At 45.4% G+C, this 67,261-nt stretch overlaps 10 protein-coding genes across 12 annotated transcripts in view; 5 read left to right on the top strand and 5 right to left on the bottom strand.

Annotated features, from left to right (window-relative positions):
- LOC105696197 (mucin-5AC) overlaps positions 1 to 2,645 on the top strand; it is a 10,955-nt gene extending 8,310 nt beyond the window's left edge. The window contains exons 3-10 of the mRNA XM_023434984.1: positions 1 to 227; positions 375 to 515; positions 609 to 758; positions 1,018 to 1,094; positions 1,262 to 1,362; positions 1,745 to 2,016; positions 2,103 to 2,257; positions 2,332 to 2,645. The exon at positions 1 to 227 is cut by the window's left edge and continues 1,930 nt beyond it. Of these exons, the coding sequence (XP_023290752.1) occupies positions 1 to 227; positions 375 to 515; positions 609 to 758; positions 1,018 to 1,094; positions 1,262 to 1,362; positions 1,745 to 2,016; positions 2,103 to 2,257; positions 2,332 to 2,496 (1,288 nt within the window). The 3' untranslated portion in view covers positions 2,497 to 2,645. The remainder of the gene's footprint in view (positions 228 to 374; positions 516 to 608; positions 759 to 1,017; positions 1,095 to 1,261; positions 1,363 to 1,744; positions 2,017 to 2,102; positions 2,258 to 2,331) is intronic.
- A 10,407-nt stretch (positions 2,646 to 13,052) lies between these two features.
- LOC105696196 (serine proteinase stubble) lies at positions 13,053 to 18,793 on the top strand. Its single transcript, XM_023435003.1, has 7 exons — positions 13,053 to 13,140; positions 14,353 to 15,628; positions 15,701 to 17,061; positions 17,644 to 17,830; positions 17,955 to 18,220; positions 18,293 to 18,447; positions 18,632 to 18,793. The coding sequence occupies exons 1-7, from the start codon at positions 13,053 to 13,055 to the stop codon at positions 18,791 to 18,793; spliced, it is 3,495 nt and encodes a 1,164-aa protein (XP_023290771.1).
- A 2,808-nt stretch (positions 18,794 to 21,601) lies between these two features.
- Positions 21,602 to 26,130, top strand: LOC105696260 (prohormone-3). The gene is made up of 6 exons (XM_012418605.2): positions 21,602 to 21,804; positions 22,168 to 22,349; positions 23,542 to 23,674; positions 23,819 to 23,968; positions 24,067 to 24,155; positions 24,322 to 26,130. The coding sequence occupies exons 2-6, from the start codon at positions 22,185 to 22,187 to the stop codon at positions 24,463 to 24,465; spliced, it is 681 nt and encodes a 226-aa protein (XP_012274028.1). The 5' UTR covers positions 21,602 to 21,804; positions 22,168 to 22,184; the 3' UTR covers positions 24,466 to 26,130.
- A 91-nt stretch (positions 26,131 to 26,221) lies between these two features.
- LOC105696258 (melanization protease 1-like) lies at positions 26,222 to 28,489 on the top strand. The gene is made up of 2 exons (XM_012418603.1): positions 26,222 to 27,727; positions 27,834 to 28,489. Exons 1-2 carry the CDS (start codon positions 27,184 to 27,186, stop codon positions 28,454 to 28,456), a joined length of 1,167 nt encoding a protein of 388 aa, XP_012274026.1. The 5' UTR covers positions 26,222 to 27,183; the 3' UTR covers positions 28,457 to 28,489.
- Positions 28,490 to 28,604: 115 nt separating this feature from the next.
- LOC105696259 (cysteine dioxygenase type 1) lies at positions 28,605 to 31,826 on the bottom strand. The gene is made up of 5 exons (XM_012418604.2): positions 31,401 to 31,826; positions 29,708 to 29,849; positions 29,513 to 29,624; positions 29,257 to 29,426; positions 28,605 to 29,151 (listed from the first exon to the last, which is right to left on the bottom strand). The coding sequence occupies exons 1-5, from the start codon at positions 31,625 to 31,627 to the stop codon at positions 29,116 to 29,118; spliced, it is 687 nt and encodes a 228-aa protein (XP_012274027.1). The 5' UTR covers positions 31,628 to 31,826; the 3' UTR covers positions 28,605 to 29,115.
- A 254-nt stretch (positions 31,827 to 32,080) lies between these two features.
- Positions 32,081 to 36,660, bottom strand: LOC105696255 (titin homolog). Its single transcript, XM_012418598.1, has 4 exons — positions 36,597 to 36,660; positions 32,768 to 36,531; positions 32,453 to 32,683; positions 32,081 to 32,357 (listed from the first exon to the last, which is right to left on the bottom strand). The coding sequence occupies exons 2-4, from the start codon at positions 36,436 to 36,438 to the stop codon at positions 32,216 to 32,218; spliced, it is 4,044 nt and encodes a 1,347-aa protein (XP_012274021.1). The 5' UTR covers positions 36,439 to 36,531; positions 36,597 to 36,660; the 3' UTR covers positions 32,081 to 32,215.
- Positions 36,661 to 36,830: 170 nt separating this feature from the next.
- LOC105696256 lies at positions 36,831 to 40,194 on the bottom strand. 2 transcript variants are annotated; one of them, XM_012418600.2, is made up of 7 exons: positions 39,886 to 40,194; positions 38,785 to 39,822; positions 37,723 to 38,730; positions 37,577 to 37,645; positions 37,330 to 37,498; positions 37,047 to 37,250; positions 36,831 to 36,975 (listed from the first exon to the last, which is right to left on the bottom strand). In XM_012418600.2, the coding sequence occupies exons 1-7, from the start codon at positions 40,164 to 40,166 to the stop codon at positions 36,847 to 36,849; spliced, it is 2,898 nt and encodes a 965-aa protein (XP_012274023.1). In that variant the 5' UTR covers positions 40,167 to 40,194; the 3' UTR covers positions 36,831 to 36,846. The 2 variants fall into 2 exon arrangements, with proteins under 2 accessions (XP_012274023.1, XP_012274024.1); XM_012418601.1 differs by lacking the exons at positions 36,831 to 36,975; positions 37,047 to 37,250; positions 37,330 to 37,498; positions 37,577 to 37,645 and having other exon boundaries at positions 37,989 to 38,310; positions 38,591 to 38,730.
- Positions 40,150 to 47,227, bottom strand: LOC105696254. Of its 2 annotated transcripts, XM_012418596.1 has the most exons (17): positions 47,164 to 47,215; positions 46,684 to 46,863; positions 46,346 to 46,621; positions 46,139 to 46,289; positions 45,907 to 46,066; positions 45,548 to 45,811; positions 45,272 to 45,485; positions 44,582 to 45,205; positions 44,181 to 44,507; positions 43,810 to 44,116; positions 43,412 to 43,750; positions 42,935 to 43,350; positions 42,562 to 42,869; positions 41,861 to 42,494; positions 41,127 to 41,805; positions 40,817 to 41,050; positions 40,150 to 40,389 (listed from the first exon to the last, which is right to left on the bottom strand). In XM_012418596.1, exons 2-17 carry the CDS (start codon positions 46,830 to 46,832, stop codon positions 40,174 to 40,176), a joined length of 5,298 nt encoding a protein of 1,765 aa, XP_012274019.1. In that variant the 5' UTR covers positions 46,833 to 46,863; positions 47,164 to 47,215; the 3' UTR covers positions 40,150 to 40,173. The 2 variants fall into 2 exon arrangements, with proteins under 2 accessions (XP_012274019.1, XP_012274020.1); XM_012418597.1 differs by lacking the exon at positions 46,684 to 46,863 and having other exon boundaries at positions 46,527 to 46,621; positions 47,164 to 47,227.
- Positions 47,176 to 49,508, top strand: LOC105696257 (NADH dehydrogenase [ubiquinone] flavoprotein 1, mitochondrial). Its single transcript, XM_012418602.2, has 6 exons — positions 47,176 to 47,252; positions 47,431 to 47,498; positions 47,656 to 48,324; positions 48,426 to 48,658; positions 48,734 to 48,937; positions 49,017 to 49,508. Exons 1-6 carry the CDS (start codon positions 47,204 to 47,206, stop codon positions 49,201 to 49,203), a joined length of 1,410 nt encoding a protein of 469 aa, XP_012274025.1. The 5' UTR covers positions 47,176 to 47,203; the 3' UTR covers positions 49,204 to 49,508.
- Positions 49,509 to 53,905: 4,397 nt separating this feature from the next.
- LOC105696342 (RNA pseudouridylate synthase domain-containing protein 2) overlaps positions 53,906 to 67,261 on the bottom strand; it is a gene marked incomplete at its 5' end in the record, with an annotated part of 23,999 nt that continues 10,643 nt past the window's right edge. Inside the window, 3 exon segments of the mRNA XM_023434999.1 lie at positions 53,906 to 55,908; positions 55,980 to 56,156; positions 59,529 to 59,616. Coding sequence (XP_023290767.1) covers positions 55,171 to 55,908; positions 55,980 to 56,156; positions 59,529 to 59,616 — 1,003 coding nt within the window.

Here is a 67,261-nt window from a genome sequence, read left to right as displayed (position 1 = left end):
AACCCCAGTGAGCAGCTCTTCGGCTCCGGTCGTCACGACCTGGTCCACACCTCAGGTCACCAACGAAACTACTCTTATAAACGAGGTTCTACCCCCCAAGGAGAGCTCTTCGGAAGGTACCTTGACGACGAGTCCTGGTCTCGTCACCTGGACCTTCACCACGGAGGAAGGTTCCACCAGGGTGCCGGAACCTTCGTCCACCACTGCCAGCACGGTCACGCCCGAAGGTGAGGATTTTCCTGAAGCTACAGAGCGTCATAAAATTCAATTAAAAATAGAGACAGTCGAGTTTACACATTGATATAAATTTATATAACTTTATATGGGGATTTTTATCAATGTAGAATTTAATATCCAGTCTATTGTCCTCGCAGAATCCACAGAGACGGAGTGGGCCCCGATCACGACGCCGGATGGCTGGGTCATGATCCCATCTCCTGGGAGTTCGCCAAGTGAGGAGTTACCTTCTCCTCCTTCCCCACCTTCTGTTAAACCTCTCGACAAACCGACTCCTGGTGAGCAAAGTAACCTAAGAAAAGGAGCAAAAATCCCTAATGAAGTCTCCTTAAAATATTAATCCTTCCATTTTTTATTAATTTCTCCATCAGCGACCTCCACGGAGTCACCGACCACCGAGCGAGTGACATCGCCGCGTCCCACAACGACGACGCCATCTTCGACGATTTCCACCTTAGAGATGATGACTTCCGAGGCTCCACCAGTTGCTGCGGCTCTTAACATGTCTAATTACAAGCAAGGTGGCGTCCCGATATTAATTCATATTTTCTAGATTTTTTTTAACGTTCATTAAGCGAACCATTCGGGCATCGTCCGGAATTCGTAGTCGCTCTTGGCTGGACGTAAATAACGTTGTACCGGTTCGTCCGGTCTTATGTACATGGTGCATTTACTTGCATATGTGCACTCTCGTGTCTCAGTATGCTCCGTTGAAGATGGCAGCCCCTGGGAGGGAAAATTTATCGAGTAGACTGAATTCGACCATGTTTCTTCTTGCAGTTTGCGGTAGGCGTCTCTTCCCAGAGTCGAGGATCGTCGGCGGAGACCACAGTTCGTTTGGCAAATGGCCCTGGCAGGTACGTCTAGACATACGTATATATTGCGTACATATTACGTAATGAAGGTAAAATGGCGCTCGAGTTTGCTGGAAACGGTCCTGAGAGGAGAAACGAGAAAAACCGGGCTCCCGATTAGGACCTAGGACGCTTAAATACGGATAAGACGGATAAATATTCCTTTTCAGATATCTCTGCGTCAATGGAGGACCTCGACCTACCTTCACAAATGTGGTGCAGCTCTACTTAACGAAAATTGGGCGATCACAGCTGCGCATTGTGTGGAAAAGTGAGTTTTCATGTTATCAATATTTCTTTTTGATCCATCTTCTTTTGCTCCTTTTCACGGCGTAAGTTCCTCACCTTCTGGATTTCCTTTCCCAGCCCGACCTCGGCTCGCAGGATTACCGCGAACGAGCCTGAAGAGCGCCTTAAAGTTTTATTACCGGTAATATGCACGTCTTTAGTTTCGTAATTGCGCCGTGATCCTAGCAGCTGCACTCTGCGAACGGGAACCGAGAGCTCTTCAGGGTCGAAAAGAAGCTTGGAAGAAGTCTCGGGCCATTCCTGGACTTTCCACCGTCCTCTTTCTTCCTCTAAGCCTTTCACCGCTTTCTTCACCTTACTTTCCCTCGATCGGGACTTTTATAATATCGATTCTAATCCCTCAGCGTGACGCCCAGCGACCTGTTGCTGAGGATCGGGGAGCACGACCTGACCAACGAAAACGAGCCCTATGGGTACCAGGAGAGAAGGGTGCAAATCGTTGCCAGCCACCCTCAGTTCGATCCTAGGACTTTTGAGTACGATCTTGCTCTGCTTAGATTTTACGAGCCATTGTTACCGTTCCAACCAAACGCTTTGCCGATCTGCTTGCCGGAAGACGACGAAAACTACGTGGGACACACTGCCTATGTAACCGGATGGGGTCGTCTCTATGATGGTCAGGAATGCCCTCCAACGTCTAATATATTAATTATTCCACTGGACAGAGTCCTGCATTTTTTTTTTTATTTTTTATTCTTCCAGACGGACCATTACCTTCGGTTCTCCAGGAAGTATCCGTCCCGGTGATCAACAACACCGTCTGCGAGGCCATGTACAGGAACGCAGGATACGTCGAGCACATCCCGCACATCTTCATCTGCGCAGGCTGGCGAAAAGGAGGATTCGACTCCTGCGAGGTTCCTAAATTCAGGATCAGATGGATTGGAGGGTTTCTAGAGCGTGGTGGTAATTTCTTTTTTATTTCTTTTAGGGTGACAGCGGAGGACCAATGGTGATCCAGAGGCCGAAGGACAAGCGGTGGATCCTGGCAGGAGTCATCAGCTGGGGAATAGGATGCGCCGAGCCGGATCAACCAGGAGTTTACACCCGGATTTCCGAATTCCGGGAGTGGATTAACCAAATCCTGCAATTTTGAGGCCTGGGATCCTTGCCGATCTAGGATCGAACTCGACGCTACGTCCTAAGGACCTCGTTATCCGCACGTGGCAGGAAATTCGACGCAAAGGACGAGACTTCCGAAAATCTCGGGAATTGGACTTTATTTACTAAATCAGCTGATCTTGCTCGGCGGAGCCGCAGAAAGCGAGTTTGTCCCTTGTGAAATTTTTAAAGGCGGCTCTGAAGGGTGTCCATGTCCTCTTATCACCGAAAATAAGGTGCCATCCAATGATAAGACGGGATCTCCTGGTTCAGGACCCTATCGGAGCTGATCAGGCCGTGACCTTGCTCAACCAGTGGACTTGAAAGACAGAACTTTCTGGAAAAAAAAGTGCGAAAATTGAGAGCCGAACTCTTGGAGGTCGTATTTAATTTAATTTATCTTAATTTAAGATAGTTAGGAGAATCGAGTAGGCTAGGTAGGAAGAAGAGAATACATGTGCAAACGTACGCGAGGACACATATATCATGTAATATATATATATTCACGCATTTCTCGCGAGATGTCGCGAGCTCTGTAAATATCGACGACCCGATGCTGTAAGAATTTTTGTCACGCCATGACTTGGGTCTCCTTGAGGTAGAGCGTGGCATGGGAAGAGTGAAATAAATGTACAGCAAACGAGGTGTAGAGTGAGACCGATTCGGGGTCCCGGGTTTGCTCTCTTCAGATTCTCTGGGGACTCTTCAGGGCTCGCATACGCTTACTGTGATCCACTTAGGCACCGTTTCCGGTTTGAGGAATTACAACGGTACCGGCAGCACCGTCGACAACCAGTTTCTAATGCATCGGGGAGGCGCTGACGTTTATTAACGGTAACCCGAGGAAACGTTAGGATTCTTGAAGATCCTCCTCCAATCCCCAGTAAGACGGTGTAGATATGTATATCGCATCCATTTGCGATTTTCCAGGCCGGGTTCATGCATCAATAAAGGATATGTCGCTTACTAGAGCCCGATTGTTCGTCCGCGAGGACCTAGGTGGCGGTGATGCGCCGCCATGTTTTCATAATCGCTATTCGGTCACTTTTTGTCACTTTTATCATTTTTATTGGACGAGTTCGGCAACTTAAATCGAGATCCTCATGTCCTCTGGTCACCTGGGGCTTGTATAGTCATTATTAGGGTACTTGTTAGCACGATTATGCGGAAATGTGCACCTGCGTGATAATTCCACCGTCTCGCCATATTAAGCGTAATTATGGCGTCGCGATGCGTGCTTCTGCCGATATAATTATTTCCACCTGAGGGGAGAACAGTTACCGGGATTTGCATCTCGCGAGGTGTACAAAAATAAACGATTTCTCGTTATTATTTCAGCTTTCGAAATATTACCGACTTGTTAGGGTTACAGCGGACTGGTGGCGCGCTCTACGGCGCGTTTGAAATTACCCGGCAAACTAAATATGCGCAGATCGATTTGAGGATTTAGAAATTATTCCGGAATCGCGTGTCGGGCCATCAGTTAACAGACCTTGCACATAAATCTATATTCTCAGAACGTATTTACTGGGAATTGCGACTCGTGCGAAATATCAGGGATTAAGAAGAAAACCTATGTCGGTAATTTCTGCTTCCCAGGTAAAACTGTAAAAAACTCCCCGAAGGTGATCCGAGAAGAAATCGATTTTATTGCGGGGTTTAAAAATCTTTTGTAATGAATTTAATTACTTTCCATGCGTTAGACAGCGAGTCGAATTTTTTTTTTTTTTTTAAGGGAATGCAGGATGAAGTTTCACAGTCTCTGTGGGTGTTTTTTATAGGAAGACGTGACGTCATTAGATCCTTCTGGATTTTCTGGGGTGGACCTTTTGGATAAAGGTACGGAGGGAAATGTCGTAGGTAGCTTGCTGACCTTTAGGTCAAATATAGCCCTTCGAAAAATGATTGAACGGGTCGATATTACTTGCGCCGCTGAGTTTCCGGCCGAAATGAAATTATGGAAAAAAAGGAGGAGGAGGAGGGAGGAAAAAAAGAGGAGGGTGACCTCGATCTTTCCTCCAGTACACTTCGCGAGATAAATTTCTTGATAGAAGACGCTAGTTTCTCCCGTTTGGAGTCGTCTCCGGTATCGATGTAGGTTGACTAGCAGGATTCCTCGTGCTCGGGATTCAGAATTCAGAGCAGGGTCAAAGGTCTGTCTAAAATATCGAAAATCTGAGAAAAATGAAAATCTCCAAAACGTCCCATGAAAATCCATTAACCCTGGACCACTCGGCAGCATCCTCTTCCTTCTCTGGAATTACCATTCGAGAATCATGAGCGACCTGATTCATCGAGTCACGTTCAGGGTCAACCATTGAATTTCACCTGCTCCATGGAAACACTATTCAAGGCGATGTCGTCCACTTCCGTTCTCCACTAACCTGCAGAAATTCACCTGTACTCCGAAAATCCCAAAATCCATCAAAAAAAAAAACAATGTTCAGCTACTCGGCAGCATCCTCTTCCTTCTCTGGAATTACTATTCGAGAATCATGAGCGACCTGATTCATCGAGTCACGTTCAGGGTCAACCATTGAATTTCACCTGCTCCATGGAAACGCTGTCCAAGGTGATGTCGTCCACTTCCGTTCTCCAGTAACCTGCAGAAATTCACCTGTACTCCGAAAATCCCAAAATCCATCCAAAAAAAAAAAACGATGTCCAACTAATGTCACAACCCATTAGAGAAATGTAAAATTAAGCTCGCAGACTTCTGAGGGTGCAAGGGTCACTTCACCTTAAAAATCCAAATTTTGAATGTATCAAGACAATTCTTAGATGATCAGGAGTGACGTGTCAAAGTTTCGGACAGTTTTGTCTAATACCCTTAAAAAAAAGTGTTGTATTAGAATCGACTGATTTGAAGGGTGTTTCACTTCACCTTAAAAATCCAAATTTTGAATGTGTCAGGACAATTCTTATATGATCAGGAGGGATGTGTCAAAATTTCGGACGGTTTGGTCTAATACCCTTCAAAAAAGTGTTGTATTGAAATCGACTGATTTGAAAGGGGGTTTCACTTCACCTTAAAAATCCAAATTTTGAATGTGTCAGGACAATTCTTAGATGATCAGGAGGGATGTGTCAAAGTTTCGGACAGTTTGGTCTTTACCCTTAAAAAAAAGTGTTGTATTAGAATCGACTGATTTGAAGGGTGTTTCACTTCACCTTAAGTGTGACGAGCCCATGGGTCAAGTTCGTGGTACCTCGGGACATTCCACGGGATGGTTTAATGGTAAAAGCCGACCAATGAGTCACGACCAACGGAGAGAGTACGCGAGGAGTGTCTTCGAAACCAGGTGAAATTCGTGACGTCAGACGCCGCGGTCGTGCCGAATGTAGAATTTCTTTTCGCGAGGCCAATGGCAAGGGGGTCGCTCTCTTCGAGGTCCCCTAAGGAAATCGGTTACGTGCTCGACAATTAAAGAGAGGCATTAACCGGAGAGACAGCTAGTAATCGAGGAAGCCCCCCTGGTATTTTCTCATTATTTTTATGGGGGGAAAAAAGGTAGCCGGAGAGAAACTCCCCAGAGGATCGATTTATGCTACGGAATTAGAGGGAAATATTGACCGGGGAGAATAAAAACATCCTGACTGACTTAAGGTGAAGTGAAACACCTCGCGGAACTTGATCGACGTCGATAGAGATTTTTCTAAATGCCTACGTTGCCGATGTTCATTTTTATATCGACAGCTGGGTCGAATTATATTGGGTATTGCACCAAATGGCATACTCCACCTGTCGTTTTCCTACAATAATTATTAAGAAATCAAAGTAAAACTCCAGAAATCCTCTGGATTCGTGCTTTCTGGGGCCCTAATTGACTGCGGAGGGACCCCCTGCGCCATCTGTGATTTCCAGGTCAATTAAATTTTCACTCCGAGACCTTGTATTACTATCGTTTTGGCATAGAAGCGCATACAACGCTTTTTTTGCCTTTATCCCGTTCAAATGCGAATTTATCAATTACCAGAGTGTTCTAAATTCTCGTAAAATTGTCCTGACCCTTTCGATTCTCATATGTGCCCATAATTATGAAAGTGGTCTAAGTCAAAAGTAAAAAAAAAATGAGTTTATCAGTTATTTCACGCCATATTATTTCAAACGAAATTAATTCAACATAATTTCGAAACAAACAAATATATGACTTAGACCACTTTCATAATTATGGGCACATATCAAAGCCTTCGATAATTGTATATCGATCGAAATATGAGAGCTCGTCGCCATTTTGGTTTTGGTCTGTCAAATTAACAAAATTTTTTCCAAAAATCCAAATTTTCAATGTGTCAGGACAATTCTAAGATGATCAGGAGTGACGTGTCAAAGTTTCGGACAGTTTGGTCTTTACCCTTAAAAAAAAGTGTTGTATTAGAATCGACTGATTTGAAGGGGGTTTCACTTCACCTTAATGACTTTTAATTCCTGGCCGTGTTTAAAGGTGCAGAACTTCCGGAGGCGGTGCTAAGTGAGGGCCGTTAAATGAATAAAAATCTCCACTTAGGGAAGTGCCTGTAACATGAGCGTTACACGGCATAACACGGTATAATGTAACGACCCGTTAAGTATATAAAAGGAACGAGCGGAGTCTCTTCTAAAATGTCGTAAAATTTTCCCAAGCCTCGCGGAGAAACTCAAAGGCGACCGAGAGGTCGCGTGCAGGAGGAATGCCCGCGGTCGGAGTACTGGAACAGGGTACGTAACACCCATCCATGATGTATGACATTTGCAGTTAGGAGAAAATTATCCCCGGTTGGTAAACAAGAGATTAATAAATGATCCGAGGGATTTCGGCCCGATTTCCCGAGGGATTCGGCGGAATTTCCAAGGCGAGGCGTAGACTGTCGCACCTTGAAGAGAGTCAACATGGCCGCGAAAGAAACTTCCCATTGGAATAAAAAATACAAAAGTAATCACCCCTCGCCAGGGACACATTTTTGCAAGAAAACCCCATAATTTTTTCAAGCTTTTTAAACAATCAGGAAAACGAGCGCGATTCGATGGTCCACCTTGCGCGACGAGATTCACTTCTACGCTGAGAAGAAAATTTCATCGAACCAAATAATATGTTAATTCCAAGAATAATTTTTTTCATTGAAATAAATTATAATAAACCGTCCGCGAGATTTCTTCGGATTTATGAGAATTTATTTCAGGGGTGTAATTATTTTTGGTGTTAGCGAAATGTTTCTCAGGTGAGATGATTTCCTCCGCCTGGGAAAAATCGATCCGGGAAAATGAGATACGCTCAGCCGAGTGATAAGGGAATGGCTGAGATGAGGATAATTCACGGGCTATCCGACAAATCACGATCTAAATTCAACCTAAATTCCGGTAGAATTATTTTTGGAATTAACGAAATGTTTCTCAGGTGAGCTTCTTTCCTCCGCGTGGGAAAAATCGATCCGGGAAAATGAGGTACGCTCAGCCGGGTGATAAGGGAATGGCTGAGATGAGGATAATTCACGGGATCTAAATTCCGGTAGAATTATTTTTGGAATTAACGAAATGTTTCTCAGGTGAGCCTCTTTCCTCCGCGTGGGAAAAATCGATCCGGGAAAATGAGGTACGCTCAGCCGGGAGATAAGGGAATGGCTGAGATGAGGATAATTCACGGGCGATCCGACAAATCACGGGATCTAAATTCCGGAAGAGGTCCCGAGGTCGTCCGCGCTCGGAATGCCCATGGCCTCAGAATCCTTCGAGTCTCATCGGCTGAGTAGGACAGTGTGTCGCTCGGTGTGGTGGGCCCCTACCCCGATGTCGGATGACCCGGCCAGTGGCCTACTTAGGCGTCTCTTTCCTCGACATTTCTCCGTCTGCCTCTCGGTCCCTGGCCAGTGGAGGGCGTCCAGTTCCTCCACCAGCGGCAGCACGGACTTCTGAACCGGGCAGGCGGTCGGATCCTCCTGGGCGCCGGAGAGTCGCCGAAGACCGCACTTTGGCACCGGCCAGACAGGAACCGTCCTCGAGGCAGCTCGGCAGGGCGGACAGTAGCTAGTCGAGACCACAGAGAGCACTCCATGTCCCGGAGTAGCTTCCCGGGCGGGAACTACTGGCCGTCTTCGGGCCGAGGGGATCCGTGAGAATTGTGGGAAAGAGAATCGTGGAAACTATTGCGGGACCTCCAGGAAGAACTTCCGTGAGAACCGCAGACAGGAGCTTCGACTTTCCCAGGAAAAAACGAAGCAGTTACCCTCGGTAGCTACGTCGAGAACTCCTGACTTCGCGACAGGGAACTACAGTCGGACAAGTGCCTCGTTCGGAGCGGTTGCCGAAGCTGCGACAGAAGTTTGTTCTCTTGTGCTACTGTGGAGACTGCAGGTTCTGGATTCCGATATAGAGACTCGTTTTGGGGTGACTACGGAAGAAGAAAGGCAGGAAGTGGTCCCTCGATGAATGCCTGGGAGTAGTTTCGGCTCACCTGACCCCTGATCCTTGGGGAACCTCGAGGAGCACCCGAGAGAAGTGGAAGGTAAGACCCGGACAGGTGCATCCGCATCAGGTGCACCTACGACCCGATTCGGGATCGTGAGAACTCGTTCACTCGATTCCTGGAACCAGGTCGACTAGCTGCTGTCTCGAAACGGTGCTTGTGGGTTTCTTGTTTAATTACCTGGAAATTACCGAGTAGACTCCTGTCGCAGGAAAGTGTCGGTGCGAGTGACGAGGACTGATATGCGTGCACGTAGCTGCATTTAATTAATTACCTCGGTACGAGTGCACGACAAAAGCACTCGATTCCTGGACTGGGTACACTGGCGGACATGAATGTCGCCATGTCTGCAGGAGTACAATTCCTGTCCAACATTGTACAGGCGCGCGACAGTAGCTACTCGGAAACTTCCGGCCATTCTAAACAAGGCATTACAATTAATTATGGAAATTATTTTCCAATTCGATGATAAACGGACTGTTGGAAAGGAGGTGCGTAGGTGCAAGGACGTTTCTCCCGGATGGACGGATAATCTATAACCTCACTCTTCCTGCCGACGCAGGTGCTCATTAAAAGGGAATCGCACTTTCTCTCGCATTCTTCCCTTCGCTTGCTTTTCTTGCAGTACTATTTTTTCCTTTACCTTTGTACCTCCTCCATTTTATCTCCATTCGCTCGAGATTATTCCTTCGGTGGACTTTCCTCGGGGGATTCCCCTTTCTTTGCCCTATAACACCTCATTTGCATTCCTTTCTATCGCAGTAAAGTGCATTGAAGCGTTAGATAAAAATTATAACGTACACTTATCCGCTTTGCGGGGGCATTTACGAAGTGTTTACCTTTCTCCTACCGGGGTGATGGATCATCTCCCAAGATCTTCGGCTTCTCTTAAATCCGATCAGCTGATCGCTGAGTCCTCGGATAAATTCCCGAAAAATAATTCTCAGGTTATTTTTATTCCCCCCTGGATGTACCAATCGGCACTTAATTTTCTATTTGAGTCGTGGTACTTTACAAATGCGAGTGATTGGTTTTATTCTCCAACTTATTCGTGGTTGATTTTAATGCTAGATCCTGGATCCATTAATTACACCACGTTAGGGGAAATTCTCGCGGGCGTAATTGACAGGCGCGAATTCGGTCATCGATCGGTGATTTCATTCGGGCAATCGACGGATTCCGATTTTGCGAATGATGAAGAGAGGCCTTCCTTAGGAGGACGAGCTCGAAGAACGTGCCGTCCTCGTTGGGGCCGAACAATCGGGTCACCCAGATCCAACGATCCAACGAGGAGAGCGAAGCGAGCTTTCTCCGGGACAAACCTCGGCTTCCGTGTCCCATGCATGTCCCGACAAAGACATATCCAATTGTCCCGGACATGCCTGAAATCTCTGGAACCCCTGAAAAAATACTCCCCCGTTATTCTGAATTTTTTCTTGAATTTAAAAAAATTTTTTCTGGAATTTCTGCATTTTTCTCAATATTTCCTCCACCTTTGCGGCGCAAATCGCCCCTCTATAGTTTTCACGGAAATTTAATATTCCGCTCTTGAATCAATATTTAAATGACTCCTACGTTTCTGGAAGATGTTCAACAGTACTCTCCCGTTATTATGAATTTTTTAGAATTTTTTCCTGAATTAAAAAAATTTTTTTCTGGAATTTCTGTATTTTTCTCAATACTTCCTCCACCTTTGCGGCGCAAATCGCCCCTCTATAGTTTTCACGGAAATTTAATATTCCGCTCTTGAATCAATATTTAAATGACTCCTACGTTTCTAGAGGATGTCCAATAGTTCTCTCCCGTTATTATGAATTTTTTAGAATTTTTTCCTGAATTAAAAAAAATTTTTTCTGGAATTTCTGTATTTTTCTCAATACTTCCTCCACCCTTGCGGTGCATAATCGTCCCTCTATAGTTTTCCCGGAAATTTAATATTCCGCTCTTGAATCAATATTTAAATGACTCCTACGTTTCTGGAAGATGTTCAACAGTACTTCCCCGTTATTCTGAATTTTTTTGAATTTTTTCCTGAATTAAAAAGAAATGTTTCCTGGAATTTTTCTCAATACTTCCTCCACCCTTGCGGCGCAAAATCGCCCCTCTATAGTTTTCCCGGAAATTTAATATTCCGCTCTTGAATCAATATTTAAATGACTCCTACATTTCTGGAGGATGTCCTATATATTTAACCCGGATTTTCTAAATTTCTGGCGACTCTGAAGTGCAGCCAAAGTGCAGTCCCGAAGAACGGCTTCTCCCTTTTCGGAGGAACCGTTATCCCCGTAGAGTCCGGAGGGGGTCCGGAATTTCGATGTCGAAATTCGCAAGGTGCTTTCCGAGATTCGGCGCACCTGCAGGAGAAGGAGAGAGAGAGAGAGAGAGATGCCAGCAGAAAGAGAGGGTCAATTGTAACGGAACAACTCGCTCTCGCCGTCTCCTTCGTGGCTTTCGAAAGTCGACCTTAACTCTTCGACGTCTCTTTAGATTTGTACGAAGTATTTCCCCGCATCGTTTCCGCGATGTCTACGAACAATCTATGACTCCGCATAAAGGACCGCAATTGCGATTAAGAAATTAAATACGATCTACCATTAAAATCGAATATAATCGATCAATCTCCATTTTGGTCCCTGGAGATCATTCTTACGTGGCGCGCGTAACGCACGTAACGAGTTTAATTTTTCTCGGAGAAATCGGTGTGCGTATAGTTGCACCGAGTCACGTTACTTTTACTACATGTAAAAGTAGAGAAATCGGCCTTATCGAAACCGCGCTTATTCGATTCCCGACCGGACAATCACGGGGCCCAGAATTGATTACCCTTTTTTTCAAGGAAACGTTAAGTGCCACTTCTGATCCTGCATTTCTAGCAATCACTGATGGAGTAATTGTTGGAAATCGCCTCGTAACGATGACGGGAATTGCTTTTACTTTACACCTTAGGGCCCGTATCGCCTATCAGTCATGGAGAGCCACCAGTATCATCACTTTTTTGGGACCGACATCGGGTGCCCCAGAAACCTACAAACCGATCCGCGATCTCTTCCCCATTACCTCTGCACGACTCTTGTCATTTTTCTTCGCGGAACCGGGTGAATGCAGCGCTCTCGAAAAAATTACCCGACAATTTCAAGACTCCAACCTTCCGAAGCTAATTTTACCGGCGACCTGCAGTCGAGGAGAAGGTTCGAAAAAAATTGTCGAAAATCCGTGCGACGCCTCGCGAGGTGAAGTGCCTTTATAGAATCCTTCTCGACATAAATTCATAAAAATTTATTAGAAAATGGTAAAATTCAGAAATAAATTTCATTTGCTTTCGTGGATTCGGGGTAAGATATTGTAGGGTCGGATTCCCGAAAATGGTCGGGTTAACCAGCTGTCCCAGAAATCTTCTTCCGCCCATTCATGCCCATCCCCAGCAAGATAAATTCATAAAAATTCATTAGAAAACGGTAAAATTCAGAAATAAATTTCATTTGCTCTCGTGGATTCGGGGTAAGAAATCGTCGAGTCGGATTCTCGAAAATGGTCGGGTTAACCAACTGTCCCAGAAATCTTCTTCCGCCCATTCATGTCCATGCCCAGCCTCGGACCGAATATTCGCCCGCGTGGAATACCACGCGACGAGAGCTAACTATGCGTAACGGGATCCCGTACCGACGAACACGTACGCACGTGCCTTCATGTACCCCATGAACGTACCGGGTATACGATGGCACGAAGCCTCTCTCACCTGGAGGAGAGCACCTCTACGTGCCGGCCGAGGTGGACGAACCCCGAAGAGCCGGTGCTCGCCAATTTGCGGGACTTCGGTTCTTACGTAAGCATCCGAGGGATCTCGCAAAGTCGGCTCCGAGATTGCTTATTGCATCCTTAAAAGATTCTGCAGTAGCCGAAGACACCAGGTCGCGAGTACCCGGGAAATGCGTGCTTACCTGCGCACCTTGGCGAGGTAACCTCCAAGAGTCTCGGATTTCCTCCTCTCCATCGCGTCTATAATTTCTCGAGTAATTGCCCTCCGGTGTGTGTACATCTTGTCCCGAAGGTGGAGTGTAACCTGAAGAGGAGGGCCAAGGGGATTTCCTAATCACCTACGAACTTTTTGCAGATGGCAGCCCGAAGAGGCACTTGTCTCCTGATCGCGATCCTGGCGACGACCTCGGCCTTCTCGGTGTCGGACCTGTCCCAGAACAGAGGTAATTATGCATTACCCATTGCACGATTAAGGTGAAGTGAAACACGTCGAGGAACTTGATCGACGTCGATAAAGAAGATTTTTCTGCTGGGACAGCTGGGTCGAATTATATTGGGTATTGTACCAAATGGCATACTACACCTGTCGTTTTCGTATAATAAATATCAAGAAATCGAAGTAAAACTCCAGAAATCCTCTGGATTCAAGCTTTCTGGGGCCCTAATTGACTGCAGAGGGACCCCCTGCGCCATCTGTGATTTCCAGGTCAATTAAATTTTCACTCCGAGACCCCGTATTACCATCGTTTTAGTATAGAAGCGCATACAACACTTTTTTTCCCCTTATCCCGTTCAAATGCAAGTTTATCGATTACCAGAGGGTTCTAAATTCTCGTAAAATTGTCCTGACCCTTTCGATTCTCATATGTGCCCATAATTATGAAAGTGGTCTAAGTCAGAATTAAAAAAAAAATGAGTGTATCAGTTATTTCACGCCGTATTATTTCAAACGAAATTAATTCAATATAATTTCGAAACAACAAATATATGACTTAGACCACTTTCATAATTATGGGCACATATCCGAGCCTTCGATAATTGTATATCGATCGAAATGTCAGAGCTCGTCGCCATTTTGGTTTTGGTCTGAGTCAAGTTAACAAAATTTTTTCCAAAAATCCAAACTTTCAATGTGTCGGGACAATTCTTCGATTGTCAGGAGTGACGTGTCAAAGTTTCGGACAGTTTTGTCTAATACCCTTAAAAAAAAGTGTTGTATTCGAGTCGACTGATTTGAAGGGTGTTTGACTTCACCTTAAATATCTAGACAAATTTGGAGGATCAGGGATTTATTAGCCATCATTTTCGTGGCTCAAACTCCTTGCTCCGGTCTCGTAACGCCGGTAATGCTGGTTGAGTATGTACCCTAGTTACTTGCTGAGGTATGTAGAGAGGCAGACTGGTCAGTGTACTACGTTTTTGCAGGCTCCCTGGTAATTGCTAATTAGTAACAGTAATTAGAGGCGAGAGCTGCACCCTGACGAAAAAAAAAACAGTGTCAATGAACCAGAGGAATACGTCATTGAATATTGCCAAAGAAATATTTCGTAAATTCGGGGAATAATTATTTCTCTTAAGAAGGAATAAATTGTAATTTCTCCGGAGATTGCTCCATTTTGCGGGGAAATTTTTTGAAAATCTCTGTTTTCTCCCAGGCAGGAAGCTGTTCGGAGGGTACAGGATAGTTCCCAAGGTGTGCCACTCCACCAGCCCATCGAGGACGTCCAATGAGCCTGCAATTTGCATGTTCAACTACGAGTGCACCCGCCGAAAAGGAGTCGTAATTGGAACCTGTATGGATGGTTTCCTGTTCGGGGCCTGTTGCCAGCTCCCAGGAGTGAAAGAAACCTCGGAAGATGCCCCCAGCACCGAGAACTTATTGCTGATCTCCGAGGACATCGACCACGTGCCGGATGTCCCGATTCTGCTGAACCCTGATGGGACCCCAGCAGAGATCCAGGGGTCCAGCCCTTCTGGGACCTATCAGCTGATCCATACAAAAACCTCACCATCCACGTTCCACTACAGCACGGATGCGACGCAAAACGCTGAGAGGCCTCAGGTTCCCTCGGGACAATCCGACCTGGACAAACTGCAGGAGGGATATTCTGCCCTGCTGCACCAGCAGAGCATCGTCGACGACCTGAGTCTTCCTTCGCTTCTGACGCATTCTGACTCCGATAACGGTCTTCAGGATCAGAGGGAGCCAGAACCCGATCGACATCGACCGATCACTACGTTACTAAGTCCAGATCAGGTGCTGCAGATCGCGGATCCCGTCGATCAGCTCCCAGCATTGTTCTCCAATGGGTTTGGCCAAAACGACCATGGGACAGCAGATACGGTGTTGCTGAACGAGAATGGGACCAGACTGGACGAGACGAACGACCCTGATCAGCTGTTCAAGCCGACGACCGTCGAGGTGAGGACGTCGACCACCCCGAAGGGTCCTCAGCATCATCCCGGAGCAGGTGGGAGTTCGATAAAAAATCAGGAAAATCGGGGAACGACTGTGTCGGGGACTTCGGACACCCATCGAGACTCCACGACGCCGATGAGCTCTACGGAGGGTCTCGTCAGGGTCCCCACGGTTGCCCATGAAACCCCCTCAGGGAACAAGAAGAACGACGAATTGGACCGCGAGGAAATCGCGATAAACCATATCATCTCGATGTTGAACGACACGAATTCAGAGACCTCTCAGATGGTCCCAGACACGAACTCGATGTCGTCGATCCATACCTGGGTCAGCATAGACGAGACGGCCAAGCCGACGATGGTTAAATTGACCACGACGCATCCTTCGGAGTCCTCTTCAGGGTCCTCTTCGGGGACGTTCCCGTACTCGTATTATAGGCCCGGACAGGGGTCCTCGTACTATAACTACGAGACCGTGACCACTCCGGTGCTGATGGTGTCTCCTTCTTCGGGGTTGTCTTCTTCGTTGCCACCGCCACCTCCGCCTCCTCCACCTCCCCTACCAGGGTCTGCGATCTCCACGAGCGATGGACCGCTTCTCTTCTCCAGCTCCTACTCCTCCAGACAGCCGGGAACTCAGGGTACTCTGCAATCCAGTAGTTACTCGTACTCGACAAGGCCGACTACGAATCCCCCAGCACCCACTGTCATCGTTCTAGGTCCCCTGGGAACGGAGTACACCACTGAGACCGGCGCCAAGACGCCCACCAGGAGACCCGGAGGTCCGATCAAGGTGACCAAAAGACCGGCTTCGGTGTCTTCGACGATTACCCACAACATTAGCACGGTTATCTCTGCTGGGAGCTCCTCCACCGGCGACCTGGTGTCCACCAGCTACTTCAGCGTCAACCTGAAAGAGGGAGAGAGCACCAGGCCGACCGAGGACGAAGAGGACCTCTACACGACGAGGTTCCCCACGACCACCACGAAGAGACCCATCATCTGGACCACCATGTCCTCCTGGTCCCCCGGGAGACCCAGCTTCCATCCGAAGCCCTCCACTCCCAGCGAGTTCTGGACCAACGATGGGACCACTTCCACGACAACCGCCGTTTCCTCTTCGGCCACTCTGACGACCTCGACGCTGATCGGCAAGCCGGTCGTCACCAAAGGAGAGGTGTCCTCGGTATCGACCCCCAAGACCACCACCGAAGCTCCCAGGACCACTCCAACCCCCAGGACCACAACCCCCAGCTCCACTCCAGCTCCTAGGATCACCACTCCCAGGAGTTCCGCCAGCACGACCACCCTCAGCACCACTTCCTGCAACAACGTCACGGCTCCACCATCGGAGAGCGACTTCCCACCGGACAGGAACCCCAACATCTCCCAGCAAGAGAAACCCACCCTGGTGGAGGGCATCAGCGGTCCGGACTACCCGACTCTGGACATTTTCAGCGAGGACGACATTCCCACCCCCGGGTTCATAGAAGACGACGTCCTGACTAACAAGGTCGACGTCTTCGTCAACAAGATCGTGGACTCTCTTCAGGGGAACTTCCAGGACCTGAAGGACGTAGTGTATGGGAAGAGGAACACCACGGCGAGTCCTGCGGTGGTCACCAGGAGGCCGACCGTGGCTCCCACCACCACCAAGAGGCCTACCGTTAAAAGACCCACCCAGGGGGTGAAGAAACCCACCACCACGAAGAGGCCTCCTGGTCGTCCCGTTCCCAGCAAACCTGGGACCCATCCAACTCCCACGTCCAGACCTCAAAGCGTAATTTCGACCACCAAGAGGAAACCCACCAAGAGGAGACCTCTTCCCAGCACCACTCAGAAGACCACCACGGAATCGACCCAGGATGCGTTCTCAACTCCCAGTCCTGCTGCTATCGAGGAATTTCTCTCAACCACCTCTCACACGGTTGGGGATCTGCGCAATGGTACGCACTACGCAAAGTAGTGATGCTCTTCGCCTGTTGGATGAATAAAGATATTGTTTTGCAACTGGAGCGATTTAATGTCGTCTTGCCAACAGTGCTCGAGGAGGAAGTAGAGGCGGAGATTCTTGAACAGGTCGGAGGGACTGAAAGAATTTAAGGGGACACGAAAGTGGCATTCTCGCTCGATCAATTTTTCCATTACACTTTTCTCCTAACTGGGTGTACCGATTCGTCTCAAACTTTACAACATTAATACAGAGGTCGTGAAAAATGTCCCGACACTCTTGAAGTTTCGATTTTTAAATATAAAAAAAAAAATGGTGAAATAAACATAAAGGAATTTTTTTAAGATTTTAATTTCGTCGGGTTTGGGATCGTATTTATTGATTTTGTAGACATATGGAATGATTCGGTATATTAAGTTTAGTTTCACGCCACTTTTATCTCGCCTTAAAAAAAATGTACTTGGCGCGAGACGCTACCGAGCGTCTCCGACGCTGGCGCTCTTCGGCCTCCACTTCCTCCTAGAGCCGGTACCACCTTTCCGACCCGGAAATGACGAAATCCCTTGTCGCTTCGCAGAGTGCGGAATTCGGCCGCTCGTCAGAGCTGGGCGAATTGTCGGCGGAAAAGGCGCGCAATTTGGCGAATGGCCCTGGCAGGTCCTCGTCAGGGAAGCCACCTGGCTAGGGCTCTTCACCAAGAACAAGTGCGGGGGTGTTCTGATATCGAATAGATACGTCATTACCGCAGCTCATTGCCAGCCAGGGTGAGTATGGTCCAGGAAACGGTGCCGGTGAATTTCTTTTATTTTTTTTTTATTTTTTTTTCTCATGGATTTGAATTTCCCGCGCCATTTTAGACCACCAGCTGATGACGTTGTGTTCCCCCAGGTTCCTCGCCTCGCTGGTGGCAGTCTTCGGGGAGTTCGACATTTCCGGGGAGCTGGAGGCCAAGAGGAGCGTCACCAGGAACATTCGCCGAATTATCGTGAACCGAGCCTACGACCCAGCCACCTTTGAAAACGACCTGGCTCTTCTGGAACTGGAGACTCCGATTCAGTTCGACGAGCACATCGTGCCAATTTGCATGCCAAACGACGGGGAGGACTTCACCGGGAGAATGGCCACGGTGACAGGCTGGGGAAGACTGAAATACAGTAAATATAATGTTAAATTCTAAGATAAACCACCCGAGGGTATTTTTATCATTTGTTAAACTCCCATCGTAGATGGCGGCGTCCCTTCCGTCCTGCAAGAAGTGCAAGTCCCCATTATGGAGAATTCAGTTTGCCAAGAGATGTTCCAGACCGCGGGTCACTCGAAAAAGATCCTAGACAGTTTCCTGTGTGCCGGATATGCCAATGGACAGAAAGATTCCTGCGAGGTACCCAAATCTAGGATATTAATTCTTAAGCTCTTAAGCATCGACGTCCACAAAATGGCGGCGCTCGGTCGTTTAGCTTCTCGCGTGATTAATTTTTTTCCAGCCAACGTACGGTGAAGGAGCTCCCGTAGAAACTCATCAGGGCATTGTTAATTACCAGTTAACGTGGGTTTTCATTTTTTAGGGCGACAGTGGGGGACCCCTCGTGATGGAACGACCCGACGGTCGATGGATGCTCGTGGGGACGGTTTCGCATGGAATTAAATGCGCGGCCCCTTATTTACCCGGGGTTTACATGAGGACGACCTACTTCAAACCCTGGTTACATAGCTTCGCCGGGGTCTGAGCTGGTCCCGCGGGCTGTTTGTATAAATGTACAAAGGAAAAATGTAATTTATTAAACTCCTCTTGGGAGATCGCGAGAGAGAGAGAGAGGAAGTCGCGCCCAGAAGGGCCGACCACAACCTGGGTCCCTATATGTACATATAGTTTACATACGCATACACAGGAGTATTACGCAGTTATTTATTTACGCTGTTAACTTGTTGTCCAGTAAAACCACTATTTTTATACGCCCCATGGACTGCCGCCGACCAGAAACGCCGAACCACCAACCCCATAGGAACCACTTGAATGAAATGAAGTACCACCGTTAATACCGATAATAGCATAAAATTGATCTACCGATAAATAAATTGACGACCCTCCTGCGGCCATCTAGGGAATTACTAGGCTAGTTTACTATTTATTTCATTGTTAATTCGAAGATTAAACGTGTTGATTTCCACGCGCCTCTCGTGTCCATATCCCTCGATCTTCTAATTTTAAGGTGAAGACATCCTTCAAATCAGTCGATTCTAACACACTTTTTTTTAAGGGTAAAACACCAAACTGTCCGAAACTTTGACACGTCACTCCTGATCATCTAAGAATTGTCCTGACACATTCAAAACTTGGATTTTTCAAAAAAATTGTTCAACTCAGTCCAGACCAGAACCAAAATGGCGTCGAGCTCTCATATTTCGATCGATATACAATTATCGAACGCTCTGATATGAGAATCGAAAGGGTCAGGAGAATTTTACGAGAATTTAGAACACTCTGGTAATCGATAAACTCGCATTTGAACGGGATAAAGGCAAAAAAAGTGTTGTATGCGCTTCTTTGCTAAAACGATGGGAATACGAGGTCTCGGAGTGAAAATTTAATTCACCTGGAAATCACAGATGGCGCAGGGGGTCCCTCCGCAGTCAATTAGGGCCCCAGAAAGCACGAATCCAGAGGATTTCTGGAGTTTTACTTCGATTTCTTTATAATTATTGTACGAAAACGACAGGTGAAATATGCCATTTGGTACAATACCCAATATAATTCGACCCAGCTGTCAATATAAAAACCAACGTCGGCAACGTAGGCATTTAGAAAAATCTTCTTCATCGACGTTGATCAAGTTCCTCGACGTGTTTCACTTCACCTTAATGATTTATGTATGATATTTATGGCGGGAGGATTTTTTATTCTCCGTGGAAATGCGAAAGGTCGCTGCCACCTCTTGACAGGCGTTATGGAAATGTCAAAGAGGACGGGGAGGAACGCGAAAAAAAAGAGACGTCGGAGAGTAAAGGGTCTCGACGTGGGTCGAGAGTGAACAAGGAACGATCGGGCACCCTTGACCCAAACTCCAGACCTCGTGCATGATTTCCCCTCGGAAACGATCCTCTCCGTGACGCAAGAGGATCTTGCGTTTGCGCCAACGTCAGCTTTGGTATTTCCATGGGATCCTGGTTACGGTGCATGTGGGTCGTCGGTTATTCCACCGATAACCCCCTGCGTACAGAAAACGCCGATCGATGAGGCTTCGATTAGCCGTTCATATGCAAGAGTGCAGGGCGTGTCCTGACCGCACCTGATGCAGTGCCCCAGGTCAGTGACGATCCCCGCGGGACCTTTAAATGCCTCGTGGCACCGCTCTGAATATTTTTCAAAACAGAAATATTTCAGAATTTACATAGCATAAATTCCCAGAGGGGAGGTTTGCACACAAAACGTCGGATCTTTAAGGTGAAGTGAAACACGTCGAGGAACTTGATCGACGTCGATAAAGAAGATTTTTCTAAATGCCTACGTTGCCGACTTTGGTTTTTATATCGATAGCTGTGTCGAATTATATTGGATATTGTACCAAATGGCATACTCCACATGTCGTTTGCGTACAATAAATATCAAGAAATCGAAGTGAAACTCCAGAAATCCTCCGGATTCGTGCTTTCTGGGGCCCTAATTGACTGCAGAGGGACCCCCTGCGCCATCTGTGATTTCCAGGTCAATTAAATTTTCACTCCGAGGCCTCGTATTACCATCGTTTTGGCATAGAAGCGCATACAACACTTTTTTTGCCTTTATCCCGTTCAAATGAGAGTTTATCGATTACCAGAGGGTTCTAAATTCTTGTAAAATTGTCCTGACCCTTTTGATTCTCATATCAGAGCCTTCGATAATTGTATATCGATCGAAATATGAGAGCTCGACGCCATTTTGGTTCTGGTCTGGGCTCCGTTAAAAAATTGGTTTAAAGAATCCAAATTTCCAATGTGTCAGGACAATTCTTAGGTGATCAGGAGCGATGTGTCGAAGTTTCGGACAGTTTGGTTTTTTACCCTTAAAAAAAAGTCTTGTATTCGAATCGACTGATTTGAACGGGGATTTCACTTCACCTTAAATACCTCACAGCGCCAGTATTTAAATTTCTAAAAACTGGAAAATATTAATTTCAGCAATATTTCAGAATTTTTGCGGCAAGGGTTCGAAACGATCAACGTGGATAAATTACTAGGGAGGTCCTGGAGGGGTTTCGTAATCCTGATTTTCATTTCCACCGTTCTTATCACTTTTATCATTTTTATCGCACTTCCGGGGACCTGGAGAGGGAAGCGGCGAGCTCTTCCGGGAAAACTGCGAGTCCTTGAACTTTAGTCTCCTCCGGGCTCGGTCCCTTGCGCGCGCAGTTGCAGCTGCAACTACTTCCTGCGCCTCCCGGCGAGTCGGATATACGGGCCGCGCCTGCGCGGGGGAGTGCGCGCGCAAGTCTCCCCGGAACATCCCGGGGTATAGATTGCCGTCGAGGCAGCCGCGAGTTCTCAGTCCTCCGGAACGGCCGAGAGAGGAAGAGGAGTCCCCAGGAACCCGCAGGAGAGTCCAGGACAAGGGAAGCTCGTCCCGCCGATCCCGCTCCATCGATCCGCCCTCTGATATCGGCTATCACCTGCATCGACCTGCACCCCTGCACCTGCGGCGAGAGACCCCGCACCCCTAGCCGCACCTGCGAGGGACGCTACCTTCCGACTACCCCGAAACAAGGCATGACATTTATAAATTACCATTATTTTTATTTCCATTTATTTCATTCATCCATAGTATTTAAGGCCACTTTATTTTCCGACTATGAAAACTTAATTATTAAGGCCACTTTATTTTCCGACTCCCAAAAAAAGGCGATTTACTTATTAAATATTAATTTAAAAACTCCGATTATTTTTTACTTTTTTTCACGGTTTTTAAGGCTACTCTAAAATAGGGCGATTTGTGATGTTTATTAATTTTCATTATTTTTAGTCCTATTTATAATATTTCCCCTCTACGTGATTTTTAAGGCGAGTCGAAAGAGGTCCTGCGAGAGGTAACGTAAAATAATTATTTTGTGAAATTAATTTTTTTTTACAGATAAATAAAAAATCAAAATGAAGCTACCCCTGGGTACGGTACTGACGTTGGCTGCATTCGTCAGCACCGTAAAAGTGGATGCATGGGGTGGACTTTTCAACCGCTTCAGTCCAGAGATGCTGTCGAATATGGGGTATGGAGGCCATGGCGATTATCAAGGCAGGACGTCGTCCTTCCTGCAGGTAAATCCGAATCGAGATTTATACATAATAAATCCATATTTAGTATATATTCCTTACGCTCCGAATATTGCGCGGAATTTCCAAGAAGACCTGTTGCGCGTAATTCCGAGGAAGCGCCGCTTTCGGTTCTCCAGGGTGCAGAAAATTGGAGAACGCTTCTTTTTTTTCCTCATTCTTTTCTCTTTTTTAAGCGCTTCCTGAATGGTCCCACAGGTTCTGCAGCTGAATCGAGCTTCGTTTCTCTTTCTCGCAGCCATTCGCAGTTACGGCGACCTGTAGCTACGTCAAAGCTCAATGGTAGCTCTGCACCCTGCGCTTTCGGTTCTCCAGGGTGCAGAAAATTGGAGAACGCTTGGTTCTTTTTTTTTCCATCCTTTTTTATTTTTTAAGCGCTTCCTGAATGGTCCCACAGGTTCTGCAGCTGAATTGAGTTTCGTTTCTCTTTCTCGCAGCCATTCGCAGTTACGGCCACCCCCCACGGCGACCTGTAGCTACGTCAAAGCTCAATGGTAGCTCTGCACCTGCGCGGACGTGGGCGGGATAACCTCCCCCCTGCAGCCCTCTGGAAGTTCCACGACCCCCCTTTTGCCCCTGCACTCACCTCTGGCCCCCCTCGACCCACTGGAACCCCTGCACCCCCCACAAACCCCACTTCCGTCCGGGGCGAATCGATAGTTACGGCGTTTTACGCTCAACCCGCAAACCTGATGACGAAAAGCCGTAACCCTCGACCTTCCACCGGACCTCATGCATGATTTCACGCCCCGCGTGATCTAGAAACGCGCGCTATAATTAACGCTTTAATCAACCCCTCGAAAAGTCCAGGAGACATTTCGCTCCCACCGAGGGGTAATGAATAAAATTCATTTTCGGCGCTGGGAACATTCTTTTCTAATAATTCAAGAAGGTCGGAAGTCTCCAAAATATACACTCTATTATGTCCACTGGATTGATGATGTTTTAGGGGGTTATTGATTTGTGCCCATAATTATGAAAGTGGTCTAAGTCAAAATAAAACAAAAAAAAGTGAGTTTATCAGTTATTTCACGCCATATTATTTCAAAGGAAATTAATTCAATGTAATTTCGAAACATAAAATATATGACTTAGACCACTTTCATAATTATGGGCACATTTAATGGGCTGCTTTTCAATCGTTATTAAAAATCCTGGGGCTTTTTTAATTACGCAGCGCCCACTATCTGGAAGCTATGGGAACTCCTATGAAGCTGAGGCGGAAGCTGAAGAGGAGCCTTGTTATGGGAAGAGGTGTGTCACTAACGAGCACTGCTGTCCCGGGTCTGTCTGCATCCACGTGGATGGAGGTAACTAATTATGAAAATTATTGTAATTAATTTTGAGAAATATTTATCTCTGGGGTGTGATGGTTCCTACCTCGCGTCTCTCTCATCCCTGTCCCGAGGGGCCGAAAGGTGTGTGTTTTTATTTTCCATAAACGTTCCTTCCAGTCGTGGGTTCCTGTTTCTATGCGTATGGCCTGAAGCAAGGGGAACTCTGCAGGAGGGACAACGACTGCGAGACGGGCCTGGTGTGCGCCGATGTCGTTGGTGGAGAAACGCGCTCCTGTCAACCCCCCGTCACCTCCAACAAACAATACAGTGCGTGAACGTCTCTGAAAAAAAAAAAAAAAAAAATTATACACGGCGCCAAAAAAATATATAATTAATAAAAACGCCTCATGATCGCCGATTTCCAGGTGAGGAGTGCAACATGTCCGGCGAGTGCGAGATCGGTCGAGGTCTGTGCTGTCAACTGCAACGACGTCATCGGCAGACCCCGAGAAAGGTAGTTGACAGCTGCCAAGTGGCCCCAGAAAAATGATCTGAAAATCATACCGAAGAGATGTATTTTTAATTCGAAGAATAATTATTCTATGAATTACCGAAATATTTCTGGCGTACCTGTGGAAAATAAATATCAGTGAGCTAATGCGCGTCTTTTTTTGTTCCAGGTCTGTTCGTACTTCAAGGACCCCCTGGTGTGCATCGGGCCGGTGGCGATCGACCAGGTGAAGTCGATCGTCCAGTACACCTCGGGGGAGAAGCGCATTACCGGCCAGGGTAACCGCATCTTCAAGAGGACCCCTTTCGCCTAAGTCCTCCACCCTGAAGAGGTCCTTCTTCGGGGTCGGAGTCACGGAGTCACGTTCCATTCGGTCGTCACGAGTCCACCTTCGACGTCGATTAATTTGCGCCGATATATCTCTACATTGGTTCCGCTGGTACACGTTATAACTAATTAACAATTAGTAGGGATTATTTACACCGGGGGATGGCGAGGACTCTTCCAACATTTCTGACACTGCGACTGAGAGATACAACACATATCAAAGCGAGGGGTCCTTATCGAGGACTCCTTGCGCCTAGATAAGTCATCACGTCGAGGAAACGATCGACGCACAAAACGCCAAAGGGTGATATATACATATATATATATATTGTTAGTGGTTCGATTGAAAATTCTCTATACTCTATTTTCGAGTACGTTGACACTTTCCTACGTGGACTTTTCCGGGGAAAAGTCGAAGCCGATGAAGACGCTTCGCCGGGGCGTCTTCGGAAGATGCGAGTATTTATTAACTATTATTATTAGGAGGCTTGCGATCTTCTGACTCTTTTTTATCTGGGAGCCTTGAGATGTCAGGGGTACCTTGATTGAGTCGTTATCGATACCGGATATCGAGGAAATTTTATTCGAAATATTTTACCTCGCACTAGTCACGTCGTGAATGGCGTCTAACTTCTTTCGTCCATTGTGATATTTTCCAGGGTGGGTTTTGTTTATAATTGTAGGAGTTATTTAAATTACGTTAATCACTGCGAGATGGCGTGACAAAGGCTTGCATGAATAATTTTACATTCGTTTTACGAGACCCGGTAGACTCGCTCGTTGCTTTTTACAAGTCCCTGGGGCACGAGGGGTGAGAAATTGCAAACGACGCACAATGACGCATTAAGGCGGTGCGAAAGTGGGGCTGAGGGTCCTTGTGAAGCTTTCTTCCAAATTGGATCGGCCGAATCCTTTGAAACTCCACAACGAAAATGTAGAAACCATAAGGAAGGTCCTGGCGCCCGTGAAATTTCAAGTTTTTTCAAATTTCTTTATAGACGCTTTGAAATTTTATGAAAAATGAAATTTTACGGGAGTCGGGACCTTCTTTATGGCTTCCATGTTCAGGCTGTAGAGTTTGAAATGATTCGGTAGACCCAGTTTGGAGAAAAGTCTCACGAACGTTTGAACCCTCAGGTGGCACTTTCGTACCCCCTTAACGCGCTCCCTAGACCTTCCAAGGGCAAGAAGCGATTCATTAAATTCCCGATTACTGGAGTTAATTTTTAATCCTTCATTCCGTGGCTCGTGACTGTTAAAACGAGTCCTCGAGGAGAGCGACCTCATCTTGCACCAGGACACCATGGGTCCCAGAAATCGGAACCGCACCTCCTCTCATTGCCGAACCGGAAGAGCTATTTTAATTACGATTAAGCGGTCGACAAGTCGCTCCCATAATTTACCCGAATCCTCCCGAAATGCCGGTATATTTTTGCAAGGTACTTCCACCCTGGCGAGAATTATTAATCGCCCATGAAAGTGACACCGTGACTGATTCCTGGGACCCACGTTTAAGGGGGTACGAAAATGGCACCTTCGAGATCATTCATGAAACTTCTCCGAACCGAATATACCAAATCGTTTCAAACTTTCCACCGTGAATACGAAGACTATAAGGAAGGTCCCAGCCCCCATGAAATTTCATTTTTTACAAAAAATGTCACAAATGACTATAAACAAATTTGGAAAAAATCGAAATTCCATGGATGTCAGGACCTTTCTTATAGTATACATGGTGACGTTGTAAAGTTTTAAACTATTTCGTAGACCCAGTCCGGAGGAAAGTTTCGAAAAGAAGATTTTGTTGACGCCACTTTCGCACCGCCTTAATGCTAGTCGTGATAAGAACTATGTCTAGGTGCGCGAAGAGCTCGCTCTTAGTGTATCCCTGTTTTTGAGTTGAAAAAAAAAACACCAAAACTCGAATTTTAGTGGACTAGTAAGGCTAAACGGCAGGATTCTCCGTGGATGAGCCTCGCAATAGTGATCTCGGCGTTTCCTGCGCGCACCCTCGCGGCGGGAATACAAATTAAAGGGAAAGTAAATACCTATATCGATACATATCACGCGAATGCCTAAAGCATTGTAAGAGTTTTAAATATGAATGTTACGGCGAGTATAATATTCTATTGGAGCTATATTTTTATCTTCAATCCCCGTGTGTACGTACGTATGTGTAAGTTAACCTCGACTATACTTTAGTCCATACAGATCCCGGTACACGCACACAAACCCCGGATACATGCCGTATATATGTAGGGCCAAAAGGGTTTAAAGCCGACAAGGCTCGAGTCGAAAGTACCTCTGTCTTTTAACGTGCGACCCACCTACACACGTGAATGTGCAAGTGACACATACGTACGACGTTGCGTACGGTGTACCTACATGTAGATACAATGTTCACGATTCTAATGTTAACGAGTTAAGAACTTCGGTGTGAAATACATAATCCTGCACTGCACGTATGCTTTCTCATTGACATTTCGAATATTTGACATCTCTCCTCGACAATGACATGTCTAGGTACAGGTCGAAACTGACCTCTCAGGTGTTTGGGCTCTGCTCATAAATAAATACATAATATGTATGTATATAAATACATGAGAATCGGCAAAGGAACTCTAGATCAAGGATCACCTTTTGGTATATACAAAGTGAGTTGTCAAAATTCCGGCAAGTTGTAGAAATTCCCTCGCTACGGACAATGTTCAGGAGGAACTCGGCGGTGGTAATTATTTTCTGGCTGATCGAATTAAATTCCTGCAGTTCGGATTGCTTCACCCCTTGGGGTAGTCCGGGTGTTTGCAAAAATATTAAACAATGCGAGCCGATGTTGGGCTTGTTGAAGAGGAGGCCTCTTTCCGAAGAAGCCTTGAACGTTTTGAAAAGTGCTCAGTGCGGATTCGAAGGCATGGATCCGAAGGTGTGCTGCAGGTTGCAGAGAAATGCATCGGCTGTTGTTGTCACACCTGGATCAGCTGATCGGCTCCAAACCGCCTCCTCTACTCCAAGAATAGACGTCGTAAATTCGCATCCAAATCTGAGACTCCTGGATGACGAAATCTGCGGCCCGATTGCGGAAGACAGGATTTTCGGGGGCAGTCGAGCCGCGGTTTTCGAATTCCCGTGGATGGCTCTCCTGGCTTACGACATTGGGAAACGACGCCCTGAGTTCAGGTGTGGAGCCTCTCTGATTAACAGGAGGTACCTGCTCACAGCTGCCCACTGCGTCACCTCCCTTCCTTCGAGTTGGTAGCTCCACTTTCTGTGAAAATATAAAATTTCATGAGTACCTTCTCAGCGCGCAAAATATTACCCATAAAAAATTAAAAATCAAGGAATTCAAAATTTCAGACCTGAGGCTCATCAGCGCGAGAATCGGAGACCTGGACTTGTCAACGGACCGAGATTGCGACCTCGCTGAGAGCTCTCATAAAATAAACTGTGCCGACAAACACGAAGACGTCGGCATCGAGAGGGTCCACGTGCATCCCGAGTTCTCTCGGGAGAAGTTGCACAACGACATAGCCCTGATAAGGATGCGACGAGACGTGGAATTTCGCTCGAGAAATATTCGCCCAATTTGCCTGCCAATTGGTCCCGCGGCGATTTTGAAAAGCAAAAAAGTCACGGTGACAGGATGGGGCGCCACGGAAAATTCAACGAGGAGTTCCGAGCTCCTTAAGGTCGAATTACCCGTAGTGGATATTACAAAATGTGCCAGAGCCTACCAGAGCACTTCCATCAGGATCTGGCACAAGCATTTGTGTGCCGGTGGTTCGAATAAAATGGACTCCTGCTCAGGAGACAGTGGAGGACCTCTTCAGGCTTTGAGTTTTGTGCAGGGTTCCCCTAAGGTAATCCAATATGGCGTCGTGAGCTTCGGGCCTCAGAGTTGCGGGGTCGAAGGACTCCCTGGAGTCTACACCAGGGTCGCTTACTACATTCGCTGGATCCTGGATACGATTTATGAATAGTCATTTAATTTCTACGATTATTTGCTATTTTACCCCGTGGAAATCGGCTCTAGAAAGTCCGAAATGCGTTTTATTGCCCGGATTTTTTTAACGATGCGCCATACTGGGCCGGCCGCCATCTTGGATTTCTAATGCAGAAGGCCTCTCGTAAATTTGTATATTATATTTTATGCGTATGACAGTATGGATTCGTGCCTGCATGCACACGTTTTATATACTGACATAAATTCTTGCTTTTATTGACAATATGGCGAGCCTTTCGTCGCACATTCGCCCACAATTATGCATTGGTAAACGACGTATCGAGTGTTCGACCCGTCGAGGTCGTAACAGATAACCTACGTGGGTCTCTTTACTTTACACGCGCTTGTCTTATTTCGCCGTGGCGCACAGTGGGTGTCATAATAAAATCGGTGACGGAAATTCGGCGTCTCAGTTGAAAACTGAAGGTAATTATTTATAGTCTAGGCTTCTTACTGTGAGATAAAGTGAAACGAATCGAGCCGCTCGGTCTACGTGAATCTGATACTAATCTGGCATTAATTGCGCGAAGAGGTACAGATCAATTCAGATTTTGTCATTGCAGCTCAGCTTGAGGTAAACGCGAAACTTTTTACCCTGTATTCTTACGTCCTCTACCGTTTCCTTTCCTTTCTCTTCTAGTTGTCTTCCGGACACCTGGATTCTTGAATCTCCTGTGATAAAGCCGACGTATTTATAAAAATCAGGTATTACATACGTACCTCCGGATGGGAATAAATATTTATATGGTTTTCTTTTACATAAAAGTCTTTTCTTACCCGGTCGCGTCGTTCCCCGTATTTTGACCAGAACGTGACGGAACATAACGATTTCTGGCCCGTTTGTTTATTAAACACTGAACATTTCGAAAATGGCGGCGAGTAGAGGTGAAGAGAGACTGCAGGGTTCACTGTGCTAGGGTTCTCCACTCGATGAATTCCCATGGAGTCTAAAATCGAAAATAATTAAAAAGTAATTAAACAAATATATATATCCTCAATTAAAACCTCTAAATAAATATAAATCATAAATTACCATTGATATAACAAATGTCGTTTAGTTTAAGAGTGCTGCATTCGATTTCTCGGAGCTTTTCGACGTTTTCCGTGCTGGAGTCGCAATCTTCCGAAGGCCACTCGTACTTAGTCTGATAAACAATAAGCAATTAATAAATTCCCCTAAATGAGCATATTTAAATCTAAAAGGAGTAATTTTTACAAAACGTTAGACCTCGCACAGTTCTCCCTGCAGGACCTTCATCACGCAATGTGCATTTGCATGGTCATGGATTGCAGAACCATGACCCTCTCCCCAACATAAAACCATAAGGTTGAATCGTCCATTGCCCTCGTCCACCAAATTCCTCGTGTACCTGAAAGACGAAGTGGAAAAAATGTTAACTAGATCGATAACGGCACATCTGATAATATCAAGCGCGTCTCAGGACTCTTAGTTACGGAGAAAGAGAAAAATATTACTGAGTAACTAGCGGTAAATCTGATAAAATCGTTTATAGGGTATTTTAGTTCATGCCTCGTTGTAATGTCCTCTCCGAGGCTTGTTCAGTTTCAGGTTTTTTTATTTTACATACAATGCACCTTTCCCTGAGCGAGGCGGCGCCTTTGATCCCCGCCACGCGGCCATCTTGTCCGCTCCGTTCTAAAGGAAAGGTCCTTACAGTCTAACCAGCAATTTCTTTTCCGCCAATTTCCGTGCTTCGAATCGTTAGACAGGTAAATGTACTCGTTATGTGCCCACCTGGGCATTAGTCAGTGACTAACTGTGCACAGGCTGGCACGGGAGGAGTTTACACTCGTTCTTCTTCGGAATGTTTTGCCGTGAAACTTCTGAGAAACTTTTACCCCGAATTTCCTGACGGAACTTATTACTACCGAGGCTCATTTTATACCTATATTTATCTTGTAATTCCTAACTCTCGTTTATGTACGCAAGTATTTATCTTTTTATTTATCGCAGCTATCTTGACTAGTATACCACGGCATGACTTCAGCAGTACATGTAATATTAGCTGTTCTTATTTTTAAATGTGACAGGAGCATTGAAGGTTTTCTCTTTCCTTTTTTCCGAGGTAAGAGTTAATTCCTCACGGCTACAACCTGTTTAAAAGTAATGATATTGCTCCGTGTGCAACCGGGTGAGGAAATTAGTGTCTTTAGTGAGGAATTTGTGCTGCGAAACTCGAAGCAGCGCTTCCGTCCGCCATTTTGATCGCGTTAGAATCCCAAAGAAATTATTTGCGCGTTAAACTTGCATTAGACGAAACAATTAATACGATAACACGATTGGCATGAGATGTGTAACAATTATTATCGTAAAGCTTTAATGAAGAATTTCTTGAATGTGATTTCTCTCTCGAGCGATGTGTCGGGAGAAGTAACAAGGAAATATTCGCAAGAATAAGACGATAACCTAAACGAACTCGCGTAGTGTTATTCCCGATTGTGTCACTCGTCAAAGTGACGCATGTATTGTGTAAAACAAGATATTAAAATTTAATCTAGCCACGAGAATATTCTCTGTAACTTCCCATTATTGTCCCGAGGGAGAATTCATTCAGCGGCGCAGACGTTTCTTTTTAATTCTCGACTTTCTAAGTCTGCTTATCGAATATACAAAAATTCAATTTTTAACGTCCAAGTATAATTCATTAATCCTTATCTCTAATCAAACTGACCCCCGACCGTCCTAATCACCGATATAAATTACGGTGGAGATAACATCGAATTTTTAATTCTTCATTACTGAAATATTTAACGGGTCACAAAATTAAATCCTCACATCCCTATACAAGCACTTCTTGAAAGATCCTTGAAAGCACTTTCTCAAAATCTCCTGACCGTTCAAGTCCTGCTATAAAAGAAAAAAGGAACGTGTTAAAATATCGGAACAAAATACTGGAAACCTGTATCTATCAAATTTCGCGTATTTCCTCCACTCCAGAGGATTGCTCCTGTAGGCTGCCATAAGGTCCTTGACATGGTCGATGTTGACAATGTCCGTGTCAAAGGCTTCGTATAAATGTTCGATGAGTTCCTGCAGGGTCAAATTTTTTTCCAGTCGCACCGGGTGCATCTTCGAGGCAGGAAAATGCATCCTCGCGGGATAAGGGCAGATTTTTGCCTCCTGCATCTTCCCCAGGGATGAAAATCGAACTCCACTTCGCGATCCTCTTCTCAGACCATCGACGCACCGCCGGAAACTTCTTACAGAACAGATATTACTTTATATATCTTATATTAAATTAAATAAATCGGTCTAAAAACACTTTTTTCTTCAGCCGAGAATGTCACAGAACTATCGGGAACGAGCGGGTGCACTCAACAGACGAACTGCTGCTTCAAGTCTGACACCGGTCTCCAGCTCAACATCTTATAGCTGCGTAGGTCTCCCTACTCTTCTGAAGAAACCCAAAGCGATTTACAGGGCTACAAGATGAGGACGGTGGCAGCTGCAGCGACGAAGACTGTTGGGGTGCACCGCCCTGACCTGGGTCAAGGCGAATGCATGCACTCCATTGACTGATTGCACTTCACTGCGTCTCCTCTTGAAAATAATTTTTATTCCGAGAAATCCCTTAATCCACGAGAAAATGATTTTTAAATTGAATTAACGTTTAAATGAATCCACGGGATAATTATATATATACGTATAGACAAACACCGAGCAAATATACATTGTTTTACAACGCACGTTTTCTTCCCATTTATCTACCGGTAATTAAAAAATGGGGCCCACTCTCTGGCGAACGCAGTAAATGGGACCTCTTCGGGTTTTGGGCCGGTCTTTTATTTCTGCATACTCTTCTTGGATGTAAGGACAAGGCACGATCTTCTCTCCCGTTCCTTTCCGTTTCGGACACCTAATGAATCGATGAGAAAATTGTCTTGGAGGGTCAACACTTCCGGTACGATTTTTCTTTAGAATACGTGAGAAAATTTCATTGCATAGGATCACCTGCAAGGAGACGCTTTGCAGAAGCAACAAGTGGTCCGAGGCTCGTCTTTCGATGGCATTCTTCGACATCTACATGGAGAAGACTCGCAGGTGTTGCACTTTTCAAGAGGTGTCAAGGATGAGATCCTGCGACGTTCCGATGATCGAGGACTGGAATTGCATTGGCAAGGTCCTTGAGGAGATTTATCTCCTGCTCTCTTCTGCTGGAAACCTAGACTTCTTCCTCGGGGACTGAAAAATCGAAATGAAGGATCAACTTACGGTATGTACTAATAAATTAATAATAAAATCAATTCGAAAACATTTCTCCAGAACCTGAGTCGAGTCTTCTGGCCGACTTCTTCGTCGCAGCAGCAAGGTCGTCGTCTGCAGGTGCAGCAAACGGAGGAGCTGATTTTCTGCTGAAGCTCATTAAGCACCTCGGAAAAGACATTCAAGCTCTGATAGGAAAGCTCTTCGGCTCCTCTTGGCTTGACTTCGTCTCGGAATCTGGACTTGTCGAAGCATCTGCACTCTTCGGCTCCATCTTCGTCGTCTTCCTGGATGTTCTTCAGGTCCCTCGCGAAGTACTTGCTGACTTCTTCTCTCGGCTTCCAGGCGGTGACTCGAATGGCCGGGAATTTTTTCAAGTTGCCTGGAGATGATCTCTCCGTGTCATTAGACACCTTGTTTCGAAGACAGTCGCAAATGTCAACAGGCATGCGACAACAGGAGCACCTACTAACTGGTGCTCTACAGGTGCACCTGCTGTGGGGATTGCAGCAATGTCTGCAAGTCTGTTCCTCTAAAAAATTATTCCTCGGTTTGTCAATTAATTCCCGCTCGCACTTTGCAGGGCAACGTTGAAGAGGATGCACTTTTTCCTGTATGCAAGTCTCATTTCTCCGCTGCATTTCCTGTTTCTTCACCTGGGAGGGCAAAATGCAGCTGGTGGAGTCGATGTTGGGGTTGCAGCAAGGTCTGCAGCAACTTTCTTCAACGTCTCCGTGAGCTCTGCAAGTAGTAGAAATTTTATTCGGATAATTAATTTGATCGTTGCAGCGAGAATTGCAATCACAATCCGGCTCCTCTTCCCTCTTCCTCTTGTCCTGCGTTATGCATTCTGGTTGCACTATTTTTGCATTTATACAAATCGAAGGAATCTCGGCAGATATGCACTTGCAATTTATTTCAAGTTCCTTGGACTTTTCTGGCGTCTCTGAAGAATTTTTTACCCCCTCTTCTGGAGTATCCTCCCCTTGCAATTCTTCTAGATCTTTTTTCTCGACTTCTTCCGACGTTTCTTTTTGATTCTCGTTAATGTTTCTCTGAGATGGAGTCATTTTCTCGATATCCTCGTTGCTGGACTTTTGGGTGGATTGTGCTGAAGCTTTTTTTCGAGCAATAATTGCTGCCAGCTTCGACCTTGATCGCCTTTCTTGGTTGAAACTGCTCACGCTTCTTTGCACTGCACTCGATATGATTTCTTCCTTTTTATTCGAGTCATTAGATGATTCTGATTTATCTTCGCCTTTTGACATTTTTCCTGAGGTTTCTTCGGAGGTATTTTTCAAAGTGTTTTCAGTTTTTGGAGGCGTTGAGTCCTGTGTGGCTCTTTTCAATGCGCTGCAGGTCGGAGAACATCCTCTCTTTTTCTTTTCTGGTATCTCCGCAGGGTCTGAAAAAATGCTCTTGGTCTTCGTCATCAACTCGGAAGCCCTTCGAAATGATCTTTGCAAAAATGAACCTCTTTTTTCTTTTGAATCCTCTTTTCCCTCTGCTGTATCTTTAGGCGTGTCTTCTTTTTCTATTTGCAAGTCTGTCTTCACATTTTTCTCCTCGTTAGTCCCTGAAGAGTCCCTTTCATTCTTCCTTTTAGAAGGACTAATGTCTCCTTCTTTCTTCTCCTTGGCTGAAATCGAGAAGACCTTAGAATTTCCCTTCGGCGATTTTTTTCCTTTTTCCTCTGGATTTATTTTTACAGACGAGGACTTTTCTTCATCTTTTACATCTTCACTCTTCTTCGGATCCTCTTCGGATTCTTTTATTTTTTCCTCCGCATTTATTTTTACAGATGAGGATTTTTCTTCATCTTTTACATCTTCACTCTTCTTCGGGTCCTCTTCGGATTTTTCTTGAGATTCCTTCAGGTCTACGATTTTTACACTCACAGGTTTACTCGTTGTTTGCTGATTATCCATGCAACACTCTTCCTTGACCTCTTCAAGATTGCATTCGTTATTAAAACATGGTTTTATATCCATTTCTTCATTTCTTTTCTCTTCATCCACCTCTTCAGCCTCCACTCGTCCTTGACAGAGCCTCGAAATTGTTGAAGAGTCTCTTTTCTTGAAACAACGGCAAATTGATTCAGGAGGTTTTTTGAGAGAAATTTGACTAGGAGGAGCATTGACACAATACGACCCTGGCTCGAGAGATCTTTTGACTTCGTTCCTTCTTCCTCGATTAACGCAACGCGTCTTCGTCTTCTCTTCAGGGTGTACGTAAGGATATTTTCTAAAATTTTCGAAAAATGCATTTTCGCTGTCACGGTTCATATAATTATCCTCACTGGAGTCATACGGAACGAATGTCGGAAGCTTCTGCTCGTCAAGCCTTGAATCATACCTCTGGAAGTAAGAAGGACACGTTGCCTCCTTGACGACCTCTTCGGGTCCATTGTCAGAAGCTGTAAACCTGGATCGAGGGGTGAGAACTGAAAATGCATCCGAAGGGAACTGATTTCCCTCCACGCTGGATTGACAGTAACAGCCGAATCTGCTCGTCGACAAAGATTTCCCATCTTCGAGGCTGTCTTCAGCACTCAATGTTTGGCAAAGACACAAAGTCGCATCGGACTTCTTCTCCTCGGAGAAAAAATCCGAAGCGTCTCCTCCATCGCATAAGCACGTCGCCTGGGTCTCTTCGTCTTCTTCCTGGATCTCGCCTTGGATTTTGGAATTCTTCCTGTTGCGTTTCTTCAACAAGGCGTCTATCAATTTATTCGTCGATGTACTCGAGGTACTCACGCTCTCGTTGGTCTCGGTAACCGAAGAGGAGCATTCTTCCATCTCCTTCTTCTTCGGTTTCTTGGCCACATTTTCGGTAGCCTCGGAACAGATGTAGATGTTGACATTCCCCGTCATCTTCCGATTGTCCATCTTGTCAACTCGCTTCTTGGACTTCTTCGACCTCTTCTTCGGGTCGACTTTCGGCGTCGCCGGAGGGAGACAAATTATTTTCGGCATTTTCTTGGAATACGGACGCGCGATCGACTTATCCTGAATGTCGTCGATCATTTTCCGTCCCGAGAGCTTTTCAGTGGTCGATCGAGATCGAGATCTTCGTCTCTTTCCTAAAAAGTGGGAGTCGAACGTCTTGTCGGAGAGCAAGGAAGGCTTCTTCGACTTATTTTCGTTCCCTTCTTTTTGAGTGCCCTCGCACTCGTCGGATTTCTTCTTCTTGACTGGACTTGGCTCATCTTCCTGGCGAGTGGTCTCTTTAACTATACTTTGGACAGCTTCCTTGATGGAGTTGTTGATGAGCTCCGTCAGCTTCGCCGAGCAAAGATCATCTTCGGGGAACTTCTTGCAGTTCGGCTCGCTCTTCTCTTCTTCCACTTCCTTCGCGTCGATTTTCTTCTCCTGCATCTCTTCCGCGATTCTTCTTAAGTCTTCTTCCAGTTTCTTCTTCTCTTCCTTGCATTTCTCATCCTGCTCTGTTTGGGCTTCCTTGGTCTCGCTGATTACTGGAGGAGCTTCTTCAGGACGCTTCTTCATCGTGGACAAAGACGGTTCCTGGATCCCTCGACAATCCCTTCTACATGCTCTTTCTGGTTCCCGATCTCTAGACTTTTCTCGTGGATTGAAGAATTTGTCAAAATGCTTCAAAACGTAGGACTTTTTTCGCTCCCTCGGTTCCTCCTTTTTCTTATCGCTCTCTTCATATTTTCGCCGGCGAGATTCATCATTAGAAATGTGAGCCACTTCTTGTACATTTATCAACATCTCGTGTCATGTCGCAATGTGAGACGAGGCTTTGACTTGCGATGGCCTCGACCTGCCGATTGTTGTGTAGGAAACTCTGGAGATCCAGTATCACTGAAGTGGTACGATACTAATTAGGATATCTCATAAAACTGAGAAGAACGGAGATTAACGAGTACCTTAATATCTACAATATTTTACGTGGACCTGGTTTTCTAGATTTTCCGCCTTCCTCAACATCCCGATTTCTCCGAGCCTGCCAGAATTTGAGCGGCAATCTTTTTCACTTATAAATCTACACTTCGAATTTTGACAGGCCGATCCCCTCAAGATGGGTCGGCCATTTTGGAAAGAGAAGACAAATGAAATATATCTCTCGACCGTGGAAAAAATTCATTTACGCTCGCCTTATCAGATGGAAAATCAAGTTTATCGTGTTTCTTTGACATGACGAGTTGCTTCATCGACGTGTCTTCTTTCTTTGGACTTAACCACGGAGCTTTGGCTTCTACGTCCCAATTTTTGAGGCGTTTGTTGCATCGCCACACTCTGCGTTGGCTGAGGATAGGTAAAAATATAATGATTCAATTTTCATATTTTACCCGGTGTGTGAATAGTTAAGGGCATACAAGCTTTCCTGTTCCTCTTCCGAAGATCGAAGAAAACACGATATTCGCAGCCTTAGCCAAATTTTTTATCACCGGAGGTGGGGAAAATTCGGGAGTGCTTTTAATGGTCTCACAAGTGCCGAGGTTGCCTCTTTTATTTCTTTCTTCAGCTCTTTCGTTTTCACCCGCAAATTGAGTTCTAGTCTTCTTCTCGCTTTCCACTCCCTACAGAAAGGATTAATATATTATTGCACGTCCATTTCTTTTATTATTAATATTCATACAACGGGATTAAAGTGATTACAGAGGGGCGTCGATCCGTCTCATCCCGACGATGAGACCTTCGATGTTTCTGATGAGGTAAGCTTCCTTCTCGAGAAAGCGGCTCTACTCTTCTACTTCTATACCTGACTTCTCGAAGAAAGCCAGAGTCCGTCTCATCAAGCTGCGGTTTCATGAAATTCGGCTCGTACCTGAACGTGGAAAAATGATTTCAATATTTTCCTATCATAATTAATCACAGGGGAATTAATTAGACGAATCTACTTCACCTTACAGAGATCCCTTGACTGACGGTCCCGCAAATCGGAATTTTCCTACCACAACAGTCTCGCACTGAGCTGAAACACCCAAAGAAATCCCATTAAAACTCAATTTACGATTTAGGAATAAAATCCAGTCAAGGATAATTATTTACTTCGAAACGCAGCTTCGTTGTCCATACATGACGAGTCCACAACACGCGACGTTTTCGTTTTGCGGTGGGAAAAATCCCCTAGAGGTCTGGATTTCGGGATCTACGCAAACTCGACGAAAAGTCGGAGACGTTGGGCTCTTTTGGAGACAATAATTCCCCCTATCTGGGCACAAAGACCTACTAGAAGAATCCCTTTCAGGTGGGGAATGATCTCGAGCCCTGAAGTGATGTTCTTTCCCCATAGAATTTGAGTTCCCGTATCGGTCACCGCATCTTCTCAACGACGCTGAAGTACTTCGACAGAAACTAGGGTCCCTATTTGCTGAAGAATCGTACCGAGTTTCACATTCAGCATCGTTTTCGCATTCAATCCTATCGCGAGTCGTCCATTTCGGATAATTCATCCTTGAAAGATGTCTTTTTTGGTGCCATTGTCGACGACGCTCCAGTTCTTCGGCTTGATCTCTTCGTCCGTCGATATGAAACATTGCTGTGTCGTTATCTCGCAGGTCGGCCAGCAAATAATTCCGTCTGTTAGGTTTCCTATCCTGGGACGATAGCGCATCGCGAGGATTCTCGTGGATTTTCCTAAAATATTCGGAAATTCGCGTTTGCGAAGCCAGGAATTCCTCGTCGGGGTATGTGGGATTTTTCTGCTTGCATGTCTCGCAAGCGAAAGAGGAGGTAGAGCTTTGAGAGGGGAAATTGAAATCCCTGATTTCGGGAATTCCCTTCTGGCTCGATGAGTTAGATGTTCTTGGAGTTCCCGAGGAGAGGAGCCGGTCTGCATGTTTCTTATGACTCGATCTGTGTCGTATGATTTTTTCGGGATTTTCCGCAGAATGGGGACACTGCTCGGGAGACTCACCTCGAGCTGGCTTGACACACTCTTTCGATAGCAATTGCTTGGCATGCCGCTTGCAGAGTGCTTTCGAAGAGCAGTTATTCAGTCGACTTAGCAGCATGCTTCCTAGCAGCTCTCTTTCCGCCGCAGAATCCACTTTGCACCTGAAAATATCAATAGATTTAGTAAGACAATCGGTAGACTTTTTTCCTCTTTACCTTAGAAGAGTATCTTCCAATTTTCTGACCGCATCCTGAAAGCTAATCGGGATCTGTGGTCGAGTAGAGATCGAGCGCGACTCTCTATCGTTCGGAATATCTCTCTTCGGGCTTTCTAGGTTTTCGCAAAATTTTGACGCTTCGTTTCCTAACTCTTTCTTCAGGGAACAAACGTTAGTGACGGAAGAAATTAATTTCCTGGGGCTCAGGATTTCCTGGGCACTGTACGCGCTGCTTCCTTTGTCCTCGTCGGTTCTGCTCGACGATGGGGTTGCATTTCCTTCTCTGATAGTTCCCAATGGAACTGCTTTCTCGGAAGAAATAATAGACCCCGAAAATCTCTGCCCAATCCTCGAGGAAGCACCAGATGACTGATCGTTCGCGATTGCAAATTCCAACGGCTTTGAAATCGGAGTCTGCAGATTGGACACCACCTGGTCTGATCTCGTAATGCTCACAACTGGCTGAGCTCTCTTCTTCATTATTTTTTTGGTAATTTTACTCAGAAGAGAGGTGCGCTTCTTCTTCAAAGGTGTCTGGACAGGAGTCGAAATTTCTTCAGCTATGACAGCGTTCAATGAAGATCCATTTTCTACTCTAGGGGTTGACCGAACTGTCGCAGATCCTTCTTTCAGAAAATCAACTATTGTGCCGTTGGAAAAATTCTGATACTCTTCAGGTTTTACATTTGTACTCTTTTCGACTTCCTCGGTTTTCAAAGGCTGTGCTAAAACCTGGATTTTCATGCTGTAGCCTTGACTTGAGCTCATTGGCTGCGTAGGCAATGTAATTAATTGGTTCGATGCTCTGACAGATCCTTGAGTTGCATTCGGGAGCAGAGAATAATTTTTCTGAGACTCTCCATCAGCATCAGGGACCGTTCCTTGATTTTGGGTAATATAGGTCGACGGATAATTCATGATCTGATAGTCAAAAGGGTTTTGATAGACGACATTGCTCGATTGACAGCCAGGTGGAAATCCCTGCTGGTCGTTCACTCTCAATTTTGGAAAATCGTCAATTTGTGACAAAGTGTATCTGAAAGTGCAATAAAAAATATCATGGAGAAAACCGAAGAACATTTATAAATATTTCCCTTACCTCTGAAGGCGACGTCGATTCTCCTCTTCGGGAAAGAATGGTTTCTTATCTCTGAGGGGGTTGCGGGTTCTTCTGAAGAAACCATTCCCTCGAGGAGATCTCCTCATTCTCGGAGCTAATGGATTAGGCAAACTCAGCTGAGGCAACGATCTGGCAATATTGTTCGTCAGCTCTGGAAGCTGAGGAATGGGTACCGACTCTGTATAATAAATGTTATAAACCGGAGTTTGACAGGCCATCATCTGTCTCTTCAGCTTGCGTCGTTCGACCAAAGTTGGCATCCTGAAATCACCGAGGTGTTTCGCTCTCTTCTTGAGTGTCCCCAATTTTCCTGGAAGGCGACCTGCTGGTCACTTTTCTCTTCGGATGCTGTGACACTGGAGATGACATCTCACTAGCCGATTCGCTGGTGAACAGCTGATCCTCGGTAGACCACTCTTCCATGCGAACTGCACTTATGCTGGAACACCCTCTGCACTTCCGCTGTGTTTTCTGCTTGCTTGACTAACAATTTCGGAATAGTTAGAATATTCCGCACAGTTGAATGATCGCAATACTCTGAACGTACACATCTTTTAAATTTGTTAACCAAATAATCCGAGGTTATGTCTAAATGACTTGTGGTCTTTCGAAATGCCACCTGGCTTACTAAGTCACTTATCAGCAAAATCACTCTTAGACAATCTGTTTTAATGCTTAATTCATAACACTTATATATTTTCAGCCGAATGCATCGCGTAAAGCAGCACGTACAGAGAACACTGAAATTTTTTAATGTCAGAAACAATCGAAATTAGATTTTGAAAAAATTGATAAACAACTTCAAGTGGCTAAATGACGTCTATGCAGTTTCACGGATCTCTGGCTTAATTCTGTTTTACCTTGTTAATGTTTCGGTACAACTAAGAAAATGTTTAAACGTGTAAATTACCTTGAATATTCTGAGTATCTTGTTCGTGATCTTTGAAATGGTACTGCCTTTTTGCTTCTTTTCTTCTTTGGGGAAAAGCTGTTTCACATCTTTGTTTCCTTCGATATCTTCAGAAGCCGATACTAACGGTTCAGTTTCTTGAGGATCCTCTTCGGGCTGAGCCTTTTGACGATACTCATGTACCAAATCTTTGAACGCCTGAGTTTCTTGATACGGAAGAGTATGTCCATGATCCTAATAAAACAGTAATTTTAGGAAAACGAATTGTTTTAGAATTTTATAAATAAATCTGTAATAAATAATTAACTACCCTGGAGGATTTTAGGAAAGCTTCGCGATGTCCTGGGGATTCTTCTTCAGTGAGTCTTGGACTTCCTGGAGAATCCCTTCTCGCTTCGACGTCAATTTCTTTAACTTCTCGAGCTTGTATCAATTTTATTCTGTCGTGTTCTTTGAGCTCCTCAATTAATCCTGGAGTTTGGAACATTGGTAGATACTTTCGTAGCACTGGGATGTCATGTTTCCTTGAATAATTGCGAGTCTCATATCTTTGATGTCTCGGAGGATAATGAACTGGTACTTCCGGGATATTTCTTGACCTTCTATAATCAACACGAGGTCTTAGGATTTTCCTATTTGTCTCACATAAGCATCGTAGACTATTATCATGCCACTCTTCGGAATCATATCTAAAATCACATCGATAGGCATCATGCCTTAATTTTGTATAGTCTTCAGTTGTTCGATGCTGCAAAAGTTTTTCTTCAGGGTGATAATCGAGGTGCCTACACTCTTCAGAGCAATGTCGAGGTCGTGTTTCATTATCTGAAATTCTTTCATAAGTTCCACCTACATTTTTTCTTTGCTTTTTAGAAGCTCTGCTTCGCATTTTTCGCGAGTCTTCTTTTCTGCCACTTCGTGTTGGTAGATTTCTTGAAGGAGAAGTTCTCAGCTCGCAGTAATATTCTCCGTAGTCATCGATATTGTCTCTGTAAAATGCAGAATTTTAACAAAAATAGTTATTCATATGAAATAAAGTAGTACCTTGATTTTTTTCCTCGTCTTCTATCTCTTCGTTTACGTCTTCTTTTCCTTTTTCGTCTTGACGAAGTGGCATCCACATATTTATCATCAGTACTTCCAGTCCATGTAGAAGTGCCTTCGGTGCGAGTTGTCGAAGACATTTCTGTCTCATCCTGAGACCATTGGGTCTGCGTTTCTTCAGCTCTATCTGGCAAATCCGTAGATTTGTCCATTTTTAAAGGCTTTACTTCCGATTTTTCATCGAGCTCGCTGTCCGCCGTATCTTTAATATTTTCAGACCCTACCCCTTCGTCCCTCGTACTTGGCATTATCCTTATCTTTTGCCTTTTGTGCTTCTTACTCTTTCCTTCGCTCCTACGGCCATCTGTATCACTTTTCTTCGTATCTTCTGCATAATTTTTAGGCCCTGATGAGTACCTTTCATCAAGTAATTCCAGACCTGCGTAAGGGTCATACAGATCCGGAACATCAGACTTCTGATCAACTTTCTTCTTCCTGTTATCAAAATCACTTCCCTTCCTGTTTCTCTTCGCTTTTCTTTCCGCAGCTCCTCCACTCATCCTTCTTGAAGATGCAGATGATCTTCTATTATTACCTTTTAAATAGTTTAATTCACTGATTTTCCTCTTCTTTCCTGGAGTACAAACATTTTTACACTTTGCAGTTTAATGAAGTTAATAAATAATGCATCAATTTCCCACCTCGAACGTATAGTTTCTGATCTGAAGGAAAACTAGACAAGCCAGTAACATCGACATATTCTTCAGTCTCTCCTCGAAAAGTAGAATTTTCTTTTCGGTCGCTATTAGATAACGAAATTTCGTCTCCGTTGTCTTCTTCTATTTCTCTGATATTACCTCGACACTGGACAATTCTTGGAGTTCTTTGAGTATTCAAATTGCTAATATTTTCACTAGACTCGAAGGACATTCCTACATCTGCGAACCTCTGTTCGTTCTTCTCATCGATCTCTGTGTATATAGTATCTTCAGAAATCGATTTTAAATGTCTGAAAAAAAAATAAAATTGTAAAAACTATATTTTAATTGCTATTAATAATACATAACACTCTACCTGGGTAATTCCCTCGTAGGAAACTTCCTTTCATGAGGATATTTCATTCTCCAATGATTATCATCGTGTCTTCTTGACATTTTTCTCCGATGATCTCTGTGAGAATCATAAGTTTTACAATAATCCTCATCGTAATCACTGGAATGTCTTTTTACTGGTGACAACTCATCCGAGTGCCTCGATCTAGAGTAATCCAATAAATTTCGCGTTTCTTCGTAATCGTCCAAAGAAACAGTAGAAGACGATGAAGACATCGGTGGATGTTGTTGTTCGTAAACTTCTTCAGTGTCACTCTTTACTGTTCGAATCCGCCTATAAGTTTGTAATGGGAAGGCAGATTGTTTGACACAGAGCATGTTGACTATTTTCTTCATCAGCGAGGGTTTTTTTTCCTTCTTTGTCTCTTTAGAATCACCCTAAATTCGTAATTAAAGACTATTAAATCTCGCACACGTTTCCCAATTTTTTTTTCATTACTTTTTTTCCCCCCAACCATGACACTTTTGACAGGGCAGCAATAATTTTCTTTGTCCGATGCAGCTTCCTTTCCTCTTTCGATTTGTAGCCTTCTTGATACGAATGATTAGGTTTGTCTTCAACTTCAATCTGTATCACTTCTTCTTCATCTATTTCTTCAGTGGGAAGCGACTCTGTATCTGCTATCGATGTCGATGAACTGGAAGATTCTTTACGAGGAGATGAAATAGATTTTCTCTTCAACTTTGCCCTGAGTTTTCTTCGGGCCCTTATCATGAAACAAGACGTTGGGTCCACACTGCCGGAACTGTCATAACTCGAAATAGGTTCATTAAAAATCTGGAAAGTAAAGTAGGGATACTAACAGAAATTCTACAATTTTATACACAAAAACACACCTGTATAGTAACATCATCTCTGACTTTTTGAGCCTCGATGTCTCTATATGGAATTCGCTGACATCGAAGATCAAGTTCTGTAGGGGGTCCTTCCTGGTAACCATAACTATATTTTCCGGACGAGTCTGAACTAAAATCATCTTCCATTTGTTCAACCTCGGCATCTTTTAACTCTTTTTTTATTTCATTATCTTCTCTAGATAGAAGTTCTGTTTCCGATGTCATCTCATCTTTCCTAACTTCTTCCGTTGACTTCAATTCCTTTGAACGAGGAATTTTTCCAAAATCCTCCATATCCGAGGAATCTCTTGAGGAGAAAAAAATTAGAATGTTGACTTCACTGAATAAAAATCACTGAAAGCTGTTCTCACTTTTCTTCACTCATATCTGATAGATCTCCATAATCGAGAGGTGATTTACAAATCGTGCAAGTATTTTGTAAATCAGCGAAGCACTGTACACAAAACAGGCCCACACATCCTGGAGTCGGGCATTTTATATGAGGTACATTATCTTCCCGTTCCTGGGATCCACAGAGAAGACATAAATTTTCCTTGTGTCGGAAATATTTTCCAAAAATAGGACAAGTAGCAGCAAAGCGTTCTCTCAAAGTCACTTGCTCGACATCCTTGGAACCAGCCATGCCAAACTTTCTACGCAATTGTCTTCTTGCAAACTTTAAAAAACTACTTCTAGATCTGAAAATAAATCAAGCATATTTTTTGAAAGAACATTACCAAATTAATAATTAGTCAGCAAACAAAATTATTACCTAATAATATGATTGTACAGCCAGACCGCCCTTTGCTTCGCTCTATCTGGATGATAGTAACTCATAACGACATGTCGGAGTCTCAACCCATAGGGTTCAAAGACTGCCATGATCCAGCAGAAGACTATCAATGAAATGATTTGAGTGTATCTATCAAGATCTGGAGGAACAGGATCAGGAAGACATGGCATACTGTCAATTTGCATTTCTGTATCCATTGGAGAAAATGCTGAGATAATACTCCTATATAAATCTGCGAGGTATCCATTTCCAGTCACAATGATTCCGACAGAGTTGGGTCTCTGTATTTTGGTCTCAAACCTTCCGTGATATCTGATAGTACTCAAAACCCAATAAAGACTGTAATCTGCCATCATGTGAATGCAGAGCTTGAATGTAGTCAGACTTAGGAAGACGGCAGACTTGGTCAATTTAATTTTTTCCACTCTAACAAGAGTGATTGAAGTTAAAGGGATGTACTTGCTCTTTTCTCTGGGGTTTAGTGGCAAAACCGTCTCCTTGTTCTCTCGAGATCTTCGCAAATCTATCTCTCTAAGATCATCCGTTAAATATCTGTTGTCAAAACGTTCATTTGTCAGCCATTTGTGACGGTAGTGAATTACTCTGAAAAGTAAAATTTCATCTGAGAATTTTAAATATAGAACAGAATTTTAAGTTGCCGGTAATTACCTTAGTAGCATGAATAGTATGAAAAAACTAGTTGCAAAGCTCATCCAATCGAAAACAGTTAAGAACTTGTCAGTCCTTGATCTGATCTCAGTGACGATTCCTGTAGAGATTTCCTCGAGACTCTTACTTTGGTTCGTCTCAAAGTGGAAGTCATGGGAAAACTTGACCTTCACATAAAACATTGCAGCCATGTGTTTGGTGAACTTCTCTAGCTCTAGAAATAAACTTTAGAATATTGATATCTGTCTAAAGAAATTTTTGGAGAATGCAACCTACTTCTCTGAACAGAACCAACAATGGTATCGGCAACATAGGAAACCAGCATGCAGATGAAGTCGAAAGGTTTTACAGCATAACACACGAGACCAACAACATAGGCAAGATTGCAAATTCCACCAAAAAGGGGACCGAGGCTAGCCCTGCAGTCTGCCACTGCTCCTTCGAACACTTTTTGGCATCTTTCAAACGGAGTTCCTAACTTCTTGTTGCAGACATTCACGATACTGCCCAACCACTGGAAGACGTTCTTGATAACTTTAACTAACAAATAATTTTAATTCAGCAGGAATATAATCATAGGAATTAAAAGGACTAAACGAGACACGATTTAATGTCCCCGAAGGAATAAAACTTACGTATACTGATGACTAATTTTTTCAGAGCAATGAGAGTTGCCTTAATTTTTTTTACAACCACTCTTACAGATTTAATAACTTTTGTGATGGTAGTTTTCAAAGCATAAAATGGCTGCTTAACTAGATCTACAATTGTCTTTACCGCTTCCTTCAATTGCTCCTGAAAAGGGAAGGATGATAAACACAAAGAAAACTAAATTAATATTTTTTGCAGATGTAGGTGCAAAACTACCTGTCCACATGCCAACGACTCCGACAACACTCCTGTATTATGCAAAGTGTTCTTTGCAGGTCCAGTTAATGCGAGAATAAAGGCATATGCCATCAAAGCTTGTCGTCCTCGTTTTGAGAAAAACTGTGGAAGCAACAAGAAGACCACGCATCTGAAAAAATAAAATCCTTATGGCTGGAAATTACATTGAACCAATGTTAATCATACCTAACACGATATGAAAATGCAAGTCCGATAGTCAGTACAATTCCAAAAATAGAACAGAGCATCGTGGCCGAAGATAAGGTAAAATTCAGTTGAAAGACGAAAAACATGAAGAAGACATATGTGAGCAGCATGCCACCAATGAATCCCAAAATACTCTTCAGTATAAAATTCTCAAAAGTACCATCCGTTCTTAACAATACAGCTTTCGCATGAAGCCATGAATCTTCAGGGAAGGAAGTGACGCCGTCCCACCATTCCTTCATCTTCATTCTAAACCTGCGATTGAAAAAGGTTACAAAGCGAAGGCATCACAAACTCCAAAGAAATAGGAGCCTCACATGAATTTCTTATATCGAATCCTTTGAGATATAGTATATCGTATTTTGTTTGACTCCATAGCTCTAATAGAATTCATTCTTTCGTCCTGATATCTCAACATTGCTTTCTCCAGCCTCCTGGCTTTCAAAGCCAGTTGAAAAAATGCCATTTCTCTTACAACATTAACGTTCACTAAGATGCTAAAATTAAATAAACTAAAGGTAGAAAAATCCTCTGTTCCCGGCTAATCAATGAACCTTTAAGAACAATTATTCTACAGTATCAAGTCACATGGTGACACACCATTGTCATCTGTCATAAAAACGGAAAGTGTCAAAAGATTGCATATTAACTTTTGCATTTCAAATGTTTTTAGGCATTAACTTACAAATATGTAGCGTCGTCGCGTAAAATACAAAATGTGTGCCTAATTTTGTAAACAAGATGGCGGACGTGCACGCGAGTTCGGTCGGTACTTCGATAAATGAACTTAAAGTCACCTGCTCTTTTAACTCCTTTGGTCCAGCGCACTCTAGCAAAATGGCGGGTGTCGTTGCTCGCTGTTTCCAAGTCCCGAGGAGACAATTGGGTAAACGTCAACATTGTTTTGTTTCATTAACACCTGTACTGGAAAAAAGGTTCTCAAAATTAATTTTAGCATTCGATTGTCCCATTGTCAGGCAAAGATTGAGTGACTTCTCTTGATTAACCGACGTTACCGTATTGATTCAAGATTATATAATTAAATCATATTTCCTATGTTACAGGTCTCCTTGGAACACTTTTGAACAGTTACCAGACCAGAACACTCGCTGATGCCGCTCCCGAGGGAAAGGTAGGCTTCATTTTATCAACTCTTAATTTTGCAAACATAACCTGTCTCGGGACTGATATTTTTAAGTGGCATTTACGCAATAATTCTACCGCGACGTAGAATGCAGCCGGATGACAGTTATATTGTACGGTTTCATCTGACTTTATATATCTTTCAGAAAGTTGGAGGTCCTCTTTCTGACCAGGATCGTATATTCACAAATCTTTACGGCCGACATGACTGGAGGCTGAAGGGAGCGCTGCAGCGGGGAGATTGGTACAAGACGAAGGAAATTTTAGCTAAGGGTGCGGATTGGATAATTAATGAAATTAAAGTGTCGGGTTTACGTGGCAGAGGAGGTGCAGGGTTTCCATCTGGCATGAAATGGTCATTCATGAACAAACCCTCGGATGGGAGACCAAAATATTTGGTCATCAATGGTGACGAAGGAGAGCCTGGCACTTGCAAAGATCGCGAGATTCTACGCCACGATCCACATAAGCTCATAGAAGGGTGTCTGATTGCTGGGCGTGCCATGGGAGCTTGTGCCGCCTACATCTATATTCGTGGTGAATTTTATAACGAGTCCTCCAATGTGCAAGTTGCCATTGCCGAAGCGTACCAAGCTGGGTTAATTGGGAAGAACGCCTGTGGCTCTGGTTATGATTTTGATATCTTTGTGCAAAGAGGTGCAGGTGCTTATATTTGTGGCGAGGAGACTGCTCTGATTGAATCCATTGAAGGAAAACAGGGCAAGCCGAGATTGAAGCCACCGTTCCCTGCTGATGTTGGTTTATTCGGGTGTCCAACCACAGTTACTAATGTTGAAACTGTAGCAGTAGCGCCGGTATGTAGACATTCCATATCATAGTTAAAGATACTGAAATTCTTGATTTCGCTCTCCTCCATCTTGTCATATGTCCAGATATTAATAAATAAATGTTTCAGACTATTTGTCGGCGAGGTGGCACGTGGTTTGCATCATTTGGTCGTCCACGTAACAGTGGTACAAAATTGTATAACATCTCGGGTCATGTAAATAATCCTTGCACCGTCGAAGAAGAAATGTCCATTCCTTTGAAGGAACTGATCGAGAGACACGCTGGCGGCGTAATTGGAGGCTGGGATAATTTATTGGGAGTAATCCCTGGTGGATCGTCGACTCCTATTATTCCAAAACAGTAAGAAATCCTGTACATCTACAATTTCTCTTCTTCGCTCCTCCCTTTTGTCTGATTTAATCGTTACCTCTTCAGTGTTTGCGACACCGTGTTACTCGACTTCGATGATCTTGTGAGAGTGCAGAGTTCATTCGGAACGGCTGCTCTTATCGTGATGAACAAGCAAACCGATGTCATCAAGGCTATAGCACGTCTCATAAGTTTCTACAAGCACGAATCCTGTGGACAGTGTACTCCGTGTCGTGAAGGGATCAGCTGGATGTATAAGATTATGTGCAGGTTATTAAATTCACAAACAATATTCTACGTAACATGTCCACTTCAGAATTTTTCACGTATTCTTCTCTGCTTCTGGCAGATTTGTCGAAGGGAATGCGGAGGAGCATGAGATCGACATGCTCTGGGAGTTGACAAAGCAGATCGAGCTGCACACAATCTGTGCATTGGCTGACGGAGCTGCTTGGCCAGTTCAAGGGCTCATCAGACACTTTAGACCTGAAATTGAGAGTCGAATGAAGAGGTTTAAAGTAGCCGCAGTCAATTAATTCCCTTTGGTAAAGTAATGTATCGTCGAAGTGCAGAAACGATGTGCGTGCTATTTATTCCCAATGTATATAGACATGCAATCAGCACGTCGTATTAGACTACTCTTGTATGATGAAATCTTCAACTCCCACCACGCCGCAGGTCCGATTAATAAATCCTGAAATGAAAACCCGTGACGTACGTAAATCAATTTTTTTATATTTGCACCTTATAGACAGATATATATCTGCTAGAGTGTTCATTAAATTTCATTGCGAGTCCATGTAACACCTATTTTAGCGAATAAACTTTTAGTTTACACGTTCATCTTCAGACTGATGTTGCAGTGGCGCATACAAAATGAAAGGTTCATCTTTCCTGTCGGATGAATTGCATTTACCTCCATCACACTACTCTGAAACCTGAACACAGGGGAAAATAATTCATGGAAACCTGAACTAAACGAGAATCTTACACCACCACCCGAAGAATGTACAGAACGATAAATCGCACTTTTTATTCGATTCACGATACAAGAAAAAATTCTCACTAATCCTCCTATTGATTTGCCGTAAACTACGTCACAATACACATCAATGTCGCTCGTATGCGTTTCACAAAGTGCGTATACAATATATACAAAAGCGCTCGCCCGATAGCTGACGGGTCCGTCCTTCCGTTTCTCTCACAAGGTGACGCGAAAGTAGCGTCGAGGAGCTATTGTTTTTTTTAAACTTTTCTCCGAATGGGGTTTACCGAATCGTAAAATTCGAAACGATTCGGTACACCCACTTCGGAGATAAATTTCATAAACGAGCCTTCTAACGCCACTTTCGCACCCCCTTGATCTCCTTCCCTCCACCCGCTATTCCCCTCCTTCTCTTTGCGTCTTAGTGCCGCTAACCGGGACTGTCTTTTTTGCGTTTTAAATATATCAGCTTAGTTACTTAAGTAAGATTAAACGTAGCTGTTATAATCGCCACCCCCGTTTAATCGGGCGTGCCGATGAATTAGTAAGCGCACACACTGTCTTTTATTTTTACGGTAGTTTCGTTATTACATTGTTCTCTTTCTTTAGCTCAGTTTTACACTCGCACATGCTCTCTTTCTCTCTTCAAAAATCCCCGGCGATTCGTTCGGTACTCGTAGTCGTTTAAGTCGAAAAAGAAAAAAGTGTACCGAAGTGTAAGAGCAACGACTCGACGTGCGAATTGAGTATAAAAAAAAATTTGCGTGCTTTAAAAAAAAAATGGCATTCCATTTCGGGGGAAGATCGAGCCTTGAGATTCTCCACGGTCTGATAGAGACATCGATATTATTCTCAGATAGCTAAATGCATGTAAATTGGACGCGGCCGCAAACAAGACTCGTCAAGAGATCCACGCGAGGCAGCTAAATTTACTTCCTCATACATGTGCGGTTTCGCAATCGCGTCTTGTGCTCGGAAATAGACTGTAAATTAACTGCAAGTGAATCGCAAGAGACAAAACCGAGCTTCGCTGTCGCATTATGCACGGCTTGCACGCAATCTATGAGAACTCCTGTTACGACCACGAGTACCGAGCCGCCATCTTTCTTTCTTCCTTTATCTTTACTTCTCGTGGTTTCTTGCTTCATAGTCCTCACCTGTGCGTAGGATCGTTGGGACCAGTTTATAGATTTCATATTAGATTAAAAGACTCCAGGGATAGTAACACTTGCCCATAATTTAGGGCGAGGGATCTTGGATAATTATTATATAAATTAAGTAAGGCTCCGATAATGGGAAAGGGGAAAAAATTCAAGATTCAAACCGGGCGAAACTGGTCCTGGAAAATAAACGATCTGCTGGATTAATCCCGCGAATATACAAGTAAATCCGCGACAAGACAGTGGATTTGCATTTAACAGGAGTAATTAATCTAGCGCTTTGCCGGATGCACTGCCGAGAGGCAGTACATAGCAAGATTTATTATTGCGATCACAATATTAACCGAGGCTAATTTGCATTTAACTTTACTTCCTTTTGTCGTTTTCCCTCTCTCTTATTATTCTCGCGGATTTGCTTTACCCTCCGCAATATACGAAATATATATATTTATATATATGTGTGTATATAAATATACCTACATTTCAGGCAGTGACTATGAATACGGCTTTTCCTCTCCTTTTCTCTCTTTCTCTCTCTCTACCTCTTATTTTTCCCTCTATCTAACCAGGTTCCGAATTCTCTTCGAAGCTTCATCTCAAATCCATCAAAAATCTCGTCGCGAATTCTCTAAAAACCGGCTAAGAGACGAGGACGATTTATTAAAATAATATTCCGCATCTTTGGGCTCCCGAGGGATGACGTCACGTCCCATATCTCTCTCTCTGTTTAATTTCGCATTTTTCGGACGCTTTCGACGCCGGCACCCTCCTCGTCATTCCTCGGTTTATAAATTTACGAATGATAAGAGAGCAGAGACCCTGGGTGATATGAATAAATCGGAGAATCTCGAGCGCCTGTTATCACGTTTTTCCATTTCCTTCTTTTTCAACCCTTAAATATTTCTCTCACCCGTGCACAGGGGACAAGAAAAAATTCATCGAATCAAGGAAACATTTGAAGAATGATTATATTTTTTTTGCCGTGAAATAACTATTGAATTAACAAAACGTTTAATTGGTTCGATGAGATTTTTCTTTTTTTTTTATCAGGCTAGGGTTCCTCTTAACTCGTCTTAAAGCACTTGAAAGCTTGAGGTGCGCTTCCGGAGAATTTCTCTCGCTTTTCTTTCTATTCTTTCGCGTTGTCGTTTTTTTTTCCTCGGGAAAAAGCTTTGGGGAAACTGCACGATTCGCCCGGCATTTTGGGTAATTAGATCGGTAACTATTTCCATCTTAAATCGTCTTCTCTTGTCGCTCACTCGGGGGTTCGAGTGTTCTAGAATTAAAGAAAGATTCTCAAGATCATTCCGTACGTTCGAAAAGCTCGGTGAATTTAAAAAAAAATACAAGCTTTGCAATTAATTCCTAGACGTACGCGATTTCTTATTATTCACTTCGTGGATGTCTTACGGATATTATTCTCAGACGGCCAAGATTATTCATATCACCCATCGTTTTCGAAAAATCGAGAGGAGTCACGATAAGAGATGATTCCTTCCCTTCGCCTCTTTTGTCCGCAAACTCTCGACATTTTTGGTCCTGCGATTCCGCGATATGATTGAGAAAATCGGTCGAACACCGAGTAAAATTCGACGATACGGCTCGTCACTTACGATAAGGATTTCCTCTCCTGGCGAACGAGAGGTCGGAGCTTTCCGTATCTCGGGAAAAAAAAAAAAAAAAAAAACGGGGAAAAGTATCGATAAGTGAGAACGAACGAATAACGCGTTTCCGCGAGAGCGGCGAAAGAAAGACTCGCTGCGCAAGTAACTCCGTAATCGGCGATAATGTCTTCGACCTTGCAACTAGATTACACCTTAATGTCATTTAACGATACAAAACACGCCGGAGAACATTTGGAGGGATATCGAGTGCCGATATCCCGATAAGTGTCGATCTTTAAGAGGGGCCGGTCGCAAACGTAAACCTTTAACGGCACGACGGAAGCACGCAATTCTTTTTTTATCCCCGGCGAAAACCCCCCGAATAAAATGTCCACGGAAAAAAAAAAAAGGAGAGAGAAACGGTTCCTTCGCGTTGGACGCTTCCTCTTTTTTTTCCCCTCTGTCCGATCCTTTCGCCGGATTTTTCTTTTCCACTCGAGACGTGGACCTCGACCGTCGAGACCGATCTCGAGAAAAAAAACAAAGAAGGTACCTGAGGTGTCCCACTCCGATTTTGTTCATTTTTAAATATGTTATAGAGGACTAAAATCTAAGGGACTTGTGTTTTTTTTTTTTTAATGGCGGATATACACTTTTAGGGGGTGAAATCAGGCTTCAAGGTTGGCCGTGCAAGGGGGTGAGTTGGCTGTTTCATTTAGAGGCACTCGACCGACTTTCATGAAACAACCGTCAAAATGTAGGGAATGAAGAATTATGAAACACGCATTTGGAATTTTTCGAAAAAATTCATTTTTAAGGGGTGAGCCACCCCTTTGAATACTTCTTTTACCCCTTACGCGAGCAGTAATTGCTCTATGCAAATGAAACTTGGTTAATTTATAGGCCAGAGCAATACAAAAAAAATTTCATTTGGGTAGAACAATTACTGCTCGCGTAAGGGATAAAAGAAGTATTCAAAGGGGTGGCTCACCCCTCAAAAATGAATTTTTTCGAAAAATCCCAAATGCGTGTTTCATAATTCTTCATTCCCTACATTTTGACGGTTGTTTCATGAAAATCGGTCGAGTGCTTCTATATGCAACAGCCAACTTTGAAGCCTGATTTCACCCCCTAAAAGTGTTAATCCGCCGATAAAAAAAAAGAAAAAACACGGGTCCCTTAGATTTTAGTCCTCTATAACATATTTAAAAATGAACAAAATCGGAGGGGGACACCTCAGGTACCTTCCTCGTATTCAAGTGTTCAAAGTGGTGGCTCACCCCTTAAAAATGAATTTTTTCGAAAAATTCCAAATGCATGTTTCATAATTCTTCATTCCCTACATATTGACGGTTGTTTTATGAAAATCGGTCGAGTGCCTCTATATGAAACAGCCAACTCACCCCCTTGCACGGCCAACCTTGAAGCCTGATTTCACCCCCTAAAAGTGTTAATCCGCCGATAAAAAAAAAAAAACAGGTCCCTTAGATTTTAGTCCTCTATAACATATTTAAAAATGAACAAAATCGGAGGGGGACACCTCAGGTACCTTCCTTGTAAGATGTCCTCTTTAGACGCGGGAAGATCGTGCTCAGGTTGTTGTAAAGAAAGCCCCGCGTGTCCCGGTGTATCTCTTGGTCTCTCGTAATATATTCGCGATAAAAAATAGACGCGTTTCTGATCGCGACCGGCAGGAGCGAGTCTCCCGGCCCGGGCCTCTCTCGGCGGCGCCTCCACTGAAACGGGTCCCCAAACCGTGCCTCTATTTTAAACCGTCGAGACCGATTTACACGCCCGATAAGCATCCGTCCCATCGTATGATACAGTGACAACGATAAATGCCTCCTTTCAGTACCCTGGGCGGTACGGTATCCGCAAGATAAGCACTCACGTCCAACAATGTACGGCACGGACACGGAACGGACACGGACGCGCAAACCGCCGTCTACGACAGAGCCACGTGCTCCGTACCGCGGTAATCCCTCCGAAGTTGAAAAAGGGAGGCCGCGAAGTGTCCAACTAGAAAATAGGCGGTTAAAAAAGGTGGAGATCCCCCCAGGAGGTGAATTCCGTCGGCTCCCTCGGAGAAGCGACGCGCGAGGCCGTCGGGGTCTTGCCCCGGAATTAAAAGTAGCTGTGTACAAAAGTGGACATACATATACGGCATCCCCGCGTGTTCCCGGATGTTCTCGCTCGATTACCCTACAAAGCGTATCAAAACTATCGGGCCCCTGGTCCGAGGGACGGGCTAAAAAACGAGGCGCGCAGCGTTACGGCGAGACTGGCTCAATATTGTTCGACGCAGGAAGTACAAATAGGGGAATCCCGCAGCGGCGCCGAATACAAAGTGAAACCGGCCGCGGTTTATCCACTTACGGATTCCGTTTACACACCGCGCGCTACGAGATTAACATGTTAACGCCGAGCCGTGGATACGGCACGTCGGAGACCCTCCGACGAGGCGAGGGTCGAGGGCTCAGCGCGCTGCGCTCTTCGGCAGGTCGCCCGGGATTCCCTCGGTCCGGCGAACCTTTCCAGGGATCTATGCGCATCAATGGGAGGATGCGATGGATCCATCGTTGCAAGACGCACGCAGTTAATAAAAATATACTACAGAGCGGCCGTGGAGGCCGTTTTTTAGAGGGGGGCCCGAGTGCCCCGGGGAGGAGGCCGAGCCGGGCGCGCTCGCCGACGATCGGAAGGCACGGGGTAGGACATCAAAGGGGGTCTTCTTCTCTTGAGGGTCTTCCGCGACTATCGGTCGTCGCCGGTCCACTCGCTGGCCGCCCAGGAGGGCAGGGGGGTCTCGTACTCCCACCCGGGTCCGCAGTACCGCCAGGCGTGCAGGTACATCACCAGGTCCGAGGGCTTGGGGTCTCGGTACTTCACCTTGCACTCGTAGCAGTGGGGGTCGACGGTGACTTTGGGGTCGACCCTGGTCCCCGGGTCGGTGCTCTCGGACCCGGTCTGGGTGCCCACCGTCACCTTCAGGGCCTTGGCCTCGTCCTCGGGGGCTGGGCCCGGACCCGGGGAGACCTCCTTCTCGGGGCCTTCGCTCCCCTCGCCCTCGATCTCCAGCTTCGGCTTGAAGAGGCTCATCTCCGCGTCCCCGTCCATCCCCAGCCAGTTCTCCGCGTTGTGGATCCCGATCAGGTCCTTCACCAGCTCCTCGTCGGTCTTCCCGATGTTCCCGCCCTTTCCCTTCTCTGGGCCGAACACCACGTGGTTGTACAGCGGGTCGTTCACCACAGGGTACCCCAGGTACTGCAGGTGTACACGGATCTGGTGCATCCGACCTGTCTGCGGCTTGCAGAGCACCACCGAGGAACGGCCGTTGAAGCTCAGTCGCTTGAATCTCGTCACGCAGTCCTTACCCTTCTCGGACACCTTGCAGACGCCGATCTTGTAGGACACCACCTCGATTGGCTCCGAACAGACCACCTCTTCCTCAGGGAACTCCCCCTCCACTCGACACACGTATTGCTTGTGCACCTGGAAAAGGAGACTTGTACCTCTTGGATTGACCCCAAGGACTCGGTGCACCTTTTTCCACCTTCCCTCACCTGCCTGTTCCTGATCTGGTGCTCCATCTGGCGCGCCTTCTTCGGGGTCCTCCCGAAAAGCAGGATCCCACTCGTCAATCTGTCCAGCCTGTGGATGGTCCTCAGGTTCTTCAGGTTGTACTCCTTCGCCAGGATGAACACCACCGTGTTGTGTCGGTACCGGCCACAGGGGTGGACCTGGAAGAGGGAGGTAGAGATCAGTCCTCCGGGAAGTAGAATGGCAACTTGGGGGGGAAAAGGCACCACTCGCGGTTGCGCTCTTCTTTCTTCAAGGGCTTGATGGAGGGGAAAGAAAATGGAGGATGCAATGAGAGCTTCTAAGGCGAAATGCCTTTCGACTCTTTGCGACTGAGGACGCTCGAAAGGGAGTCGGGCTTCTCCAGGTACACCCTGTACACCCCCCGGGGTGTGCAGGGTGAATTATTTAAGGGGACGTGAAAGTGCCATCCGAGGAGCCAATTGCTCGTGAAGCTTCTCTTCGAACTGGGTGTACCGAATCGTTACCAAATTTTACGCCCTTAAGGCGCAGACCATGAGGAACGTCCCGACCTTTGTGAAATTTCAATTTTTTATGAAAAAAATACATTGTTTAATTTTCGCAAGAAATTTGGAAAACATTCGAATGGGGGTCTTCTTCCTCGGTGCCTTTAACTTCACGGGGTACGGTTTCAAGCTATTCGGTACACCCGGTAGTAGTTTCATATGTGAGATTTTTTGCGACACTTTCGCGTAGCCTTAAGGTTCTCGCAATTTTTCTTCGGAAATTATTTAAAAATTGAAATTTCAATTTTTAATGAAAAAATAGTTTCATAAGTGAGATTTTTTGCGAAACTTTCGCGTAGCCTTAAGGTTCTCGCAATTTTTCTTCGGAAATTATTTAAAAATTGAAATTTCAATTTTTAATGAAAAAAGACATTGTTTAATTGTCTAAAGAAATTTGGAAAACATTCGAATGGGGGTCTTCTTCCTCGTTGCCTCCAACTTCACGGGGTACGGTTTCAAACTATTCGGTACACCCTGTTAGGAGTACTTTCATAAGTGAGACTTTTTGCGACACTTTCGCGTAGCCTTAAGGTTCTCGCAATTTTTCTTCGGAAATTTTCTTGGATATTCGGGACACTGATCGGACCTCGGATCGGCACGCATTGCTGGAGATACAGTCAATTGCGTACGCACGCTGCATATAGCTATCGAGTCCAAGTTGGCACGCGAACCAGACTGCCGACACACATTTTCTTCCCTTTGCGAGCCGCGTTACGTACGACCCGGCGGAAATTGCGCCACATTCCCGGCGATATGAGTATTTTTTCATTAGCAAAACGACTGCTCCGAGGTTCCCGGTACGATCGCCAGGAGGCGCGCAATGGCGCTCCCCCGCGGGATATTAAGGGAAAAAAAAAGACGGGACGAGAGGAGGCGCGAAATAAAAAGAGTCTTCCCTGTTAAATCGTCATCCCCGTAGATTGGTCATGTAAAGCAAGAGGGTTTGAAATTTTGAATAACGAGGAAAGGAAAAAAAAAAAGAATTACCCACTCGAAGCCGCGGCGCATCGCGTGGAGAAGGATTACGTAAAATATCGGAAAATTTCCAGGACTCTCCCTTCGGTTATTTAATTATACCGAGAATCTCCTAATTCGTGTTTTTACCCGCCACTGTGTATCCTCTCATCCGTATTACTTATACCGAGAACTTTCGAAATGAAGAGCCTTTCTTCCCTGTATTTCCCGTTCCGCTAAATTATACCGGGAATTTTGGAATTCAAGCTTCTGCCCGCCATCCTGTATTCCCTTTAGCGTTTAATTATTCCGGGAATTTTGACCCCTGACCCACCGCCCGTTATATTCTCATTTATTTAATTATTCGAAGAATTTTCAAACTCAAGCTCTCCGCCATCTTGTAGGAAGTCCCGGAAAGGCACGATTCGATAAGTCTGACCCATTTCTTCTGGCCATTGCCGTGGAAAGGCAAAGAGGAGGGAAACAATCGCCTCGACAAAAGGAGTCATTTTCGAAAAACACGGAATAATCGCCCAGTTGTCCTCCGAGGCTTTTACAAATGGCGGCGTCGCGAGCGCCGCGGCAACCGGTCCGATCGGTTTTTACTCGCCCAGCGAAAGGAAAAGGAGTCCAAAGATGGAATCGGTTGCGTGGCGAAGGAAAAGCGGGATTTCCCTCTCTTCCCGCATAAATTACCGAGTAATAATTGCCCCGGAGTCGGTTTTTCTCTCCCCGCGCGTAATCCAAGATGGCCGCGCAAGCGACTTCGGTGAGTTCGAGAAAACGAGGAAAGAATCGCCGAGAGAAAGTCGCTAGATCGACCCTCGACATCCGCCAGTCACGATAAGGCGACATTGCCCTGAAATGTCATATCCAATAAAACAAATCAGTCCCCTTTTTGTCCCCGTAGGCTCGAGGAATTAATTTCTTCCGCGACCCGGAAAAGTGGGACTTCCGTCGCGCGACTCGAACCGCCCAACGAGAAGTGGAATCTGTGTCACGTCGCAAAGATACGCTGCCATGTATATAAGAAAGATAAAAAAGGTACTCGGAGAGGTTATCAATCCCCTGTCTTGGATAATGTACGTGATTAGTCGTGCGAAATAATTCCCATGTTTATTCGCGGCGCTGGAACGCGCGTCGAAATCGAAAGTACTCGCTAGAGCCCGCGGCCATTTCTTTTGAAACCAGCTCCGAGCTATATTTTCCATCGGCAGAAGCCTTGCGAAAGAAGAAGGTATTCCGTAACGATTAAATAAGGATCGAGCCATCGACTGGTTTTCGAGATTCTCATCCTTGACCCCGTAATGGCGCAGAAAGGCGCCGGACTCCGGTGGAAGTCCGATCGACTCTTCTAGAACTCCCAAGCCTGACGAAGGTCTCGACTCTTCTCGTAATTCATGGCGTTCCTTCGCCTTTGAATAAATATTTTATATACACATCGTTCAGCCCGATTTGCATTAATTAAACAATTACAAATGGCAATAATAAAGCGCGAGATGTTCGGCCAGAAAAGATTTTCTTTCCCGTTCTGGGGTGGTTAAAGAAAAAAATGTCAAACATTAAGGGGACACGAAAGTGGCATCGATAGTTCACGAAACGTTTCCGAAACTTGGGGTACCGAATCGTTTGAATCTTTAGACCATGAATATGGAGGCCATAAGGAAGGTCCTGACATCTACAAAATCTGAAAATTCATAGAAAATTTTGAAAAGAAATTCTGAAAAACTTGGAATTTTACGAGTGTCCGGACCTTCCTCACGGTATACACGACCACGGTGTAAAGTTTGAAACGATTCGGTGGCCCCAGTTAGGAGGAAAGTGTTATAAAGGAGACTTTTCGCCCCGCCTTAATGTATGAATTGATATAGTTCGTCGGAAGAGTCGAGTCGTCCTTAGAGGGTAAAATCGAAGGAGAGGCGAAGGCGACATCGAGGAAGATGCGGCTTGGCACCGTTGACAGCGGATCGAGCAACGAGAATGCCGTTGGCAGGGTCTTGGCAGTATGTTGGCAGTACTGTCTTGGCAGTACGTTGGCAGTACACCACTTACAGGGATGGACGCAGGCTTGTTGACCACCACGACGTCCTCGTCCATGTGGATCACCGTGATCGGCTCCGAGGTGACCGGCACCTCGTGTCTGCAACACACGAATTGTAAACCAGCTTATAGTGGCTTTGTCGTGCAAATCGGCCATGCTAAAAGTGGATTAAGTGGCCATGAAAATGTCACCAGAGGAATCACTCGACACTTATCTCCAAACCAGGTGAACCGATTCGCTCGAAACTTAACCCCATGACAACAAAGGCCCTAAGGAAGGTCCCTCTACCCATGAAATTTAAATTTTTGATAAAAAATTTTCATAACATTCATAAAAAAATTCACAAAAAAAAAAAGAAAGAAAATGAAATTTCATGCGACGTTTCAAACGAATCGGTGCACCTTGTTGGGAGGAGTTGGATTAACGAGACCTCTGGCGTCACTTTCGGGACGCCTTAATTCCCGGACGAGGTCGGGCGAGGGTCCTCGGGTAAAATGAACCTCCCGAGGAGTCGCTCGCCCATCCTCGTCGGGGGGCCGCGCTAATAATTGAATTAGCCACGAAAGAGTCTCGTCCTGGCCGCACTCCACGGCCAGGACGGATGTCTACGGGTCTAAGAGAAAAGCTCGATTGTTACGACCATTAAGGGGGTGTTAATCGACTAGTCTACGGGAGTAGGGGCACGGGGTCGCGCCTTGACCCCTCGAAATCCCGGGAAGCCGTTAACTGGAGCGGTCTTGCACTAAATAATGCGGTAAACCCGATTGCCTGTCGTGTCGGTAAACGAGCGTTGCTCAACGCTCTTCTGGGAAGGACTTCTAGAGTCGAGATCGGTCGGAGCCAGAGGATTCTCCGATGGGCGTTCGGATTCGGCGGCCGGCTCTAAGTCGAGCTAAATTCGGAGGTACTTCGGATTTAACATCTGGCCTCCTGTCGGCTAGTCGTGTCCGAAAATTAGACCTGACGGGAGAGAGATAGAGACCCGCGAAGGGAAGTCAGGACCGCCTTGTCCGACGGCCACGTGGGGCGCGGTCAAGCTCGAATTGGCGCGCGCAACCAGTGCAACCGGTTGCTCCCCGGCTGCACCTGTTGGGTCGGTTGCGACGGTGCCCACTTAATGTGGTATTTAGGCGTCCACACGGAATGCTCTACCACATTTTAATAAATTTCTTACACGTACTTTCGACATCTAAAAGTGTCATATGCCCACTTAATGTGGTATTTAGGCGTCGGTGAAAATTATTCCAACAGATTTTATGAAATCTTCACACTTGATAAGATGAATATTAATGAACTGAAAATTGAACACGGGGTAGGGAATTTAGACGTCCACACGGAATGCTCTACCACATTTTAATAAATTTCTTACGCGTACTTTCGACATCTAAAAGTGTCATATGTCCACTTAATGTGGTATTTAGGCGTCGGTGATATGAAATCTTCACACTTGATAAGATGAATATTAATGAACTGAAAATTGAACACGGGGTATACACCCCACGTGGGCAGGGAAACGAGTCAATCGATTTTCCTCCCGCTCTTCTGGAGTTGTTCCGCAGTCGTGGAATTGTCATTTCGGCGCAGAAATGGTGCAACCGGTTGCACCGGTTGCCCTTGTGCCGGTCCATCTTCTCTCCCTCGTTGTCTTCGAGTTCCATTTCCTCGCCCAGCCGGAAACGAGAGGACTCACCGGAGTATAAATAATCCAAGGACACTTTATCCGACAAGTGGCTCGGCATTCCCTTGAAAATTGGTGCCCCGAACCGGCACACAACAGGTGCACCGACGCAACCGGTGCAACCGGCAGCCGTCGCATTACCTCCCTTCAATTGACCCGGGTTTCAATTCCACCTCCGGTGGAACGTGCGAGTCTCCTCGCCCTCGGAAAAAGGCGCTGACTGGCCTTTCGATTTCACCGCGCACTCACGACCCTCGGCTCTCGACAAAAGGAGCAAACGCGAGAGAGGGTGGCTGGGCGAGACGGAAAACGTGGAATGGCGAAAGGAGAGAGAGAGAGAAAGAGAGGAAAAGGGTGGACTAGGTCCGCGAGGACGGAAGGGTGAGTTCGCTCCGGTTGCGGAATACGTAACGCGGTTGCATACTCGAGGGGACCCGCGTCGCGAGTTTTTTAAGGACCTCTGGGGGATTTTCCCCCCCCAAGGGGCGCCTCGTGTCGGCGGATTTATCCCGGAGAATCGAGAATCGATCCTTCCGCGTGGTCGCCCCACCGTCAGCCTCCGTAGTTTCGCCGATTCTGAAACAATAACGACTCAATGTCGGGCCTACGGATCCAAGATGGCGGACGCCGCCGCGCGTCCTTATGGAATAAGTAATCGTGGTAAAAAAAGAAGCTAACCCATCCTTATTTCTATAAGCGCGCCTTATTTCCCCCGCTGGGTGGAGTTTCATGGAAAAGTGAATAGATTTCTGTCTAAGAAACTCCGAAGACGGAGGCTAACGGGCACGTTACGCGGATATATGGCTCGAGTGGGATCCAATATGGCGACCGCTGGGGAGGCGGCGGGCGTGCGAGAGAGAGGGCGCGACGCGCGGCCCGCGGGAGCGAGAGAGAAGGAGATACCTCCAGCGACGCGGCTGGTCGCGGTCCCGAGCGCGAAATCCGACGAGGTCGTCGCGACGCGAAAACCTCGGCTCCGCAGATCCCGACGTAAACTCGCTGATTTAACTCGCGTCTTCCTCCTCCCCTTTGTTACCTCCGGGCTCGTAGTTTTTCCCCATTTCCTTCGCGGAAGCTGTGGCGCCGCGCCTCCCCCCACGGCCGCCATTGTCCCGGGTGGACGCGCGTCCCGGGGCTCGAGAATTAACGCCGAGAGTCGCCTTTCTTCGGCGCAGCTTTCATCCCTCCGAGCTTTCGAGTGGATTAAGGCGCGCTTTAATCGGCGTCATCGCGACGTTATACAATCCGCGAAACGCTTCTCCTCGATCTCCATCCCTCCCGCCTGGGAGGTGATTTTTTTTTTTCCATTTTTCCTCAATGCCGGCCCTTGTTAAATTGAAAACTCCGGTAGGCAAAGCCGAGTCGACTGGATACCGAGCCGAGTTCACAGTCCTCCCCTGAATTAGCTCGGGTCGTTGCTTCGATTAGCGGCTACGGTCACGCCATGTTGGACGATACCGCACTTCTCAACGAAACTTCCTTAGCTTCCTTCAGGGCTCCTTCGATCCTAATTTCTCGTTCCCCGAGAATGTCCATAAAATATAAAATCAGTCTTGCAAAAAAAAGTAAACCCCTAAAATTGACCAATCTACCAAGAGCAAGTCCAATTCCATCGACCGCGTAAGAAGAAAATCCACTTTTCACGTGTCGCGTAAAAAACTGGTCCCATTACGAGACGATCATAATGCAAATCCACGGGTATAGAAATGACGGGATGATCCTAGAAAAGGGGGAGAAAAAAAAACAGAGGAACGTGGAGAACCAGTCTTTGGACCCGGCGGCCATCTTGCGAGCGCGTGGGGAGGCTTTTTCGCGAGTGGCGGTTAATTGTCCAAGTTTTTTAGGGTTTCCCCGCCAGAACTTGTAAGAGGCACCAGAAAGTGGGAGGAAACGCGAACCTCGGGCGGTAAACAGTCACTTAGGAGGCCCTCGACGATAACGCGAGGGAAACGGAGGAAACGGCGTTTCTTAATTGGAGGGCGCCACCACTGCGGCGGAGCTTAAATCACGATCACGGGGCGGAGGCATAACCATAGGTTTGTCAGTGGGATCATAAAAGTGGCCGCAAGTCTCCCCGCGTCCGTTCCACGGTCTGCAATGCGCAAAAGCCTTGCTTAAGCCGTCACGAGGATCGGGCCATCGATTGCCGGAGGGAGAAGCGCCTCCACGTTTTCTGGCGCATAATATGCACCTCTATTGAGCCGCCGATCCCGGTTGATCCTCGGTCCTATCAGTTGTCGATAGCTGTCTCATTTAATTTTTGCAACCGCCATTCGGCTGACATCGATTGTCGACGGCCTTATCATATAATTTTTGCAAACGCTCCCTCGGTTACCTCCTCAAGGTATCAGCTGATTTCTCGCTCAAGCTGTCAACCGCGCTGTCAATTCCTGTATCGGGTAATTTACTTTCAAACAAAAAAAATATATATACTAACAAAGTTTGGCAGAAAGTGATATTTTTGTGATAAACATTCCCGGGAAAATTTATTCCCCATTCGGCCTGAGAAAGTAATGGAAATCAGATTAATGAAAATTCCTATTTTTATCGCAGCGTCTGCTAATTTTTCAACTATCCCCTGAGAAACGCGCCCAAACACGTACTTAAACCATCGTGTATTTTTTTTCTCGACAAAATTATTTCTTACAATTTTATATATGTATATTTGTTTCAGTCAACTATTTTTTTCCAGTTCTCATGTTCATCAGCTGTGCCGTCGATCGCTGGATATGCAAATTTTTCGTCCGTACCACTAGTTACCGTTTGAAACTACCATCGGAGAGCACTTACAGCGCATTTCCACCCTCCCTTCGATAAGTCGTTTTCTCATGCGACCGTAGTTTTCCAGGTGAAACGTAACAGCAGCCTAACGTCGCGATATCATCACAAAATTATTTCTTACAATTATATATATTTGTTTCAGTCAACTAATTTTTTTAGCCACCGTTTGAAACTACTATCGGCGATCGCTCGCAGCGCGTTTCCACCCTCCCCCCGATAAGTCGTTTTCTCGTGCGACCGTAGTCTCCCAGGTGAAGCGTAACAGCGGCCTAACGTCGCGATATCATCACAAAATTATTTCTTACAATTATATATATCTGTTTCAGTCAACTAATTTTTTTAGCTATCGTTTGAAACTATCACCGGCGATCGCTTGCAGCGCCTTTCCACCCTCCCCCCGATAAGTCGTTTTCTCATGCGACCGTAGTCGTCCAGGCGCGGCGTAACAGCGGCCTAAGGTCGCGATATCATCGGCCCCGGCCCCGGCGTACGCATAGATAAATCAACCTGTCAAGCCGCCTTTAGAGCCGCTCTCCATCCCCGACTCGTTCCACCCCCGACGCCCTCCGTGCGCTCCCGTTCCTTCCCGGCCCTAACTCGCGCTTTCGACCCGCCGACGACGCCAATCCGGAGTAATTCGCTCAAACGGCAATCGGGAGGGGGATGCCGATCGAATTGGCAATTTCGGGAAATGGCCGCTGCTCGAAGGGTCGGCGAGTCGGTACGCAACTGCACTCGATGGCCATCGCGAAACCGGACATTTCGAGGGTCGTCGACCGTAGTTTGCGACTCCCACCGAGAAGAGGAAGGACACTCGCTGATGAAGAAATCCGTTTTCCTCGCCCTAGAGGGGAGCCCCACCGAAAAGAGGCGTTAAGGTGAAGTGAAACACGTCGAGGAACTTGATCGACGTCGATAAAGAAGATTTTTCTAAATGCCTACGTTGACGACGTTGGTTTTTATATCGACAGTTGGGTCGAATTATATTCGGTATTGTACCAAATGGCATATTCCACCTGTCGTTTTCGTACAATAATTATAAAGAAATCGAAGTAAAACTCCAGAAATCCTCTGGATTCATGCTTTCTGGGGCCCTAATTGACTGCGGAGGGACCCCCTGCGCCAACTGTGATTTCCAGGTCAATTAAATTTTCACTCCGAGACCTCGTATTACCATCGTTTTAGCAAAGAAGCGTATACAACACTTTTTTTGCATTTATCCCAGTCAAATGCGAGTTTATCGATTACCAGAGTGTTCTAAATTCTCGTAAAATTCTCCTGACCCTTTCGATTCTCATATCAGAGCCTTCGATAATTGTATATTGATCGAAATATCAGAGCTCGACGCCATTTTGGTTCTGGTCTGGACTGAGTTAAACAATTTTTTTGAAAAATCCAAATTTTCAATGTGTCAGGACAATTCTTAGATAATCAGGAGTGACGTGTCAAACTTTCGGACAGTTTGGTCTAATACCCTTAAAAAGAAGTGTTGTATTCGAATCGACTGATTTGAAGGATGTTTCACTTCACCTTAAACGATTACCTAGGGGTGTGACGCGCGCCCACGACTCTGGCGTAATGAATTTCTATTATGAAATCTACCCTAATAAAAAAAAGAAAAATTAATTGACTGAAATATATATATATATATATATTGTTGCCTGAATCATGATACGATTATTTTGTTGAGAAGAAAAATCCATATCGTCGATTTAAGCGAATTTTCTTCATCCTTCCTGGCATTTCTTGGGGTGGACTCGATCTAGGGTGGTATTATGGCTTGAATTTATACGGTATAAAATATGCGATAAATTCAGTCTTTCAAGGATTTTAATTCCGTCCGTATAATAATTACGGGGCGAATGGAAGGATAATTCCGCAAGTTGCGGAGCGGCTCGGTATGTTGATTATTTTTATATAAATCGAGATCAGTATTTTCTTCCTTTCCGGCAGACTTTTCCCGCGAATTGAGAGGCGGGAACCCACCCCTTGGAAACCGAGACCCGGAGAGAGACGTCGATATTTCATTTCCTAATGGAACGACGGTGTCATAAATCGAGAGAGGGCAGGGCCGAGACCTGTTGAATTCATTTTTATCGATTTATCAATAGAGCCCGCCTCTAGACGTTTCGCCAGCTCGGATAATGGTCGCATTTCGGAGGCGACAATGGGTCACGTTTAGCGAGACCGCCTCGATAACTGTGCAAATTCCCATTATCCTCGGCCATCTTGATTTTCCGTAGGACCATTGGGGTCTCCTCATTTTCCGAGGATCCCCGCCGACTGGCTGGATATTCCTCGGAATGGAGAATAATAAAATGTATATATTTATTCGCCCCCAATCAGAGACCCTCCCCCGTCGCGGATCCTCCGGAGAACATCGGGCCGGATTTACATTTTTCCCGGGATTTCCGGGGGAATTGATTAGAATTACGGCCTCGATTACGTCGGGCCACTGAATGCCAATGGGCGGACAATTAATCACGCGGTCGCAAAAACTGGCGTTGAAATCCCCGAGAAGAGACAACGTCAAGCGTGGAACGGCAAGGTTGGAAATGACATTAAAAAAAAATATATCATAAGCGGTGGCATAAAGTGTGTAGAAGAAAAATAAAAATGAGGATTCCCCGTTTAATCCGTTTTGTGGGAAGACAAGAAGAAAAAAAAAAAAAAGTAGGAAAGGAGGAGAAATTCGAGTTACGGAAAGAAAAGCCGGCGGGCCTGGGTGCAGGGGGGGAGGGGAAAAAGGAAAACGAAGGCAAGGGGAGGAGAATGCGGAATATCTCATGCACGCTATGAAACGGTTTCGAGTGCGGTCCTTTCTGCAAATAGACGAACGAGAGGCAAGGATTATAGTTCGCCGACAGACTCTGCAGAGGCTCTTCAGACTTGGCAACGTCACTGAAAAAACGCAGACCACGAGGGAGCGAAAGAGAAAGAGAGGGAGGGAGTTAATTTAGTATTCCGCGACAAATAAAATGCAGGGTCGAATGAAAAGAACGGCCTTCCTCCCCTTTAATCCTAAGAATCCGCCCAACAAGCCATTTTGCATTCACAAATTCCCCATAATCGCCGGCATTTAACAAACCGAAGACAACGAGGCGGATTTTCGGTGGCGTCCATCTTGGAACTCTAATTCCTCCTTTGATCGGTTAATCCATTGAAAAAAAAAAAAAAAAATAGAAAAAAATTCCACATCTAAGAAAGATCCCAAGAACTACCCCGCCACCCATGAAACGTCCTCCGATCACAAATAAAAGACAGATCTCACACAATTCGTTTAAA

This window comes from Orussus abietinus, unplaced genomic scaffold (assembly GCF_000612105.2).
Source record: "Orussus abietinus isolate OABI.00-Male unplaced genomic scaffold, Oabi_2.0 scaffold34, whole genome shotgun sequence".
Lineage (NCBI taxonomy): Eukaryota > Metazoa > Arthropoda > Insecta > Hymenoptera > Orussidae > Orussus > Orussus abietinus.
The sequence above is the reverse complement of the archived record's forward strand: the minus strand, read 5'-3'. Positions and strand labels throughout refer to the sequence as shown.

Coding starts and splice junctions, on each gene's coding strand:
- LOC105696196 (XM_023435003.1), top strand. CDS start 13,053: ATGGCAGCCCGAAGAGGCACTTGTCTCCTGATCGCGATCCTGGCGACG. Junction 13,141..14,352: donor GGACCTGTCCCAGAACAGAG/GTAATTATGCAT, acceptor GTTTTCTCCCAG/GCAGGAAGCTGTTCGGAGGG. Junction 18,221..18,292: donor CTGGGGAAGACTGAAATACA/GTAAATATAATG, acceptor CTCCCATCGTAG/ATGGCGGCGTCCCTTCCGTC.
- LOC105696260 (XM_012418605.2), top strand. CDS start 22,185: ATGAAGCTACCCCTGGGTACGGTACTGACGTTGGCTGCATTCGTCAGC. Junction 22,350..23,541: donor GGACGTCGTCCTTCCTGCAG/GTAAATCCGAAT, acceptor TTAATTACGCAG/CGCCCACTATCTGGAAGCTA. Junction 23,675..23,818: donor CTGCATCCACGTGGATGGAG/GTAACTAATTAT, acceptor CGTTCCTTCCAG/TCGTGGGTTCCTGTTTCTAT.
- LOC105696258 (XM_012418603.1), top strand. CDS start 27,184: ATGTTCAGGAGGAACTCGGCGGTGGTAATTATTTTCTGGCTGATCGAA. Junction 27,728..27,833: donor CGTCACCTCCCTTCCTTCGA/GTTGGTAGCTCC, acceptor TCAAAATTTCAG/ACCTGAGGCTCATCAGCGCG.
- LOC105696259 (XM_012418604.2), bottom strand. CDS start 31,627: ATGCAGGAGGCAAAAATCTGCCCTTATCCCGCGAGGATGCATTTTCCT. Junction 29,850..31,400: donor GCGAAATTTGATAGATACAG/GTTTCCAGTATT, acceptor TTCGTCTTTCAG/GTACACGAGGAATTTGGTGG. Junction 29,152..29,256: donor ACGGGGAACGACGCGACCGG/GTAAGAAAAGAC, acceptor GCTTTATCACAG/GAGATTCAAGAATCCAGGTG.
- LOC105696255 (XM_012418598.1), bottom strand. CDS start 36,438: ATGTTGATAAATGTACAAGAAGTGGCTCACATTTCTAATGATGAATCT. Junction 32,684..32,767: donor GGCCAGAAGACTCGACTCAG/GTTCTGGAGAAA, acceptor TCGATTTTTCAG/TCCCCGAGGAAGAAGTCTAG. Junction 32,358..32,452: donor TGCAAAGCGTCTCCTTGCAG/GTGATCCTATGC, acceptor TCGATTCATTAG/GTGTCCGAAACGGAAAGGAA.
- LOC105696256 (XM_012418600.2), bottom strand. CDS start 40,166: ATGCCAACTTTGGTCGAACGACGCAAGCTGAAGAGACAGATGATGGCC. Junction 39,823..39,885: donor AATCGACGTCGCCTTCAGAG/GTAAGGGAAATA, acceptor TTGCACTTTCAG/ATACACTTTGTCACAAATTG. Junction 37,251..37,329: donor AGACGGATCGACGCCCCTCT/GTAATCACTTTA, acceptor TCCTTTCTGTAG/GGAGTGGAAAGCGAGAAGAA.
- LOC105696254 (XM_012418596.1), bottom strand. CDS start 46,832: ATGGCATTTTTTCAACTGGCTTTGAAAGCCAGGAGGCTGGAGAAAGCA. Junction 44,117..44,180: donor TCAGATATGAGTGAAGAAAA/GTGAGAACAGCT, acceptor TTTCTCCTCAAG/AGATTCCTCGGATATGGAGG. Junction 42,495..42,561: donor TCAGAAACTATACGTTCGAG/GTGGGAAATTGA, acceptor TTTGTACTCCAG/GAAAGAAGAGGAAAATCAGT.
- LOC105696257 (XM_012418602.2), top strand. CDS start 47,204: ATGGCGGGTGTCGTTGCTCGCTGTTTCCAAGTCCCGAGGAGACAATTG. Junction 47,499..47,655: donor ATGCCGCTCCCGAGGGAAAG/GTAGGCTTCATT, acceptor TATATCTTTCAG/AAAGTTGGAGGTCCTCTTTC. Junction 48,325..48,425: donor AAACTGTAGCAGTAGCGCCG/GTATGTAGACAT, acceptor TAAATGTTTCAG/ACTATTTGTCGGCGAGGTGG.